The 54,307-nt window shown below is 37.0% G+C and overlaps 1 protein-coding gene across 1 annotated transcript; it reads left to right on the top strand.

Annotated features, from left to right (window-relative positions):
* Positions 1-2,674: 2,674 nt before the first annotated feature.
* LOC118746264 (steroid hormone receptor ERR1-like) lies at positions 2,675-37,561 on the top strand. The gene is made up of 3 exons (XM_036480100.1): positions 2,675-3,097; positions 34,836-35,549; positions 36,251-37,561. The coding sequence occupies exons 2-3, from the start codon at positions 34,914-34,916 to the stop codon at positions 37,226-37,228; spliced, it is 1,614 nt and encodes a 537-aa protein (XP_036335993.1). The 5' UTR covers positions 2,675-3,097; positions 34,836-34,913; the 3' UTR covers positions 37,229-37,561.
* Positions 37,562-54,307: the final 16,746 nt, after the last annotated feature.

Raw genomic sequence — 54,307 nt, 5'->3', positions numbered from 1 at the left:
AAAAAAAACACTAAAAAGGCACTACACACTAAATAATATTTTTTGCTGTTTTAATTTTCAAAAAGCACTAAATCTAGTGCTTAAAGCACCAAGTTGGCAACTATGCGTATTCTTATGTAGATAATTATTTTGGCGACGACCGAGCTACGCGACGACTGTGGTTGTGGCCAGCTTAGATCTATTTATATTTAGCCAGCGGCAGATAAGGTTCTTCCTCTTCTTTTATGTCAAACTCATACAAATTCATGATGTCGCTGGCGCGTTCATAAAATCACAGTATAGAGAGCACAGTATAGACCATGATAAAAAAACATAACAAGGTAAAACCGTTCTCTCAATTCGTCGGCCATGATTTTTTTTTAAGTTTGCCAACATTTATAATTATATAAAACTGAGAGTAGAAAAAGGAATTGTTCGAAGTTGTTGTTGTTTGAGATTGAAAATAAGAATGTGTGTGTGAGTTTGTTTGTAAAATTTCAAAATTAAATTGTTTGCAAACGTCAAGAATTTGAAAAATTCGTCTCAGCGGTTCTACCTTTCTATTTTTTATCATGGTATAGACAGTAACCAACCTTTTTGGGTTGTTGGTGTAGTTATATTCACTCCTGAGGAAGGCACGGGGTTGTGTGCTGCTATTTAATGGCCTTCCTCAGACTTTTTCTTAGATTTCAGAGTTGTGTGCTGTATTATTATTAGATATATAAATTTAAGCATTTGACAAATCGTGATTTTATTAAAAGAAAATTATAAATGGTGTTGAAAAACCAAACAAACGCTGGTGCGAAAGCTCTATTTTTGTGTGTTGTTAAAATTTATACATGGCGTATTGATGGTAATAGAAGCAATGTATTCTTTTGTGGATTTTATGTTACTTGAGAATTTAGACAACGTGCGAGCTGCCAGGTTCTGTTATCAATATAATTAACACAAGCTTTTCCGCGTGGTTACCTTTCAATAAATAGAATAAACAAATATTCGCAAATGAATTGGATGTATTTTGTAACTGACAACTAACATATGCTTTTTGTTCTTTTCTCCATTTTGATTTTGACTCTTTATTACCGCCAACAAATTAATTTGTATACATATTTACAAGCTGTCAAAATTTTGCGTAGTCCCACGAGCTAGGTAAAAACTATGGCATTCGTATTCACAAAAAGAAATGTAAAAATTTTTGTTTGGTCCTTAAAAATTTTCTCTTTTTTATCAGTTGGCAAAGGCCCTCCTCAGTGGCAGCGCTCCGAGCGTTGATATAGTAATTTCAAGTCAATTAGTAGAAAAGTTCCATGCTGAAAAAACTTTTTATTATGGCGAGAAAATTTTACATTTCTGCTGTGCCAATTCGTAACTTTTTAGTGCTGGAAATTTTTGAGAGTCGCTCTGGTGCAAAAGAAGTTGAGCAACTAAAATCAGAAATTATACAAAAAATACTTGTCTTTACTGACATTTATTCTTCTAGAACTAAAAGCTATTCATTTATTAGACTCCTTAGTAATAAAATTAGAACAAAAAACATGCGTCGTCACGCAAGCGAGATTTTCCAGCACGTGAAGACGGTTGATAACAATTGATACCACCTTGTATTATTGCATCATGATCATGAACGAATGACACAAGATCACGCCGTAAGGAAAGAAAGAAAAAAGTTATTTTCTAGCTGTTGAAATCTCGAAGCCATTTTTGTTGTAAGAAGTAAACAACGAAAATAACAAAAAAACCGCGTAATTGTTGAACGCATGAATAATCATTTTTATTATTCAAGTTCTTCTATAAATCATGTCGTTGTGCTAAATTATTCTTTACCTTATGTGTGCACACGTTGTCACAAGCGAAAATTAAGAAAATGGCAGTGAAAAGCCACCACCAAATTGTAAACAACGAACAAATGTAAATAAACGGCTAATGTTAAAGTCGCCCAACTTTTTTCCTAATGGGATTATAACGGGCTACTAAGAAGAAGACGTGATCTTGTATTTTTGGTTCATGGTAACAGTATTAACAGTTGTTATTATTTGGTGTTATTTTTGTTTTTGTAATCTTGCTGTAACCTTATATGTACTCCCAATGGAATAATTGTATTTTTTTAACAACAAAAAATGTATTTTACGTCAATAAAACATTCACCAAAAAACGTACTATGTACCCAAATTAGGCCTTGAGCGAATGGATGCTGTAATTTAGGCCCTGCAATAATTTAAAAATGGGTTCAAACCATTATCTCCACTTAAAATTTTTTGACCAAAATTGGATTTAAAAGGATTGAAGTTTGCAGACCATTCGTTTGTCATCCTCAACAAAAAAGTATTTCAAACGAAAAATATTGACATAAACAACTGATAGAGATGCAATTTCTCTTTTAAATTGGTTAAGGTCGGAGAAAAGTTGTTTTTTATTTTAGGTGTGTCGATTACAAAATATGCATTCCTACATACCTGCATTTATTTAAATCTCTGCATTCTTTTCGGAAAATATTGGGAGATTTTTGGCGTGTTTGTACAAATTTTGAAAATAAATAACAGCTAGAAGTCCAGCTCTATTAATAAGATGATGTGGGAGTCCGTGCACTGGCCAGTTGTATTTAAATTTTACCCATGTCTGACATTTATCTCATTCTGCTTTAATTAGACTTTACTTAAATTGGTTGCTTTTTTTTCGTTTTCCATAATTGTGAACATTGAATAAACACATATTCACGATGATTGTGATTCTAGTGTTTTTCTTAATTTTTGTAAAAATTAACAGATTGTGAAAAATGGAGTTAAAAGTGTTCAGATGCACGTAAAAGCTAGAATCTATACTTAAAAAGCCTTTATTTAAGGGCAGTAAATGATTAACCGTGCCATAAATAGTGTCACGAAAAATCGATGTAGAGGAAATTGTGAAAATTAATCTTTGAAACAATCGCCTTTTGCATTGAATGCACATGTGAACATACATATATATACGTTTGTATATAGTTTAAAGAACATTTCGCTGTGTTTTAAATATGTAACGAATATAAGTTGTATATATTCTATGACGCAGAAAAGTATCCTTTTTGTATTCTAGCAAAAAAACTTGGAAAACACTGCTGAAACGTTAGCAAAGCCCGCCCCGTGTAAGTATGATTATTTCTTGCTGTTAAACAATGAGATATAGTGCATGCCCACGTAATGTATTTTATGTGAAATTATGTACTAAGTCGGAACCTCCAGATGTATAAAGTTTCCTGTACACCGTAAAAGTTTAAGTTCTATATCTAATGTCTGCAGACAATGCCTAAAATGTATATGTTGGCGCTTCCACTTTTGCTAAGTATTTGGCAGAGCTAAGCGTTTTCATCCCAGAAACACTCAGGGCCAGTTTTGCAGCCACGGCCGTGGGTAAAACGTAAGTTTAAACGCCCGATCTGTTTGGTTTAAACTATGATCAGCCAATCAAATGTCAGCCAGCTGTTCAATTTAAACCCAGTTTACTTAATCTAAGTTTAAACTGGCACTGAAAAACTGGCCCTCGGAGACTTACTATTGCCTGCCTAGGGGGACAGCTGTTAGTAAAAATGTTTAGAACGCAGGGGACCTATTTGAAAATTTGGTTAAATTAGTATTTTCACAGAAAATTTAAACTCGGGTGACGCCATCCACAGTATTTTTGTGCATAATACCTTTCCGGCTTGGCGACCTTCGGCCGCTGACCACAGTAAATTTCGCAAGAGCTTTCCTTCCTTTGGCTGCGTTTTAAAAAATAGGGTAGGTTAAAATTTTCTTATTCGGGTCACGCGTTTGGACACAACCTAAAATCATTGTGTACAAATAACCGAGCCGTGCGCACAACTTTTTGTTGCTGTTGTTGTCGTTGTAGCAGCATACAAGTTCCCCAAAGAGTTTTAGGGGAGTGTTGCTGGAGTGACAGTCCTTGGCCAAATATAAGTCTGGGTGCTTCCGGTTACGTAGACCCGACTGTCGTGGGAACGACTTTTTGTTGCTCGTTCCAGGGATTGAACTCAGCTCCTACGATAGCACATACTTCTAACCAATACGCCAGACTTGTTCCGCGGGTCCCGATATCTTACTTTATTTACTTAGTTAAAATTCACATGGATTTCAAATTAATTTGATTTATATAACCCAACGAGGGCAGAAGCGCTCCGTTAGTGCTATTGGAGAGCTCCATATTCAGCAGTGAGCGCTCCTTTCCTAATTTCACCCTTCATTGTATTTTAATATTGTGTGTCATTAGAAAGAAGCGCCCTTGCCTGCTCCCAAAGAAGCCCTTGGTGAGCGCTTATAAACATGGTTTTTTACCTCGCTGTAACTACATAAGTAATAATGATGCGCATAAAAGATGCAGCGATTTGCACTCTTAAGTTAGGTAGCGAGTTTTTAGTTTTTTAAACTATAATTTTATTTCTTTTCAATGTGGAATACATAGGTACATACATACATACGAAAATACTTACACTGCCGGAAAAAAGTATTCGCATAGCGAAGTTTTCTCAATATATGCTACAATTTGTATTCTAATATTTTTCCAGTGATTTTTTATAATAAAATTATAGTTTAAAAACTAAATCCTCCCTATTATAATTGCCATTCGTACTGGCATCAGGTATGTAACTTGAGAATAAAAATCGCAGCATCTTTTAGGCACATCAATATTACATAGTTACCCTGCAGGGAGTGACGTTAGCTTATACCTAACTTTAGTCTGTTTACGCGAACACTAGTGCTAACTATTAACTGTGTTTTTTGTTCGAAAAAAGCTAACTACTTTTGTGGGGTGATGGCCGCAAAAAAGTCAGACCTGGATACCTCTGCATTACATGTCAACTAACTTGTAACTAACTACTTTTGGACATAAAATATCAATAAGAAAAACAAAATATTTTTTTGTTTTTTTTACTTTTTTATTTACTTATTTATTTACTTTATTTTATTACATTTCATATTTGTTTACATATTCTGCTCTGGGTGGCCCCATATTCGAACACCGTCAGACATAACTTCAAAATGATAGTATAAAATTTCGATCTTCCTTTTATTTGTCCTGAATATGAAAAAGAATCTGCGAAGTTCAGAAAAAAAGTGTATTGAAAGTAATTTTTGTATGAGGATATTTAATAGAAACTTGTAAAGAAAACCAACTCCCGATTGCGTCTGCATGACTCCTGCACGACTTTACAATTCACTTTAAGTTGGTTTTGTCATAGCTAATTAAAAGTGAGGTATTAATCGAAATCTCGCCAAAAAGCTAACTATAAGTTGGTTAGTTTTAACAATTAATAATTTTTCACTGCAGGGTACATCCCGAGCTAATAAAAGGAAGGTAAAAATAGGGTTCATTCTACAACAAAAAACATAATTCTTAACTTTGTGCAAAACTTGAAAAAATTCAATAAATTTCCATGCAAATTTTCAACTTTTTAATCAGATTTTTTAGAATTTTTTTGAGTATTTATATCCCAATAAATTTTATTATAATAAAGTGCAAGTTTCAAGTGGCTACGAATTACCGTTGATTTACATAAGTACATACGTATGCACATGTTTGTACATAAATTAACTTTTTTCAAAAGAAAATATTTGTGTTATTATTCAAAATGATATTTATTTCTGAGCATTGTTAGAAATTTAAAAAGTTATAATTTAATTATAAGTTTAATAGATTAAATAAATAAATGAATAAATAAAAGTTTATTTTTTACGTTGCTTTTGTATTGCTTCCTACTTGCTCCTTTGGGGAGCAGTTAACTTCGCAATAGCGAAAATGGTCACCGGTGACATCGTCACTAATGAGGATTTAGTGACATGTTGTTGTTGTTGTTGTAGCAGCATACAAGCTCCCCAAAGAGTTTTTGGGGAGTGTTGCTGGAGTGACAGTCCTTGGCCAAATATAAATCTGGGTCGTTCCGGTTACGTAGACCCGACTGTCGTGGGAACGGATTTAGTGACATTGTTGTTGTTGTTGTTGTTGTAGCAGCATACAAATTCCCCAAAGACTTTTTGGGGAGTGTTGCTGGAGTGACAGTCCTTGGCCAGATATAAATCTGGGTCGTTCCGGTTACGTAGACCCGACTGTCTTGGGAACGGATTTAGTGACATCGTGGAACTTGCTGTGAATCCTAAACGACATATAGCTGACAATGACACTGGTGACATTCCCACGACAGCCGGTTCTACGTACCGGAATGACTCGGGTTTTACCCGACCAAGGGCTGTAGTTTCGGCGATCTAACCCCGTTTAGGTCGGCGAAGTATCTCAGTAGTTGTTCGTCCATAGAGCTACATTCGCTACGTTTTCTTCTGCTCAGGGCTGGCAACGAGTCAAACCCAGGGCCAGAAACCTACACCTGCTGTGTATGCCGGAAACGACCACACCACAACTCCACCTCAGTCAAGTGCAATGCTTGCGAGGGGTGGAGTCACCTCAGAGTATGCTCAGGACTATGGACACATCGGCTGTGGATCACGTCGTTTGTGTCCCCCTGCTGCTCAAACAGAGCAGCTTCCACGGCTAACCCCAGTCCACCTGAGCAGTCCCACACAAACACCTCAGCACAACAACATAACAACACAATAGACCACACCACAACCACGACAGACCACAGAACACACACAACCCCACCACCACCCACACGCCGCCGCCAACAACTCTTGGTTCCTCCTACAATCTGCTCGGTATGTCAGACCAGGATATTCTGTAATGTGACATCAGTCAAGTGCAACACCTGCCTTGGCTGGTGCCACTTTAGGGCATGTTCAGGTCTGCGCACCACGTGAGATGGGACGAGGAACTTCGAGGGCCCATGTGGCGCTGCACGCTCGCAAACCTCAACTGCGACGCCACCCACCACCACCACAGGGCGGCAACCACCTCAGCAGCGCAGACAGCCAATGGCGTCACGGCCACACACATCTCTCACACCCCGCATTACCACACGTCTCCCGAACCACATGAAGCTCCTTCAATTTAACTGCAACGGGCTTCAGAGCAAGATCGAGGAGATAACTGTCTTCAAGGGAAGGCATGATATATTGATAGCTGCGGTCCAAGAGACGAAGTTGCACAGCAATTCAACATTGTTGAATTGTGCCGGGTACAACGTGCACCGTCGAGATCGCGAGCGAGATAATGGTGGTGGCTTAGCGTTCATCACGCACCACAGCGTGCAGTATCGTCTTATCGAAGCAGACATCGACCGCAGGGATACCACCCTAGAATGTCAGGGTATTGCTATCCGGTCAGGCGATGTTGAACTCGAAATATTCAACGTACACATACCCCCTGTCACCTGCTGCCCGGCAGGATATCACCCTGATATAGGTGCGCTCCTCAGATGTGAAAACCGGATGGTTGTAGGTGAGTTTAATGCGTACCACGATCTTTGGCACTGAAGCCTGTCAAACGATCGTAGGGGAACCGATTTGGCTGAGCAGATAGACGATTCGACATTCTGCACAATGAACGACGACGCACCCACCAGGATTATGGGTAGCTGCTGCAGCTCGCCAGACATAACAATAGTCAGCGCTGGTCTGATAAACAGCATATCATGACGACCTATGCTGACTTTGGCATCAGACCATCTGCCCATAGTCATCTCGATCGATAAACCAACCGACTTTGCTTCCGCGGAGCACGGAACCTATATCAACTTCTCTAATGCTGATTGGAAAGGCTTCGCGGAATTTACTGAAAACACCTTCGCTGCTCTCCCCACACCAACCGACGTCCACCTTGGTGAACGTAAGTTCCGCAGGGCTATCACCGCTGCTGCAGCTCGCTTCGTACCGGCAGGATGCATTACAGACCCACGTCCAAATTTCCCTGCCGAAGCGGCTGTTCTAGCCGATGAGCGTGACAGCCTTCGTCAGGCCGATCCCGGAGATCCCCGTATCAGGGATCTCAACGCGGAGATTCGACGAAGCACGACGACAGAGTCGAAATTTCTTTCGGCGACCATGCTTCGTCGGAACCGGGGCGATGCGCGAGCTATTTTAGCCGGCAGTTCATACTGCAACCTCCGGTGGACAAAGCCAAGCGTCGAGTGACCAGAAGGCTGCACAATCTGCCAACAACTTGTGCCCCCTTGCTTTCACTTGCGGTGAAGTTCATGTGGCCATCGGGAAGGCGAAAGCCTCCAAAGCCATGGGTCCCGACGGAATATGCATGCTGATGCTAAAAAATTTGGGTCCTGCGGGAGTAGCGTACCTAACGGAGGTCCTCAACTTGTCAATGGCCACTCTCATTATCGCAGACATCTGGAAGGTGGGGAGAGTGGTCCCACTGCTCAAACCGGGGAAACCCGCCAACAAAGGAGATTCGTATCGACCGATAACACTCCTTTCGCCGGTAGCGAAGACACTTGAGGCCTTGCTGCTCTCGTATTTCACGAACCACCTGACCCCAGCGAAGCATCAGCATGGTTTCCGTAAGGTGCACAGTACAACAACAGCACTTAACGCCATAAACACTCAGATAACTCGTGGCCTTAACCATAACCGTCCCTGTGAGAGAACGATTCTAGTATCGTTGGACCTGTCAAAGGCGTTTGACACTGTCAGCCATTCCACGCTACTAGAAGATATAGAGGCTTCCTCTCTCCCACAGAGGCTCAAACGGTGGTCGGCAAATTATCTGAGTGGTCGACACTCGTCGGCAATGTTTAGAGACAAATCGAGCAAACTTAGGAAAATAAAACAGGGGGTTTCACAAGGTGGTGTCCTTTCCCGCTACTGTTCAACTTTTATATTTCAAAGCTCCCTCAACCACCAGAGGGAGTCTCGATTGTCTCTTACGCCGACGATTGCTCGATCATGGCGACTGGGAATGGAATTGATGACCTGTGTTCGAAAGTAAACGTGTATCTCTCCGAACTTTCTCGCTTCTCCACTGCAAAGTGTCTAGCCCTCTCCCCTACGAAATCCTCTGCGACCTTGTTCACCACCTGGACGAAAGAGGTCAGCCTGCCGCTGGGAATTCACGTCGATGATACACCAATTCCGACGGTGAATAACCCCAAAATACTCGGAGTAAAATTCGACAGCCTGCTCTCCTTCTCTGCGCACGCAACCGCTATTGTCAACAAAGTACAGAGCCGCACCAAGGTCCTCAAGTCGCTAGCCGGCAGCACCTGGGGCAAAGACAAAGAAACGTTGCTGGAAACATACAAGGCAATAGGCCGGCCGGTTTTGAACTACGCAGCACCAGTGTGGTCGCCGGGGACTAGTTGGACGCAGTGGATGAAGCTACAGACAACAGAGAACACCGCACTCAGGACAGCGACGGGATGCCTCCTGATGTTATCTGAACACGACCTCCATGACGAGGCTAAAATGCTCCCAATCAAGGAGCATAACGTAATGCTCTGCAAGCAGTTTCTTGTTGGGAGCCACAGATGTGGCCACCCAAACAGACAGCTGCTTGCAGAGGAGCCCTCGCCTAAGCACGTCAGTAGGCATCTATACGAACTGACGGACGAAGTCCAGAGATTCATTCAGCAGCCTCTGGAGCTGTCAGCATACCGACAGGCCCTCAACGGCATTCACAGGGACTCAGTCTCGAGTTATGTAGGCTCTAGACCTGTGAATGCCGTTCTAGGCGCACAAACACCGGACATTGACGTGACGGAGCTTCATCTGCCTCGGGAGACAAGAACAACAATAGCCCAACTTCGATCCGGCTACTGCAGCAGGTTAAACTCATACTTGAGTAGACTAAATGCGGATGTGCCAAATGAGTGTCCGGCATGCGGAGAGACCCCTCACGACTCGAAACATCTCTTCGCATGCCCGGAAAACCCGACAACCCTAACGGCTTTGTCCCTGTGGACCGACCCTGTAGAGGCTGCACGCTTCTTAGGGCTGCCGTTAGTGGAACTCGACGACAACGACTGAGATATCAACCGATCTGGGCGGGTTTGTTGTAGCCGCTACAACAACAACAACAACAACGACAACAACGGGTGGAGTCACCTCCGTAACTGCTCGGGCCTACGTACGCACCGGCAATGGACCACGTCGTTCGTGGCCCCATGCAGTGCGAACCGGACCGCCTCCACGGCAAACCACCACTCGCCCGAGCAGCACACAATCAACACACCCACACCCCAACACAACACAACAATAGACACACAAACAAACACAATAGCACCCAAACACCGCCGCCGGCAACTCTAAGTCCGACAATCTGCTCTGTTTGTCAGTCCAGAATATACCGTAACGTGACATCAGTCGAGTGCAACTCCTGCTTCGGCTGGTGCCACTTTAGGGCATGCTCAGGACTTCGCAACACGCGAGATTGGACGAGTGACTATGTGGGCCCCTGCTGTGCTGCCCAGTCGCATCCCTCCCCCGCGACGCCGCCAACCACCACCACAAGGCAGCACCCCCTTGTGCAGCACGTACAGCAGGGAGCCGGCAGGCAACACAACTCTTTAACACCACACATCACAATCCGTCTCCCAAGACACACAAAGGTGCTACAATTTTAATGTAACGGACTTCAGAGCAAGATCGAGGAGATAACTGTCCTTCAGGCATGGAATATTAATAGCTGCGGTCCAAGAGACGAAGTTGCACGGCAATTCAACCCTGTTGAATTGCGCCGGATACAACGTGCACCGTCGAGATCACGAGCGAGACAATGGTGGAGGTTTAGCGTTCATCACGCACCACACCGTGCAGTATCGTCTTATTGAAGCAGACAGCGACCGCAGGGATACCATCCTAGAATGTCAGGCGATGTTGAGCGCGAAATATTTAACTTATACATACCCCCTGTCACCAGCTGCCCGGCAGGATATCACCCTGAAATAGGTGCGCTACTCAGAGATGAAAACGGTATGGTAGTTGGTGACTTTAACGCGCACCACGATCTTTGGCACTCAAGCCTGTCAAATGATCGTAGGGGAATACATCTGGCTGAACGACAATGAACGACGACGCACCCACCAGGATTATGGGCAGCTGCTGCAGCTCGCCAGATCTAACAATTGTCAGCGGTCAGGTCTGAAAAAACTTGGTATCATGGCGACCTATGCTGACCCTAGCATCAGACCATCTGCCCATAGTCATCTCGATTGATAAACCTGCCGACTTTGCTTCCGTGGATCACTTGACCTATGTCAACTTTTTCAAAGCTGACTGGAAAGGCTTCGCGGATGTTACTGAGGGCGCCTTCACTGCACTGCCCATACCAACCGATGTTCGTGTAGGTGAACATAAATTCCGCAGGGTTGTCACTGCTGCTGCAGCCCCCTTTATTCCAGCAGGATGTATTAAGGATCCACGTTCGAACTTTCCCGCTGAAGCGGCTGTTCTAGCCGATGAGCGCGACAAACTTCGTCAGGCCGATCCCGGAAATCCCCGTATCAAGGATCTCATTTCGGAGATTCGGCAACTTGTGAATGTACATAAGCGGAAGAAATGGGAAGAGCATTTGAAGACCTGCAACTTCGCCTCTGGTGTGAGCAAGCTTTGGACAACCGTGAGGTCGTTGTCCAATCCGACGAAGCGTAACGATAGAGTCGAAATAGACTTTGGTGACCACGCTTCGTCGGACCCGGAGCGATGCGCGAGCTATTTTAGCCGGCAGTTCATTCTGCATCCTCCGGTGGATAAGGCAAAAAGTCGAGTGACCAGAAGGCAGCACAAAATGCCAAAACCCAGTGCGCCTCTTGTTTTCACCAGCGGTGAGGTAAGGGTAGCCATCGGGAAGTCGAAAGCATCCAAAGCCATTGGACCCGACGGAATATGCATGTTGATGCTGAAAAATTTGGGTCCTGCGGGAGTAGCATACCTAACGGAGGTCCTCAACCTGTCTATGGCCACTCTCGTCATTCCAGACATCTGGAAAATGGGGAGAGTGGTCCCACTGCTCAAACCGGGGAAACCAGTCAACAAAGTCTTATCGCCCGACAACCCTCCTTTCCCCGATAGCGAAGACACTCGAGGCCCTGCTACTCCCGTATTTTACGAACCACCTGACCCCAGCGAAGCATCACCTTGGGTCTGGTAAGTGCATAGCACAACAACATCACTTAAACACTCAGATAACTCGTGGCCTTAACCGAAATCGCCCCTGTGAGAGAACTATTCTAGTAGCGTTGGACCTGTCCAAGGCGTTCGACACTGTCAGTCATTCAACGCTACTAGAAGATATAGAGGCCTCCTCACTCCCACAGGGACTCAAACGGTGAATTACCTGAGTGGTCGACACTCGTCAGTAATCTTCAGAGACAAAACTAGCAAGCCACGTAAAATTAAACCAGGGGTACAACAGGGTGGTGTCCTGTCCCCACTACTGTTTAATTATTACATTTCAAAGCTTCCTCAACCAGCAGAGGGTGTCAATATTGTCTCCTATGCTGACGATTGTTCGATCATGGCGTCTGGGAATGGAATTGATGACTTGTGCTCGAAACTAAACGGTTATCTCGCCGAACTTTCTCGCTTCTTCACTGCAAGGAGCCTTCCCCTATCCCCTGCGAAATCCTCGGCAACCCTATTCACCACCTGGACGAAGGAGGTCAGACTGCAACTGGGTATTCACGTCGATGACGTAACAATACCGACGGTGAATAACCTGAAAATCCTCAGAGTTACTTTCGACAGTCTACTCTCCTTCTCGCGCATACAACCAATGTGTTTTGATATATTTTTTGAGGCGAATTTGTGAGCTTAGCTGTCGACTTATTTACATACCATTTTATCTTTATTTCGATGCGTGCTAATTTTGACAATTTACACAAAATTAAAATAAATGTTTTTGGTTTTCGAGCTGAAAGACTAATAAAAGGAAACACGGAACTTAAGTTTTATGAGGAAAAAAATAATTACACTAAGAAAAAGTAGAAAACAACTAGAGATGCATCCAGTTTTTTCAACAGACCTTTGACAAATAATATTCGATTCTCTTTATAGCCAGCCGTTGAACATTTCCGCTGGAAATACCTACTATTATCTTACGCTTTGACTTTAAATTACGAAAGAAGGTGGACGTAGAGGACAGTCTTACCGTAGCATCTCTACAGGCAAAAAATATTTGCTAAAATATTTGTTTGCCAGATATACGTTTTATCAGTGTACTTGTACAATATTCGCAAAAGCTCCGCATTGATTATTGCGAATGCGAAAGCGAATGTCAAAATGTATGCAGAAGTTCCGCGGTTGCGAATGCGAATGCGAATATTCGCAACAACCCTGCTACGTACCTATCTCTGGAAGTGTTCATCGTAGAGTACTGGTACTTCGCATGGAGATATGTATGTGAGAGATGAGGGAGAGATGTATATGAAATCAAGCCCATACTCATGGAAAAAATGGTGTTATTTGAAAAGGGGGCTTGGGGCCTACATACGTACTTTTAGCTATCTTTGAATGTATTTATAATTCTTATGTAGGTGTGTTTGCGAGTGAAATCCTCCTAAATGGGTGCCCGGATTTTAACGAAATTTTTTGTGTGTGTTTGAGTGGGGATGGTTTAGTTTCACAATTTAACTCGCCATAAATCTTATTTATGATCCGATTTGGCTAATATTCAAAATATGTATTGGAAACGGTAAAGGCAGTCCAATTGCAAAAAAGAGCTGACAGGTGGTGCTGAGGTCGAGTTGTTCGGTACTAAAAATAGCCAAGTGAGAAAAGGTGCTGTGAATGTCAGATTACTCTCCTGTGTTACGATTAGCCAAATTGATGTAATTTTCCAATATTATTACTCGATTAAGCTTTTAAGGTATTTCGTCTGAAATAAGTATATGTAGGGGGGGTGAAATAACACAAACGGCAATAACGCAAATTTGTGTTATTTCCCAATTGAATGTGAAATAACACAAATTTGCTTTACTTCATTTCTAGTTGAGCAATAAGACCAACTTTTAAACTTAACAATTGAGTAATAAAGCAAAATAGTGCACATATGTAGGTAGTCACCTAGTTACATTTGACAAAAAGTAGTACATGAACAAGTTAAATTGACGGATTTGTAAGTATACAATTTTGAAAGTGCCCAGCGTCGCGGCGGTCCGCGTTCGCGCGCCACACCGACGCCGAGGCATACTATCGCTTTGCTTTTTACATTCCCTTCCTTGATACATATATTGCTCATTTGAAAAGCCGGTTCCTAAACCATAAATCAGTTTTAAATAATTTTAGTGTTTTGTTTCCAAAGTATGATTTTAACGAAAAAAAACTGAAGAATTGTTTGCTTTCTATGAAAAAGTAATCGACTGCTCGAAACAAAACTTTCTTCTGGAGGTAAAAATGTGGAAAAAACGAGTTTCACACGAACATTTTCGAAATGCTCTCGAAGCATTACAAGTGGCTAATACAACGTCTTTTGGGAATGTTTTTAAGATCTTACGTATATTGGCACTTTTGCCTGAAAAGAATTAAAACCTACTTGATAAATACAACATGTCAAGAAAGGCTCAACGGTCTAGCATCTATGAATATTCACAAAGATATAAATTTTTCAGTTGACGAAGTTCTAGAAGAATTTTTCAAAAAACCACGAAAAATTTGAAAATTCTTCGTTTCATTGATTTATAAGTAAAAAGAAAAATTTAATGTGTTCAAAATTATCAAAATGTTTTATAAATAAAGCGAAAAATTGAATATATGATTTTAAAAATTCGGGTTTTGAAACTTTATTACGCATACTTTCTTCTAAAGAGCCTTTTTTCTAGACCCATATTAGTGAAATATTATTCTTTGACTTTTGGGGGGGGTTTAACTTTGGTTTAATTGTATTTTTGAAATAAACAAAGTTCTTTTTCCTTCTGTCAGTAAAATTTTTTTTTTTTACAAATAGTAGAAATAAGCAATGGGAAATAAGGCAAAATTTCTCACTCAAATTTCTCAAACTCAGATTTTGGTATTATTTCCCATTTAAAAGTGAAATAAAGCAAAGTTTGCGTTATTGCCGTTTGTGTTATTTCACCCCCCCGTATATGTATATTGCATTTCTGTAGAACAATGATACGCACCCATTTTAAATTGCCACCAACTGTACTATAAAGCTTCTAGGATAGATTCACTATAGAACCGGATCATTGTTGCTGCCAGGAAGTGAAGAAGAAACTATTCTTCAAACTTATTTCGCTTTGCGATTAACCGTACTATGAGATGCTGCAATTTCAAGAACTTCTTCAAAACACCTTCGTTAGGTTATTTAAAGGGGCAAATTACCACCAAACCATAATCTTAGCAGATGAATGTGCCAATGAAAATCGTAACCGTGAATTGTTGGTGAAAATGTTGGAAAGTTTTAATAAAAAAATTAATTTTGGGCGGGACGAAGTTCGCCGGGTCTGCGGGTCTGAGTATGCAGTTTTATAACCCATGAAATTTTATTATAATAAGGTGCAAGTTTGAAGACTGGAAAATCGCGTTGATTTTTAATTGTTATTTTTTTTTTGAAGTGGAACTTCTTTAGCGACGGTTGGTTGGCTGAGAGTAAGTTGGCAAATTCAAAGGAAATTGCACACGGAAATGGTGCAACGGAAATGATGCAACGGAAATGGTTGGGGCTGAAACAAGTGCTTCTTGTGTGTATGTATATGGTATGAATTTAACAAAAAGTTGCTAATAAAAGGTTAAAGAATAACACTTAGAAAAAGACCAATACAAGAATGAAAGTAAAGGGGAGTACGTACATAGATAAAGAAAAGGATAAAGGCAAAGGTAAAAATAAAAACAAAAACAAAGATGCGTAAAGATAAAGGCAAAAATTAAGACCAAGGTAAATTTAAACACTTTACTTATATATATAAGGGCAAAGGTGAAGAAGAATATGTAGATCAAGAAAATGATAAACATGGAAGCAGGGTTGCCACTGTCGAAAAAAAATATTTACCATCCACTTGAGAAAAATCTACCAAATCTGGAAAATATCTACCAATAATTTTTTTTTAGTTATTTTAATAAAAACTATAGCTTTATTATTTTTTATTTATTTTAATTAAAACTATAGTTTTTTTATTTTTATAGTTATTTCAATAAGTATTAAAATTGTTTTAAAAGAAATTTTTATTTAACTAATTACATATACGGTATTATAGATAAATACAGTGACTATTTTTTTATTATTCGCAATGTTTTTCAAGTAAAATTTTTTTGTTGCTTTAACTTAATCCATAAAAATTAAAGATTCAAACTATGTACAACATTTAGATAAATTCAAAAAAATTTCGTCCAAATTTCGAATTTTTTACTCTGAATTTTTAGAACAATTTAAGATACCGAGTTTTAAAGCAAATAATACTTGAGTATAGCTCATAATGTGGTTCCCGTTGATTTTTTTTTTAATTTTTTGCCACCAGTTTACCAATAACTGTCCTTAAAATATTTAGGAAATCAAAAGCTCCTCGGGATTCCAGAAAAATGAGTTTTGAATGGAGCACGATATGTTCGCTTTATGTATATCGATATACATTTATACGTATGCAAGTAACTATATAAAAAGTATGCAAAGAAATTTATAATATAAAGATAATTACGAAAAATAAATCGGTAGCGAAAAGTTCAACAAAAATCTACCAAAATGAGAAAAAATTTACTTTTTTACCAAACCAAATTTTTTCTACCAATTTTGGTAACAATTTACCAAAGTGGCAACCCTGCATGGAAGTAAAGACCAAGAGGAGGATGAAGATACCGATAAAAGTAAAGATGAAGATAGGGGAAGAAAGATTAAAATATAGGTAATTAAAGAGGAAAGGATATAGAGAGAGACACAGAGAATCAACCTGGGAACTATTTTGGGATTTTAGAGATTTTCGGGATTCTCGGGACTTATCGATAAAATAACCGATATTTTTATCGAGTTGTTATCGATACTTTTATCGAAATTTTTATCGATATTGTTATCAATTTTGCTATCGATATTTTCGGAACTTATCGATTTTGTAATCGATACTTTTAATTATTTTGTTAGCGATATTTTTTATCGACTTTGTTATCGATTTTTTATCTATATTTATCGAATTTGTTATCGATATTTATCGATTTTGTTATGTATATATTTTTATAGATTTTGTTATCGATATTTTTATCGATTTTGTTATCGATATTTATTGTCGATATTTATCGATTGTGTCATCGATATTTATCGATTTTGTTTTCGATATTAATCGATTTTTTATCGATATTTATCAATTTTTTAATGGATATTTTCATCGATTTTGATATCGATATTTTTTCGATTTTGTTATGGATATTTTTATCGGTATTCTTATCGATATTTTTATCGATATTGTTATGGAAATTTTTATCTATAATTTTATCGAGTTTCTAATAGATTTTGCGACCAATATTATTATCGATTTTGCTATCGAAATTTTCCTCGAATTTTTCATCGATTTTATCGATTTTTTATTGGATGTTACTATCGATTTTGTTATCGATAGAGTATAAAGATAAAAATTTAGATAAATGAAAACAGAATAACATAAATGTAATTAGAAAGAACAGGGGTAGAAAAAATAGAGTAAAAGAAGATGTATGTATGTATGTATATTGGTTATGAGACAAAATAGATATGTTTGTAACGTAAGTTTCACTTCTCCAGTGTGGCCCAGGCGCACTTACTTTTTTTTTTGCTTATGGTCTTTTGATGTTTTTTACATGTAACAAATGTACATACTATATTATGAAAATTTGGGCAGATTTAGTATAATTTTGTTTGCAAATGCTCTTGCGCTTTTTATTCAATAAAATATGTATGTTTATAAGGGTTATCCAAAATAACTAATCAAACGAATTTATGGCCCTAAAGGGACATATTTACTGAGAAGAAAATTCTCCCATTCGGCAAAATTTGTATTCCAATTTTAAAAGGTGTCGGTTGGCATTCGAAATTTTCCTTGCAAATAACATAAAAAAATTGGTTTCATTAAAAATGTTATAACTATTGAATGGTTTGTGATACAATTTTTCTAGACATATTTTTGTCTAGCAAGCAAGAAATCAGCTTTAAGCTACATCAAAGATTTGGACATCATATCTACTCCGATGCCTACTAAAGTAAAAACTCTACCGCAAGGGCATTTGCCCAGCTTTATACTCATAAATACCGGCTGTTCTTTTGCGGTAAAAAGGGCTTGGTTTTACAATTGTCGTCGGTGCTTTTCCCGCGTACTGCTCGGCATTTACAGCCAAATCAGCTGCATTGCTAGAAGCTGTACCTTTCGCCTCTAAAAACGAAGGAAATTTCCGCATATGCACGGACAGTACATCAGCCATCGAAGCCCTCTTTAGCAGTGTTATTGATTCTCATATAATTTCAAAATCACGTGAAATACTCTTGCGACACAAAAACACCATTAAAATTATGTGGTTATCTGTGCACGTCGGAATAGAAGGGAACGAGTTTGCAGACCAATGATTTTTGTGTTAAAAACTTAGTTTAACATAACATTTACATCTAAAGAACTGACATTTTCATTATTCTGCAAAACCCGCTATCAGCACATTTTTATATATAAATAGTTACAATTCGAATTGCAATCTGATCTTTAAACTAAAATAAAATGAATTAAAGGTAAAATCCTAGTTTTGATATATAGCGTGAATTTTTAAGACATGCATGGATACTTAAAATTATTAACACTTTTAAAAATAGCTGTCAAAACAGTTTTTTTGCTCTCCTGAAAAATTGAGTTTTTGCAGATAGGGGGTATTGAATATAAGCCCCCGATATATCTCCCATACAACTTTTTCATTATAACTCCTCCATTTATGCAGCTAGGAACATGAAACTTTGCAATACTTCCACCCATTATCAACAGAATACTTACGGTGAAAATAACAAAGATCGGGTCACATTTACATATAGCTCCCATGCAACTGATTGTTCAGATATGAGATTTTTTGTTATAACTCCTCCAGCTATGCAGCTGGGAACATGAAATTTCGCAATATTCCCACCCATTATCATAAAAATACTTACAGTGAAAATGGCGAAGATCGGGTCGCTATAATCTATAGCCTCCATCCAACTGATTGTTCAGATATGATACTCTTTGTTATAACCTCTCCATATATGCAGCTATAGACATGAAATTTCGCACTATTTTCACTCATTATCAACAGAAAGTTTACAGTAAAATTAACAAAGATCGGGTCACCATAACCTATTTATTGCCTCCTCTCCTTTATTTGGACAGCTAAAACCGATGAATTTCGTAAGCTATTTTATAAATAATAATACAAAGTCTACTGAGAAAATCGTCAAAATCTATGCTGTATAAGCTTTATCTCTTATATCACTGATTGTTCAGATACCAGTTTTTGCGATATACATATCTCCTTTATGTAGAAGTTAAACCCATTAAATTGTGTTACCGGTTTACATAGCAGTGAAAATCACTTCGATTGGTGCTATATAAGGTATATCTTCCATACCTCTGATTGTTTAAATATGATTTTTTATTAAATATGATTTTTTATATATGTATCTCCTCTATCTATGTATGCTGTGAATATATAAATTTTTTCAAATGTAGTAATCTGTTAAAGTAAAATTTTCTAATGTTCATGAAAGGCATAGCCGAATTCAGCGCTGCTCTTACTTGTTTACATTTGAATTTGACACGTGGTTGATTTGCAACTCTCTCGACTTGTTACGCTCTAATTTTTGCATTGTCTTGCAAGTATTGGTTGAATTATTGTACTAAAATATTGTGTTTACTTATTTATTTTATGCAACAAATATCCTCTCATGTTCGATTTTTGTTTTCTAAACGAATTGATGCAAAGGTTGTCTTAACACCTTCGCAAAAAAAAAAAGGGTTCATTGCAATTGCACCGATCGTCGTTAAAAACTTTTCAAAAGGAGTCGGAGATTCATTACTGTCAGAAATGCTCTTCTAACTAACTTCTAAATCTTGGCTGGGAAATGCAAATAAAAAATTCTTGTTTTCCCCATTTTAATTTGTATGAGTAGGTACTTAAGTAAAGAAATGTACATATGTATGTATTAGCTTGATAAGAAATTTTGTGAGTGGTGGTAGCATCGCATGCGCATATGAATATGTACATACATACATATGATTAGTTTCAGCTATGTCACGTTCAGTTAAAAGATTCACTAATTTTGATTGGATTTAATCAGTGCTTGAAGTCTCTGGCAATCAAACACGCTTATTTTTAGTGATTAAGCTCTTGAATTGGAGCTCTAACTTTTAAAAATTATACATATTTACAATACATATAGCACATACACATGTACATATGAGTTGCAAAATCATGAAATTCGCAAAACAAAACTGTAAATTCTAAATTCTGCAAACGAAACATGGACCTAGTATTTTTGTCAGGAAAACATTTTTTTTAATTATATGTAAAGGTAGAGTAAACAATTTTTCCTCTCGGTTGGTACTGTAGCCGCCTAAGCGGAATTGGACTTGTACAATAAAACACGCCAATCGTTTTTCCTCTGTGCCAACCGAAGTCAAGTGAAGCCTTATCCTTCGCCACCTGGTTTTTCCATAGCTGGATCCGCATTGAATACTATCAGAGCTGCAGCGTATGTACATATCCATTCATACGACAGCCAGCGGAGTAGATGTTTTTAAATTCGCTGCAATATTTCTATGTCGTTGAAAAGCTCATACAGCTTATCGTTCCAACGTGGACAGTATTCACCGTCGCCAACGCGCAAAGGCCCGTGAATCTTCTGCAGAATCTTTCTTTCAACTCTCCACGGCGCGCCTCGTCGGATTTTGCCATTGCACATGCTTCTGGGCCATATAGCAGCACGGACATTATAAATGACTTATGGAATCTTGTTTTTGTACGACTCATTCTAAAGTAGCACTTGCTGACAAAAGTGGATTTAAACGGTTGTATTGTTATTGGTGTTATTGTCGGCCGCTGTGGTGTAGTGGTAAGCAGTGCGCGTTTTCACACATCAGCACCTGGGTTCAAGCCCTGGTCAAAGCAAAATCCCAAAAAATATAGAAAAAGGTTTTTTCTTAACAGAGGCCGTCCCTCGGCAGGCAATGGCAAACCTCCGAGTGTATTTCTGCCATGAAAAACAGCTTCTCATTGAAATACAATCGCCGTTCGGAGTCGGCGTAAAACTGTAGCTCCCTCCTCTTTGAGTGACAACATCAAGGCTCACGCCACAAGTCGGAGGAGAAGCTCGGCCAAACACTAACATATGTGTAAGCGCCAATCTATTATGGTTTCCAAATAAACGAAGTCCTCTATTTTTTTTCGAAATTGTAACTGTTAACAGGGACTGGAGTGCCAAAGCGAAAAATCCAGGCCTATTCGCTTTGCTTTCATATTCAAAAAGGAAATGACAGAAAAAACATGCAAAGGTGCTCGGAGAGGTCTCTCCTATTTCTAGTAGTATTCTTCTGTGTCATTTTCACAGCCGTATTAGTTTCGCAGGGATATTAAATTCAGACATCACGGCAGCTCCTTTTCTCGTGCTGTTTTGGACTCTGCGAAAATCGCTTAGGCGGTTACAGCGCCTATAAATATGAAGAGGAAAGTCTCATTAATAAGGATCAATGACTTTAACCTTTTGCACAATACGCTCCATAAAATATAAGACCTTAGATAATGGGGGCGTTTAAAAGACTAATCTAAGTGGCCGGGTCGCCTTCTCGGTGAATTGAGCGGAACACACTTGAAATTCCGGACGTTAAGCTTGCATTAATCCGTACATGCAAAGCTCAGACGGCTGGACGTCCGCATCAGCAGCTTTATTGTTTTTCGATGGAATATGAATTCCGTCGTCTTCGACTGGGGGCTCGCGCTCATTTTCTCACTGGTTTCAGTGCTGTTACCATTCAACCGGGTGGAAAAGTGTTCCATCCATAATTTAAGTATGTTCTCGCCTGTACATCGTGGTGAACGACAGTACTTGGTAATGAAGTCTATCTGTCTTACTTACATGGCAGCTGTACTAACATTGCAAGGTCCAGCCGGTATACACTGAAATTCCCTTGAATTTTCACCGAGGTCGTCATCAAAAGAAGAGGTAAAGTTAAACTTTGAATTGAATATTTATTTTATGTGGCGGGTTCCAAACCCAGCGCCTAACCAGAAGCTGGGGCAATTTTCGAGTGTACATTAGGGTGGTCAAAAAAGAGTAAAGGAAACTGAATGCTCTTACCGGCTAGGATTGTTCTATATTGAAATAAAAAAATATTTAGAGGTCGCTCAAAGCGTTCAAGGATTTTCATGTATTTTATATGGGGAAAAAACAACTTTTCGTATAAATGGTTCTCTCGGGTTACCGCATCTCGTCCTTGGGTTGTTCACATTGCCCGGGGCGCACGAACGCTGACGCAAGAATAGCAATCGAGTTTGATCGAAGAACTGTAACTGCATGCGTCCCAACCCTACTATTCCCCGTGTACGCCAATGCTATCATTACAAAAATTATATTAAATAGGAGTAAGAATAAGATTTACATGGTGTTCGCTGTATAACGAGCTTTATTAAAAAAAAAGTATGAAATATTTACCATAAAAACATCTTGAAAAACAAGAAAAAGTCAATGCAAAATACTTCTGTGAGTCATTGTATATAAAAAGTAGAACTGGTTTACAACAAAAATGTTCTATGGATGCCACTATCCAATTCCTATGTAGAATTGCTCGGTGATTCCGAAAATCGAGTTATTTTTTGAAGTGAAACTTCTTTAGCGGCGGTTAGTTGGTTGGGAGTAAACTGGCAAATTCAAAGGAAATTGCACACGGAAATGATGCAACGGAAATGGTGCAACGGAAATGATACAACCGAAGTGGTGAAACGGAAATGGCTGGGGCTGAAACAAGTGCTTCTTGTGTTTATGTACATGGTATTAATTTAACAAAAATTTGCTAATAAAAGGTTAAAGAATAACACTTAGAATAAGACCAATACAAGAATGAAAGTAAAGGTGACTACGTACATAGATAAAGAAATGATAAAGGCAAAGGTAAAAATAAAAACAAAAACAAAGATGCGTAAAAATAAAGGCAAAAATGAAGTCCAAGGTAAATTTAAAAGCTTTACTTTTTATGTATAAGGGCAAAGGTAAAGGGGAATATTTAGATGAAGAAAATGATAAACATAAAAGTAAAGACAAAGAGGAGGACCAGGATACCGATAAAAGTAAAGATGAAGATAGGGGAAGAAAGATTAAAATAAAGGTAATTAAAGAGGAGAGGATATTGAGAGACTTTCGGCTTTCTCGGGACTTATAGATAAAACAATCGATATTTTTATCGGTTTTGTTATTGATTTTGTATAGATATTGTTATCAATTTTGCTATCGATATTTTCGGAATTTATTGATATAATAAACGATACTTTTATCGATTTTGTAATCAATATTTTTTTATATTAATTTTATTATATTAATTATTGTTATCGATATACATCGATTTTGTTGTCGATATTTGTCGATTTTGTTATCGATATTTATCGATTGTGTTATCGATATTTATCGATTTTTTATTAATTTTTTTTTCGATATTCATCGATTTTGTTGTCGATATTTATCGATTTTGTTATCGATATTTATCGAATTTGTTATCGATATTTATCGATTTTTTATGGATATTTATCGATTTTGTTATGGATATTTTTATCGATTTCGCTATCGATATTTTCATCGATTTTGTTATCGATATTTATGTGGCCCAGGCGCACTTACTTTTTTTTCTATGGATACGTTGTCGAGATATTTTGAATTTACTGTTATTCAGCTTAAAGCAAAAATAAATAATATAAAAAAAACTTTTTGATATACAACGCTTTTATAAATGGACTAAAAAGTAGAAAATAATAATTCTCAGTCCCAAAGAATTTGTTTTGATAACTTTTGATTTTGAAATTTTAGCAAGTCATAAACAATTTATGAGATTGAAAACGAAAAGCGTGGGGCGCATGCAGTACAAAGCATTAGATTTAATTGACAATAGTCAAACTACATAACATGGACCTAAAATTTCTACAGGGAAACTACAAATTTGAGATCGATTTTAAGCGGTTGTTCATATATCCACATATGTACATAGATATATTACCCTTAATATCAATTCTGGTCTATTACATGCGCCCACGTTTTTCATTTTTAATCTCATAAATTGTTTATGACCTTTGCTAAAATTTCAAAATCAAAAGCTATCAAAACAAATTCTATGGGACTGAGAATTATTATTTTCTACTTTGTAGTCCATTTATAAAAGCGTTGTATATTAAAAAGTATTTTTTTTTATATTATTTATTTTCTACTTTTTATTCTTGTCTGTATAAAATTTTGCAATAGATATTAAAATAATACACACACATGCATATACATATATATGTACATTAGAGTGGTTCATAAAAACACTGTTTTTGGAAATTCATAAACGCTACATCAGAATATTGTTATTTGTGGTAAAAAAATAGACACGTATTTTTTTATTTTGAAAAAAAAAAGTTTTCTTATAGGTCGCGCTGGTTGGTTTTTTATAAAAACGCTTAGGTTCTCAATTTTTTTATTTTCTTGACATGTTAAAATGCAGCTAAAAATGTGGTTTTTACATATAATTACTCTGGTATTATTGGGGAACTTTCCCTTAATTACACACCTGTCTTGGACAATTAGAATGGGTCTAGTTCCCGAAAATATGCTCTCGAAAAGACACTAGTAAAATTAAAACGTTGATACTGAACGATTTACGCATTGTCATGGGTTGGAACTTGTTACCAGGGGGTTTCTGGGGTTGCTAATTAGGAATATGAAGTCAGTTTTTCGAAATTCAAAATGGCGGATCCAAAATGGCGGTCCATCAAAAAAAAAAATGATTGGATTTGTTCGAAACCCGCACTAGAGAGTTTTTGTGGTCGCCGATTACGAATCTGAAGTCAATGTTTTTTAATTCAAAATGGCGGATCCAATATGTCGATCAAATTTAAAAAAAAGTACTAAAATCAAAACGTTGATACTGAACGTTTTAAATATTGTCAAGGGTTAAAACACGTTTCCAGTAGGTTTCTGGGGTTGCTGATTACGAATCTGATGTCAGATTTTCAAAATTTAAAATGGCGGTTAAGAGTTTCAAACACATCCAATCATTTTTTTTAAAGTTTGTCGCCATTTTGGATCCACCATCTTGAATTTTGAAAATCTGACATCAGATTCGTAATCAGCAGCCCCAGAAACCCACTGGAAACGTATTTTAACCCTTGACAATGTTTAAAACGTTCAGTATCAACGTTTTAATTTTAGTACTTTTTTTAAATTTGATCGCCATATTAGATCCGCCATTTTGAATTAAAAAAAAAATGACTTCAGATTCGTAATCGGCGACACCAAAAACTCTCGAGGGCCCGGTTCGAACAAATCCAATCATTAAAAAAAATGGACCACCATTTTGGATCCGCCATTTTGAATTTCGAAAAACTGACTTCAGATTTCTAATTAGCAACCCCAGAAACCCCCTGGTAACAAGTTCCAACCCATGACAATGCGTAAATCGTTCAGTATCAACGTTTTAATTTTACTAGTCTCTTTTCGAGAGCATATTTTCGGGCACTAGGCCCATTCTAACTGCCCAAGACAGGTATGTAATTAAGGGAATGTTTCCCAATAATACCAGAGTAATTATATGTAAAAAACAAATTTTTAGCTGCATTTTAACCTGTCAAGAAAATAAAAAAATTGAGAACATCAGCGTTTTTATAAAACACCGACCAGCGCGACCTCTAAGAAAACTTTTTTTTAAATAAAAAAGCACGTTTCTCTTTTTTTTATCACAAATAACAATAATTTGAGGTAGCGTTTATGAATTTCCAAAAAAAAAAATTTTTGAACCACTCTAATGTACATACATACGAGCACCAATTAACTTAATTTAAAGAAATTGCGTGTCGTCCATTTCCGCTGTAGTGTACGTAGTGCAAGGGCGACATCTACCTCTCTTCCGACGAGGTTGAGAGGTAGATGGTGCCCTGTGCACTCGACTTTTTATAGGAACTTTGCAAAGCAAAGGTTTTATAGCTTAAATGGTGTCTGGACACACAACATTGCAAGTTGATAAAAGCGTTGTAAAAAATTGGTTCCTTTTAATCCAATTTAACCAATTTAAAAATCTTAATCTAAAATACGGCAAATGAAAGCTAATGAAATTCTCCATAATATTAAGATTTTTAAACTGGTTCGTAAGATATACGTGAATAAAAGGAACCAATTTTTGCTTTAAGCTGAATAACGTTAAATTGCAAATATCTCGTAAACGTATCCATAGAAAAAAAAATATCCGATTTTCGGAATCACCGAGCAATTCTACATAGAAATTGGATAGTGGCGTCAGGAGAACAAAGACCAAATTAAAATTTGTGATCCAGTGTCATTATTATTTTAAAAATTTTAAGTGACACATATGTACATATGTATTAGCATGTGTGAATGTGGTGCAAATAAGAATTAGATAACGGTTGCTAACTGTTCAAAATCTTAATTTTGCCGATATTTATCAAACGCGTGGTTAGTGTATCATCTTATCTGAAGTCTGGAATAACTTGAAATGCAAGTGGAAATATATACATACATATGTACATTAGACTGCATCACTCCCCATACACTAAAAAAAAATCGGTACTGTTTTTCCATTGGAATTATAAAATCTATTATATTTTTTTTAGACGTCCACCAAAATATTTCGGAAAAATGTTGAGAATTACGTGAGCTGGACCGATTTGAAAATACCTCCAAAAACGGAGTTTTTTATGAATAAAAAAAGTTTCTTAAAAATTTTTTTTTTTTTTTAAATCCCCTCAAATAACAAAACGGTTTACGCTTAAAAAATTTGCCTAAAATATTTAAAAAAATTTGAACGGAATCGTAATAATGAGATTTTTGATGCTGTTTTTTTAACTTTTTTCAAAGATTGGTATAAGAAAAACTTGAATAACTGAACCTAAACTCTTCCGATATAGACTTGTGAGGTGTCATTGTAAAGGTATTTTCTCACCCTTTTTATTTCTTCGCTAATAAACTCCTTCAAAGGATGAAAAAGAAATGTAGGATGAACGAACGTCATTCAAAGTTGAATTAAGATGTGTTGGTATTTGAAAAAAAAATTGGGACACGAATGACTTTATTTGCACAGAAATAAAAACAGTGGGAAAATACATTTCTACTGAGATCCCATAAGTCTAAATCAAAATAGTTTTTGCCCAGTTATTCAAGTTTTTCGTAAATCATTCTTTGAAAAAAGTAAAAAAAAACAACATCAAAAATCTCATTATTACGATTCCGTTGAAAAGATTTTTAAATATTTGTATGTCCTTTTTAAGCTTAATCTATTTTGTCATCTTAGGGGGCTTTTTTCAAAAAGTTCTTTAAGAAACAATTTTTATTCATAAAAAGCTGCATTTTTGGAGGTATTTTCAAATTGGTCCAGCTCACGGAAATCTTAATATTTTTCCAAAATATTTTGGTGGACGTCTTAAAATATAATAAATTTTGTAATCACGGCGGAAAACCGCAACTTTTTTTGGTGATGCAGTCTAATGTACATATGTGCATACATATAGGGGCTCAAACGAATGACCACATGTTGATTTTTTGATTGAATATTTGTTACGTTTTTCGAGCTATTTTTTTTTGATATTTTTCGATATCGTCCAAGCTTTACCCAAAACCATAACGATCAGACTTTCAAACTTTAGAAAAATTCAACAAATTTTCATCAAAATTTCAACTTTTTAATCTGAATCTTAAGAATATTTTTGGGTATGCAATTTTATAGCCCATGCAATTCTAGTTGATGCAAGTTTCAACCGGCCAAAAATTGCGTTGACTTTTGAGAGTTTTTATTCTTTTTTTTAGACTACTTTTTCGGTTTTTTTATATAACAGGTGCAATTTACGAAACCTGGTGTTGATTTTTTGAAATTTTGTTGCTAACGGTCTCCCACTTTTTATTTCATAAGAAATTCATACTTATATGGAAAAAAGTGCAAAAACCCGTCACCAAAGAACTTCTCAAAAATCATCTGAATTTTTTAGCCGCTTGAAACTTGCACTTCATTAGACTAAAATTGTATAGGCTATAAAACTGCCCAAAATACCCAAAAATGTTCTGATTTTTCTGAATTTTCCTAAATTTTGTATAAAGTTTGAAACAGTGATCTATACGGTTTTGGTTAAAGCTTGGATATTTTTATAGAAAAATAACAGAAAAAACACGAAAAACATAACGGATATTTAAAAAAATCAACACGTGGTCATTTGTTTGAGTCACTGTATATACATTAGACTGGTTCAAAAAAGTCAACTACATATCTTTTTTTTTCAAAATCCTCTGTGAAATATTATTTTTAAATAGCACCAATTTTTTGTAATTTCAATGCCAAGTGGAAATCCGGCATAAGTATGCACTTACCTTGGATAAAGGGCAACCTACTTACCAAATTTTGTTGACATATCTCAATTTTTGCTTGAGTTATCGTGTACACGGACAGACGGACGGACGGGCGGACAGACATGGCGTAATCGATTTCTCTTTTCATTCTGAGCATTTATGTATACATTTGTCTATATCTATCTCGATTCGTTTGGCTGTTACAAACAACCATTATGCGAACAAAGTTATAATACCCTTGTGCATAAGTGCGCTCGGGTATAAAAATAGTTGAGGTCACTTTCCTTTTTAAACACCTATGTACATATGTAGGATATCACTGACCATTATAAAGGACCTTGAATGACGGCAAAGCTCAAAGCTTTACAAATTTGTTGATGGGATTTTTGAAATTAACGATCCAAAATTAGCCGGTATCAAGGCACATTAAACAGGTAGTATCAGTAGAGCAGCTGATTTGATTTTTGCCAATTTATTTGGTCTCGAAAATTTCAAATATTTTTATTTTACTGGCTAACTAGAATGGTAAAACTGTAGCAGAGCTGTGTAATGATTGAATGAATTGAGTGTGCATTCTCATTTTATTCGTTTCAAAAATGTGATTGTTTGATTTAAAACATGATTTAACAACCACTCTTGAGATTGACACCCATTCACATAGAGAATGTGAATGCAAACAAAAACTCAAGCATGTATGATTGTACGTTTATGTGAATGCAATTTGTCGTTATCATTCAGTACTAATACTATTTGTTGTATCCGGGTTGAGATTTTTGTACCCTAAATGTGAAACCAGAAAAATGCCATCTCGCTTAAAATAAGTGAACAAATAAATATTTGGTGCTAAAATATTTTTCTAAGTGTTTGGTCGAGCTTCTCCTCAAACTTGAGGCATGAGTTCTGTTGTTGTGGCACAAATGGAGACATCTATGCACATATTTTAGGCTGACTCCGAACGCCAAATGATTTTATAAGAGGAGTTTTCAAGGCAGAAATATACTATACATATGTATGTACTTATATTCGATTATTTGTTCTCAAAATGCATGAAAACTATAGTACGCTTGCAAACAATTAATAACATTTGGTGATAAACAGTTTTACAAATGTATTTGCACTTCAAATTTGTGTTTTAATAAAGTATTAATTAAATAAATTATTATTGTAAATTATTATTTTTATAAATAGATATAAAAATATTTGTATTTGGCAACTCTTGCACTTTTCTTCATTTGCATGATACAAAAAAGAAGGTAGTTTCAATAAACAACTTTTGATGGATAATACAATTTTTTGAAGTTTCATAAATTGTGAGTATTATCAACGGCCTTGCCACTTTGATAATATTAAAACAATAAATCGGAGTATTTTCTTTCCCATATTTATACCAATGTAATAACATTTCAAATCAAAAACCATTATTAGTGCTTGGTACTTTTTTTTTACTTACGTAACTCGCGCTATTTTTATTAAAAATATTTAAAATGTAAACTGTTAAAGGAGACTTCATCGTAATTGTTCTTTTCATTTTGTAATAAAAACCACGCGCGCATTATTCTGTTATTTTTTTGTTTTCTTATTTTGAATGCAATCTTGCGATTTAAAAGTCGAATTCTAAATAATGTTCTTCCCAAATAAAACCTTTTTATATTTTGGCACAAATTTACTTTTACATTTATCATCAGATGTTGCAAAAAATTAGGCTTTGTGATTAGCGCATCATCATTAAATTTCACAAATTTTTAATTTATGCAAAACACCTGAAGTCGGCTTGAACAGACCGCCCTCCGATAAACAACTAACAGATCGTCGTTTAAATTACAAAACCGTGTACCAACAAAATGCACAACTGCGTATGTGAGGTTGCATAAATTATTTTGTAGAGAGTAAAAACACTCATATTTCAAAATGGTTCTCTTTTATACAAAGAAATCGCATTTCAGGACGAATGGATAAGGCTTGAGCCAAGATGTTGTGTGAGCAAATCCAATTTTTGGCAAAAAATGTCAGTTACGCGGTTTTGCAGAACGACGATACGCGGTTTTGTACTTTAAGCGACGATATGTAAATACACAGTTTCTTCATGCTTTCTGAAACCTAGTCGTCAACCCCATTTTCGAAATCATGTAGCCGGCATAATTTTCTAGTTCATCATATTCCACATCTTTGAATGTACTGATAAAACCTTCTGCTTAAAAAAAAAAATATTTCTTCTAGTGATCAGGTAGCATGAATTTTATGAAATGTCATAATTTTATTAAAAGTCAAATGGTTAACAACAACAACGAATGTCATTAAATGAAACTACCTTCTTTTTTGTATCATGTTCATTTGTAACAAATGACAGATGTAAACAAAATAAAAAAATAATTGCAATTTTACAAATTTAAAACAAACGGGCGTTCTTTACAAAAAAATGTAGTTAGGGATCGAATTGCGCATATTTTAACCGACTTCCAAAAAGGAGGAGGTTATCAGTTCGTCGGAATATTTTTTTTTTGTAGGTATGTTACTGCATATCTTTCAACCGATTTCGATAATTCTTTTTGCATCGGAAAGGTAGTGTCTCAGAGGTGGTCCCATACTAACTGGTTTAGATCCGATCATTGGATCATGAAATATATATATGTATTTTTTTAAGTCGGTTTTTTTTGCTAAAAATTACTTTTTTACAATATCAAGTGACCTCAAGAAGTGTTAAACCACTAAATAGCTTAAAAAACGCTTTCGAAAATTCGAAACGAGAGTGAAGTGCTGTGTTCAATTGTGTTCGAAATTACAGGCAAAATTTGTGTGTATGTAATTAATGTTTTATGTGAAGAAATGTTGCCCCTTGTCATTAAAAATAGGCAAACCAAAGACCCCCGCTTCCCTCTGGTGGTTAAATAATACTTGAATAGCCCCTTAATTAACATTTGTCTGAATCGATTTCCTTCATCATTCTTAGCAATTTGATGTGCATTTTTATTGTTATCTGTTGCAAACAGACATTTTGGGAACTAAATAGGTTTTAAAATCTCTGTACACAAGCGCACTTATTTTTAACAGTTCCCAGTTTATGCAATATTAATCAAAACAGCTTTTATTTATTTTATGTATTATGTGATTTCTGGAAGCTTCGAATACGATAAAGTGCTGTGACTGGGTTTATGTAATTTAAAATTGTATTGATGATTAATAATAATAATAGATTGGCGCTTACTCAACTCAAAATTTCATATATTTCAGTAGAGTCAATTAAAGATTTTTTGTTTCGTAATTTAGCAATAATATCTCTTGAAACGTAATTATTCCGGACTATTTGCAGTCATACTGTAAGCTTTCAAATTATGTGTTTTTCTAATGACTCAGTAAGTGTTGGATTGCAAAAATACGAAATAAGTAACAACTCGTATGTAGTTAAACGAAAAGTGTCGTTATTTCCCATAAAAAAAGTGTCTTACTAAAACTATGAAATGAACAACGGCAAATACGAAAAATGTCGTTATTTTACATAAAAGCATGACTATCCTATCGACAGTTTTGATTTATGCCGATATTCGCGATTAATGTGAGACATTTGCCACTGTTCAGTAGTAAGGGTTGGCTACTTCGGTTTTGTGCCAAATGGCAAAACTTTGCCTCTGACAGATTGGTAACAACAAAGCATATGTCGATTTGCCACACTAATCCACCTAATCGACTATACAACTCAAAAACCTGAAATTTTGAATTGAGCCGTTATTGCAGAGGACCATCGACATACATATGTTAGTGTTTGGCCGAGCAACTCCTCCGATTGTGGCATGCGCCTTGATGTTGTCGCACAAAGGGGAGGGACCTACAGTTTTACGCCGACTCCTGCCGGGGGCCGACCACTATTACAAAAAACTTTTTCTTTTTTTATGTTGGCCGGAACTGGGCTCGAACCCTCACCCTGCGGAATGGTAGTGCGCACTTCTAACCACTACACCACAGCGATCGCTTAATTAATTTTAATCATTAATCGCGATTAGCCATTTATTCGTTAATTTTTAATCATTCATAGACTAACATTTTGCCGGGAATACTCTCATAAGATAGTCCCAAATTTTTACAAAAGAGAAAAGTGATTTTGTTCAGAACTTTTAATGACGTCTTGACTGAACTTACTAATTTGGAATTTCTACTTTTACTTATAGAGTAGGCTATTCATAAAGTCTGGGTAATGAAATACAATTTTTTTTATTATAAGTTCCATAAATATTAGGAGACCTTTATTGTTGATTTTTATTTTTTGCACATAAACTTGTATGTATCGGATGTACGGCAATTTTCTAAAAAGATCTCTTAATAGATTAGTTCATGAAAATTATTCCAAACGAAAACTAAAAATTGATAAAAATATCATAACTAAATTTAACTATTTTATATTAGAGGTTTTAAGTTTATCCCACTGTAAGTGTGAAATCAATTGCTATGTGTTTCCATGATACAAAACACAACCTGACAATTAAGCAGATTGTAAAATTATGGTGCTGGATGAAATTTAAACTAATAAGGAAACTGTTTGTGGGTTGTTATTGTTGAATTTCACAAAATAAACTTATTTAAATATAAAATATATTGTTTTATTAGGAGTATGCTGCGAAGAAACAACCAATTTATCAGCTGTTCATGAAACGTGCAAATTATTACTGGATTTGCGTTCGCGTACTTTTTTGGAAATTTTTTCTATGAGAGCGAATTCTTAGAAATAAAGTTACTGGAGAGTTGCTGGCAAGTTACTGGATAATTTGTAAACAAACACAACTAACCTTTGCGCCAAAAATTTGAAAATATACAGCACTTAGCACTGTTTTCAACAGCGGATATTTTAAATCTGGTACTTATTGCCGGAATTCAAGCAATGGCAAAGCTTTATGTTGCCATTATTATAATGCCTTATCTTCTTTTTATTCCGAAAACTCCAACTTTTTTCTTTCGCTTTTCTTAAAAAGGAGTATTTCGGATATTGTAAATTCATCCTCAATTATGTAACATAAAAAAGGGTTTATAAGAATCCAAACGTACATTTAAATAGTTTCAATCTTTTTTCAAAATCTGCTTTAAATCATGTGCAATATTTTTTTCAAGCCATGGAAACTGATAAAATATTCTTTTTTTGAGATCATGAATAAAAATACGTAGTTTAGCTTCAAAATTTAAAATAATTTGCGACAAATGAAAAACATGTTTGTTCTCTCCTTGTAGAGACAAATTCAAGTTTTGCAAATGTTTCATCATATCGGTAATGAACATTAAGTCAGAAGGCCAATTTTCATTCTCCAAATTGCTGGTAATGTTCGATCTCAATTTGCGTACGTGTATATAAAAAGGACAAAAAAAAAACAACACAAATAGCCAAAATGTTCTAAGCAAAACGAAAATAAAAAGAGCCGCATTTGGCTCAAAGAGCCGCGATTGCCCACCGTTGACATTGAACATCCAAAGGTTATTAAGTCAACCCAATAACTCCGAATTGGTAAATTTACACATTCATGCTTCTGGCATAATTTTTTATACGCCTGTTCTACATATTTTTGCAGTAAGAAAATGGTAGTCATATTTTGTGTTAATATTCTGCCATTTGTATGAAAACAAGTCAATAAAATGTAAGTTTGGTATGTACTCCACCCTACTTACTAAGCTAAATTTATATTTGGCTATTAGTTAAGATTTTCTTTTCAAATAGATCCATTTGTTTACACATATGTATTAACAAGGATTAATCAGTCAACTACATTAAAATTTTTAAATAAAATTTTCGAGGGATTATTTTTATGACAGTTCGTCCAAAAATCATAATTCTTCCAGATTTTTCTCAATTCCTCTAAAACTTTGTATTTTGTGCTTTTGGTCTATTTACATATTTCTAGAAGTGAGACCGAGAATTTAGACACCTTGAAATAAGAGCCACCCTTATGTATTATATATGTATGTATGTATGTACATACTTCCACATTGCACTTGCTTTTGTGGTTTTACCGCTTAGCTTTATGTTTGTGATGGTGTGTTATCAGCATGAATGAAGTAAGATTACATCTTTATAATTAATATCCCCTAATTTTTTCTGTAATATGCTACTGTAACATTTTTCTCATTCAAAAATGGATTTGTTTAGCACAATGATCTACGCTGATTATGATTGGCCATTGTCTGTGTTTTAAATATTTTCGATAGCTAATCATTAATACGTGCATAAATGAGTTCTTCTGTAACCCAATTAAATATTTGTGTGTTTCTTCAAAATAGTAGACCTTCTCATGGCTCGAAGCGCACTGATATTTGTAAGTGAGCTTACCTGAATGTCATTTCAAGGTCTGTGAAATAACCTTTTTAGCACTGAAGTCTCAAGTATATGATGATATGTAGAACTGTACATACATACATACATACATACATATGTATGTACAAATATATTTAAAGTAATTGTTATCGTCTTAATTCTTTATCGTGTATTCTCTATTTATTTATATATTTTTCTATTCCTCGAATAGGCGTTTGAAGGTTCAAGACCGCAGTATCATACAAACTCAAATAACTAAAGCTCAACGAAAGGAACAGCAGTTCCTAAAATGTCTGACGGCAGTGTGCTGCACATAAAACAGGAGTTGGACATAAGCACCTCATGTTGCAGTCCGACCACCTCCACCACATTCGGTGTAAATCGGTCGAATTCGTATTCGAATGGAACCAGCGGTAGTGCAAGCAGCACCAGCAGTGGTAGCGTCGTAAGTGGAGGTGGCACAGGTGCGAACACTTCCACCAGTGGCAATAAATCATCACCTTCTGTGTCCCCAGAGCGACAGCTGTGTAGCTCAACGACTACGCTAACGCCTGATTTGCAGAGGGTCGCCTTTACTAGCTGCGAAACAAGTACTCCAACTCCCTTAAAAGGCAGCGAATGTAATGGCAGCAACAGCAATTCTCTAGCTAACAGCAGTAACACCATTAGTGGTAGTGGAGCTACAACTGGCGGCTCAATACGCGACGAATTGCGTCGTCTTTGCTTGGTATGCGGTGATGTTGCATCAGGATTCCATTATGGAGTCGCTAGTTGTGAGGCCTGCAAGGCGTTTTTTAAACGCACCATACAAGGGAACATAGAGTACACATGTCCCGCTAACAATGAATGTGAGATTAATAAGCGTAGACGCAAGGCATGTCAAGCGTGTCGTTTCCAAAAATGTTTACTTATGGGCATGTTGAAGGTAAGTAAAACTACGTATGTACATACATACATATTTAGTTGAATACACACATATGTATGTAAAGAAATTAACGGTACACCGAAATTGTTATATGAGAATTGGAGTCGGTTGTGTTTTTGCGTAAAAATTACTTGTTAATTTTAAAATTCGAAAAACAGAATCCATTATCTGTGCTCCCCCACTTAGGAAGCCAACGGTGTTTTTCTTATTGACAAACCGTTAAAAGTAAAAATCTGACTACTAAAAACTTGCAACTTCCCTCAAAACAAGGTGTAATTTTGCTCTTTCAATTTCCCTTGTAACAAAAACTTTTGTTTAAGTTTCCTTAAATACTGGATTGAAAACTTTTAGAAAATTACATTGAATATACCAGTTTTTAAAAGTGTTAAGATCTCTCAAGAGTTCATTCCTCTATCCTGAATGATTTTATTTTTTTTTTGGAAATAAGAGTTCCAGCTAAAAATTTTATAACGTAAAAGCGATTTTTAGATGTAGGTACACATTTTGGAGAGGAGAATTGATACAAAATATGTAGGTGGGAGACACAAAATAGACCAAATTTTATAGTTTGCTGGGGAAAGCGGAAACGTTTTATATGAGGCATTCTTATGCACAAACATATAGGAACATATATGTAGTAGTTAATAATATTTCTATTGCTGAAACTTATAAACATACATGTTTTCAATTTCATTCTTCAGGAAGGTGTGCGACTGGATCGCGTGCGTGGTGGTCGACAGAAGTATCGACGTAATCCCATATCAAACTCTTACCAAACAATGCAGCTCCTTTACCAATCCAATAGTACCTCATTAGAAGATATCAAAATACTAGAGATTCTAAACGCATACGAGCCGGACGCACTTACGGTACAACAGCAACTAGAACAGCCGCACACAACTACCGATGGCAGCAGCCATGCAAGCATCAAAAAAGTCACGCAGAGTAGTACAATTAAGCTGGAGCAAAATAATTGCAATAGTGGTGGCAGCAATAGTAGCCACAGCGAGATAATATCTTCCAGCATGACAACATCCACCCTACAGCCAACATGCATATTTCAAAACAACAATTGCGACGCAGACGAAATTCTCTCCGTGCTCAGTGATCTATATGATAAGGAACTGGTAAGCGTAATTGGCTGGGCTAAGCAGTTGCCCGGCTTCACTGAGTTGCCCCTCAACGACCAAATGAAGCTTTTGCAAGTATCCTGGGCGGAAATACTAACATTGCAGCTTAGTTTCCGTTCCGTACCATTTAATGGTCGCCTATGTTTCGCCACCGATGTATGGATGGACGAATCTCTAGCTAAGGAGTGTGGCTACGCTGAATTTTACTATCACTGCGTGCAAATTGCTCAGCGTTTGGAACGTTTGTCACCGCGACGGGAAGAATATTATCTTCTGAAAGCATTGATTTTATCGAATTGTGATATTTTGTTAGATGACCAAAGTTCATTGCGAGCATTTCGTGACACGATCCTTAATTCACTAAACGATGTTGTGTGCTTATTGCGTTACGGATCCGCTGTCTCACATCAGCAACAATTACTCTTGCTGCTGCCTGCGTTACGACAGGCTGACGGTATATTACGTCGCTTCTGGCGAGACATATGCCATGGGGGTAAAATAACAGTAAAAAAATTATTTGTAGAGATGCTTGAACCGGTGTCCAGGTGAGAACACATTTGTGCGAGTCGCAAGACGTGAAAGTTCCTGTAAATAAGTACACGTAATTCTCATGCGCAATTGGAAAGCAATGTGGTGTGATCAAAGCACAAATTAGTAAAAACAGAAACTCAATATATGTATGTATGTAGCTATAGCGAAAAAAATATACATAGTTCAATTATGTTAATATCTGCAACGGTGGCGGTGATTGTGGAGTAAAGGACATTTGGGGCTTTCAATGGTTTAACTATTTTAATGGGCCGTATAAATAACAACTAAGCAATTGTTTTTTTTTACTTTCAGACCTTTTTCTCGATTTATTAAAAAAATGTATGTTAGAGGTCTGGAATTTTAAGAAAAAGCGATTGCTTTGTTTTGTACATACGGCACAATATGTACATACATATGTATATCGAATTTGATACTAACTATAAACTTCGTTTACGAATTCGGATTCGAAATAGTACATGAAATATTAAATTAAATTATAGTAATGTAATGAACCCAAAAATTTCGAAATTCTTTTGGTAAATTAGAAAGTCCATTAAAAAGGAAAAACTTTTATTTGGATATTTAAAAAAATGGTAAATTGCCGTTCTCATTTAAAATTGAATTCCAAAACTTTCGAACAGTAACGTTCTAATTCAAAGAATTACTATCAATGGAAATTTGTTATTATAAAAATGTTTGTTACATTTAAGATTTAATAAAACTATTCAATATCAGGCAGCATACTACTTAGTACAATTGTGTTTAAGTAAAGAAAAATTAGTGATTAGTATAAGTACTAGCATACATTGCATAAAGGAATATCTGTAATAGTTAAACACTTTAAGTGGACTTTTTTTGTTATAATATTAGAAATTTGTTTGAAAAAGTAGAGAATATGCCACTGTTCAATTTTAAATTTTTTATGCTTGTTATTAAATATGTAGTATTGCTATATGAAATTCAACACAAGTGAAATGCATTTCTTCATGGATATACAAATAATCTTACTTTGATTTACGTATAACGAACTCATGCTATCGCATTTTCTAAAATTTGTACAATTGCACAACCTCTTCAAAAGAGGCACAACTCAAAAATCAAGTACGGAAATATAACTGCTTGTGTATCGTACGGATTCAAGGCAATCAATACAAAAACTGTTATGGCAGTAGTTTTCTAGTTCGAGAAAATAATCATAAAGAAAAAATGATATGCATTAATTGGAGATAAATTCCACGAATTAATTTATGCAAAAAAATTTTTTAATTTTTTTTTGAGTTATTCTTCTTTCGAAGAGGGCATATACATATGTAATACTTCTATATTGCTAATACAGTATGATCGCAATGAGTTTTCCATTCGAAATTAAAGAAAGACAGCCTATGAAAATTTTTGTGATTGTAGAAGTATACGTGTATATTTGTAAACTACTACATAGAGGCTGCATTTCTTTATTCATTCTGAACGTTTGGAATAACCTTTTTTGTTTATTTAGAACGTTCCTGATGATATGTTGACGTATATTTCAAACGCATTCTGTTTATTCCGGCTGTGAAATTGGATTATCCGGAATGTATAAAGAAACGCAGCCAGAATGAAGTGCCATATCATAACAGGGCCGGTTCAGGGAATTCAACAAACAAACACAAATTTGACGGTCTCATGTTTCCTTCAAGCTGAAATGTATATCGAGCCCTAGCCGCGAAAATGAAGTAAGACAACTTTTTTCAAAATTTAATTTTGATGCATAAATGCCTCTTAGAGCACCTGCATCAAAAAGTAAATTTAAAAAAAAATATATATATACCTACATTATTTTAGCGGTTAGGGCTCGGTATGACGAATTTCTCCGATGCTCCTCGTTATTTGGAAATCTGAAAAATTGGAAGATAAAAGATCTTTTCCTAACAAAGACAAAACTTATTTACACATAAAGCGGTGTGGTATTTTATATGTTGGCCGAATCCAATAAAGCACGTTATTCGATTCCCTTCTATGCTGATTGACGCCAATTCTAAATGCCAACTGATGCCAGGTCCTTCTCTAACTGGTATTTTTTCCTCTGCCACCACCAACGGCCGCAGCGCTTCTCATAGATTTACATTTTTTTTGTTTGTTGATTTTTCATAAGAGTTGTTCTTAAATAAAAATTTGTGAAACCGCTCCTGAGTTTTGAAAAGTAAAATTGTCATTCTGAGTACATTCTCTTATCGGATCTCTCTTTCTTTTTTCATTATTTCGGCACTCTGATGTTGGGGAATGTACTCTGAATGTACTAGCAATATAGAAGTATTACATATATGGAAGAGGGTATGCGATATATATGCATGTATATGGCATAAAATGCCATATGCATTAGAATTTGTAGATGTTGTCCTTCAAGTGTCATTAGTGATCTTCAAACTGTCCAACTTACGCAATACGACTCGGAATTAAAATTCAACAACATTGCCCACAGCTTGTGGGTATATATATCCATCGTGATATTTTTGTTAAGATTGCTTTTAAACGAATTTTTAACGCAAATAAAACATGAATTTTATTCAAAGCTAATTCAGGGTAAACTTTTTTGGGAATCTATGACTTAACCAAATCGGAGATAAATCCGTTTTTTTTTTGTCAAAATATCTCGATCCTGGCGCCGCCTAGCGAGATATCTTTTCGCAAAAAATGTTTCTGCCTACGTAAGCAGTATATATTGTAGAAAGCTGGCAAATTGGCCCATAAATACGTAAGTTGCTAAGTCTTAAGTTAAAAAATTTTACTGGAGAGGAAAAAACTTCTCATAGCCATTTTTTTCAAGTATTTCGTAAAACTCTGAATACAAAATTTTGCCTGTTTAAAGCAAAGCAAAACTCTATACGAATCAGAGGGATTCGATCTTTATTAAAAGATTTCATACGATTTTGGCCTTATCGAATTTTCGGAGCCTATTTTGGACTTAATAAATTTTCCTTTCATTGAATAAAAACGAGAAAAAATAGAACAAACACATTTATCCTTTTCGAAATGTTGTATTTTTAATTTCTCTAGCTTCCTGTATCAAAATATGTGTTTTCGTAAAAAGTGGACTTAGCAACTTTTCAGTCTTAGCTAGCGAACTGACTTTTCTTTTTTTTCTCGCGGTTGACCTTCCTATGGAAACGCCCATATGTGTAGTTCATTGCAGTGGTGTCTTGCCTTAAGGACAAAACAAAAAAATTAAAGAATAATGAATATTTTTCTAAAAAATTGTTGTACACACATTTTTTTTTGCTATAGAAAAGACATTCGAATGCTGTATTTATTACAGCTATTTTTAATTTGAATGTTATGAGAACTGAGATTGAATTCTGTCGATCACACTTGCGTTCTTATGACCGCTTTGATTATTAAAAAATCTGATCTTATAGTTTCGAGCGTGTTGATTGATCCGAGAAAATTATATTGGCCTCAAAAGAGAAGACCTAATTTTCTTACATGTTATTCAAATGGGAAAAATAAACGCTCCATGCGGGACCTATTAGAATTATCGTAGAGAGGGGAGATTCTTGGAGGATCATTACTATATCAAATACTAAAATTTGAGTCGGCTTCCGGTCGCAGGATTTTTTTTACGTAGTCTAATATACTTATAAAATGAAATACGTATGTATGTATGTACAATGTATGCACATTTTAGGAGGGTGCCCCGATGAAAAATCCAAAATGGATTTTTTTGTACCATAAAGCGGCTCCGCTGGATTGGCTATGTAGTTCGAATGGACTCCAACGCTCCAGCTCTGAAAGTATTCAACTTGGTACATGCTACAGAAGAAGAGGGAGGCCCCCATTGCGATGGAAAAACCAGGTAGAGAAGGACTTGGCTTCACTTGGCATTTCCAATTGGCTTCAGCTGGCATAGAAAAGAAACGACTGGCGTGCTGTGTTGAACTCGGCCAAAATCGCTTAGGCCCTTACAGCGCCAAATAAGAAGAGAGGGAGAATGTCATACACAGTGCAAGGTTTAAAAGAGTAGGTCTAAAGAATGATACAGCTAGAAGTATTCAATAAGTATTTAGTCTTAGGGCCATTTTCACCATGTCTGGTTAACACTAATCCCCAGTTAAGCATCGTTATCGTCGTAAACCGACTCCGTGCATATAACATTGAGTCGATAACGGCGCTCCTAAATTTGGCCTTTTTATAGACTTCCAATAAAGATTTTCTCTCTGACTGCTCGCAGTTTGGATCACTTTATTAAACATGAACATACTTTAATGCAGTTATAATGGTTTATCCTCAACTTTTTAGAAAATCTTTGAAATGGTAAAACAATATTACTTTTTTTTTTAATTTTCAGTGCATTTTATGTATGTGTAATATATTTACAGTCATATAATTGGGTTTTGCACAAGTACGGCTTAATTGCTACCTGAATTGATGAAATCCTAAATCACCGGAAAATGTCGGCAATGCAGTGAATAGGCATAGTTCACTATTTCACAAGATATTACATTTATCCTAAATTTAACTGCCCAAAACTTATTGTTAGAAATTGCTCAAACTTTCGGGACAGCCACTTATATGTAGATACATTTGTAGTAAATTATCAATATATATTTAATTCATTTAACAGTAGTATTTAAATTTGAAGAATTCGATCAACTTGCAAACAGCCCCAAAAAGCACATTTTTGAAAGAATATCCCAAAATGAGAAATGCAAGTTTATGAAAGCACAAGCTGGATAGCACAACAAATCAAAATACCTCTAGCGGTATACCTTATGAAATACCTCCTTTATAAAACTCATTTACAAAAACAACAGAATATCTGCTGATAAAACATATGTACACATTTTATACATGCATACACATGTATGCATACATACCGACCTACCTACCCATGCATACATATGTATATATATACAAGTATACTAGTAACCTGTGCATTAGAGTCGATTTATTGTAAATAACATTTAAATTAGTTTAGGCTAAGTTCCAAATAGTTCGTAAGAGGACGACATGTATAAAGAATGTTATAAATTATGCAGTAACAGGAATAAATTAAATTGTTTGTAGTATGTATGTATGTATATTAGATATATTGGTGAACAATAATTTGTATACTTTTGAAAATAAAAAAAATATAGCGATTGATCATTTGTGTTTATTTCAATCATTTGTTTCTGTTTTTATTCACCCATATTCCAGAAACCGATCACCGCGGCATAAGTTTGAAATCGGTAAGGATCCCAGTAAATATTGGGCAGGGTTAACAATTCGAAAATGATTGAAAAACATATTTTTTTTTTCGATTCTCACTTTCGATAAAGAATGTGGAAAAGGTTACTATTCGATTCGAGAACTAGGCCAACTCCAGCACAAGGAAACCTTCATTATATGTATCAATTTTGAGCAACTTCGCGATGACGACCTAGAGACTTGAAACTTCAGAGTTGACTCAGAACCCGTTGACAATGCAATACAAAAGATGAATTAATTCGATAGGCGGCGCAGGAAAAACCCGTATTTATAGTCCGATTTGGTTCATATTTAGCGCGTAAATTAACTACATTAAAAGGAATAATTCCACAAAAAATTCCATCGCGTCGATATATTTGGTAAACCAGGGCTCGAATCGTCACATACGATATCGTACTACTCGTTACGTAAAAACACATTTTTCGGATTATGACATACGTTAACGTACTCTTTGTCCCATTCAGCTTATACTGCCTGACGTATCACGTAATTTTCTTTCGTATGGTTTTCGATCTGAGAACGGATATTACGATTCGGGCCCAGTATTTATGGTCCGATTTCGTTCATATTTAGAAAGCTTGCTTTAAAAATAATCGTTTTTACTATTAACTTATTTTTTATTTAATCTTTTTTTGCCCTCGCTATGGCAGGCACCTTGTCGTTGGTGCGGGGGCTTAGCTGTATCGCCGACCAGTCCCTCTCTCGTCTGGGGCATCGTTGACGCGCTTGTCGCTTCTGCGCTTGTCGCTTCTGCGCTGCCTTTTCTCCAGATTGGGGTTGCCGGCGAACGATAACCACTGCCACCTCCTAATCCAGGGTGTGATGCGACACCGTGCCTATTGGACGGTTTGCAGCCAGGAGGGAATAAACCGGCTGTTTTATAACGGCGCCTCTTCGACACCGGGCCGCATCGAGGGGTAACGGTGGCCTTACCGCAACATGGGGCGCTGACGCGGCGGACCGGTTGAGATCCCCTTTCTATACTTTCACTGCTGAGCTTGCCTCGTCGAGCAGGCAATCGTACGAACAAGATGATTACAACTAAAAAACAAAAACAAATGCGAAATCAATCGCAAATGCTAAAACCGCAACCAACACAGCTACAACAGCAGCAACAGCTACAACAACAGAAACAGCTACAACAATAGTAACAGCTACAACAGCAGTAGCAGCTACGAAGACGGTAATGTCAGTAGCACAAAAGGCACCAACGGCCACGCTCGGCAGTAATACACTGGGCGGTGGTAAATACACTAGCCGTAGGAGAAGCTTCCTTGAGAGCCTAACTGAGGAAGAGGCTGCCCTTTTAATCGAACACGCCAGAGAAGATGAGAAGCCATGCACTAGGAGGGGCGGCGTGGATCGTGGGCAGCTTCAGGTAGAAGGCACTAAGGGAGCAGATACTCTGACCCCAGAATGCAGGCACCGCTCCGCAAGCAGGAACAGAGCTGATAGTCGGCGTCGCTCCGGGAGTCGTGACCACTCCGGGAGCCGAGGCCGATCCAAGGGACGGCATCGCTCGAAGAGCAGGTATCGCTCCAGCAGCAGGCAATGCTCTAGCAGCAGGCGCCGCAGGTCTCCCAGTCGTACCTCATCGCGTGAGTCAGGGTGGTAGCTGCAAGATAGCACGGAGAGAAGCCGTAGGTGTAGACCGCCTCCATTACCCCCTCCGGTCGTCCGGGAGCCCTTGATGACCATCATCAGGCTGGTCTTGGTGGGTCGGCAGTCAAGTGGTATCTCCGGTACCTGGAGCAGGGGAAGACGCCGAAGGCAGCCTGCGCTATGGCGGGGGTAAGACAAGATGTGGGGAAGAAGGTACTAGAGCGAGGTAGAGGTAATACATCTACAACGGCTGGTATGCAGAAGAGACGACACAGTTGAACTACCCGCGCCTGCTGAAAAGCAGAGAAGCGGGCAACAGCAGCAGAGACTTGCGCCCGCCAAATGGCGGAGAAGGGGGGAACCCACAGATACCATAACAGTTACATCAACAGCTACACCAAAACGCACCAGTTTACAGGTTACACCATCTGAGCCACCGTCCCCCAAACGGCCGCGGGGCTCCCACTCCAATAGCAAGTCAATATTCTTATTAAGCCGCATCAAAAAATGCCTTGTCGTTTAAAGACTATAGGAAACTAGTGAACCCGCATGGCGCCAAAACGCCAACATTTGAATTTTTTAAACAGGTGAAACCCTATTCAAAAACCTCTAAAAATATTCCTAATGATTAATCTAACCATTTCTGAGTGATGAGAGGTCTCGCATGGTGTCGGTTTTCATGTAACTTCAAAAAATAAAACCTGTGCACATCTATGTAGAATCCCAGCTCTTTAATTTGACTTCTCATTTTGGAAATCCGAAATAACGTTGCAGATGTGATGACCTTCAAAAAAAAAAAATAGATGGCAATTCTAATTAAAAATATTATCAGCCTATAGTTTCCTTAAAACTCTTTCGTTTGACACTAATATTTCGATAATTCGTTTATGTATCTTTCGTATAAGTAAAACAAATTCGACTTTTCAAACAGGTGGCAACCTCTTTAAAGGTATTTTCAAACTAAAATCTTTCGCCTGGCATGGTTATACATATTTCAATTAACTGATGAATTAAGTTGAATTTAGTATTTTTTAACACATGGCAACTCTCGTAAATAAAGTTAAGAAATAAACTATTTTCAAAACCAATTCAATTGATACCCATCTTTTGACAATCTATTTAACCCATTAAATAATTTGAGCTTAATTTTTTCAACAAAAAAAAACCAAATGTTCAATTTAAAGATTTCTTAACACTCGTTCTTTTGATAACCATATTTTAAAATGTCATGTAACTTATGTATAATTAAACGAAGTACCACTTTCAAAACTGGCGGCAACCCTCTTAAAAATGATTTTCGAACTAAAATTTCCTTAAATATTTTTCGCCTGACATTTTTATAAATATTTCAAGTAACTGATGAATTAAGTGGAAATTCATTTTTTAAACACGTGGCAACCCTCCGAAATATAGTTTCCATTGATTACCATCGTTTAGTAATTCATTTATCTTATTAAATAATTTTAGTTTAGCCCTTTAAGATAGGCAACCCTCAAGCACATCAAAAATGTTCTAAATTGTCAAACTAAGTATTTCTTGAAGCTCTTTCATTTGACATCCTATGCCCTGAGGACCTAACCAAAATCCAGGATGCCATTATGGACGAGGTCCGTAAAGGCCGGAAGCACCCACTGGTCTTTTTGGGGTATTCTTCAGATCAGGCATGATCCTTGTGGGCTGCAAGGATGAGCGGACCGCAGCATGGCTGGCAGACAAAGGCACCTAACATTGAGGTGTGGGAGGGGCCCGTGTTATGCACCAATAGGGGGGAGGACATCCCACTGGTGCATAATATCTCGATGTTCCTTCCAAGATGCGCCGAGAAATCGGCTGAGTACGTGCTGGGTCTCATCCAGGCCCAGAACGAGGGCGTCCACACGTCTGCGTGGAAGTTGGTTTCATGCGATCTCAGGCTCAACCTGGGTATCGATGAGGCGTCGTATGTCAGCATCAAGAGGGCCGGATTCAATGTCAATTTCCGGTACAGCTATGCCACGGTGCGGCCGTGGCGGCAAAAGACGCCAGGCAGCAAGGAGTCAGAGTCGCAAGACATGCATGTCGACGAGGCAACTGACTCCACTGCTGCCCCAGCGACCGAGCCGACCACGGCCCTACCGGTCAACCAGCCACCAGAACCAGCACAGGCACGAGCTCGGGCCTGTTCGAGGCATGTAATAAAAGCGGCATTACTGCTGTACTGATGAAATTTTGCATCCCTTTTGCATCTGCCCAACTGACAATACGTTGCTAGAAATTCACATTGAACGTGATACTCTAATAATACGCGCAACACTGCGGTTGTGATTGCAACTTGAACAAGCCCCTCCTGCGTGTGCTCCCGGGCCTAGTGCCACTGACTACGTGCGCACAACACAGGGGGTCCTAGAGGACCTTGGCAGGCTCGAACTCGATAGGAGAAGCCAGGGTGACGTACGGCTCTCGGACATCGACGAAGAGCCCCAATTACGAACTCAACAGCGTTAAAAGTAGCCCAGGTCAACCTGCATCACGCGGTGGCCGCCTCGGACAACATCAACGCAATCAGAACAACATTAACGTAATTTGGGACCTCTCGTGCGAGAGGCTCGGAGCGTGCGTAGTGCTGAAGAATAATATTTATTTTTGCATTACAGAATTTCTTACAAGGATCTGGTAGCGGTTCAAGCTACTTTAAAGGTTAACGGGAAGGAGGTGGAGGTGGTCTTGGCTGCAGCCTACTTTCCGGGGGACAACGCCAACGTATCGCATCTTGAGGTACAGCAGCTGCTAGAATTCTGCCGCAGGAGACGACTCCCTGAGATTCTCGGCTGCGATGTGAACGCCCACAACATAGAATGGGGCAGCTCGGATACAAACCGTAGAGGTGAGTGCCTATTATAATATATAATCAGTGAAGACCTGTGCATCCACAATGTTGGTAATGAACCAACGTTCATTACTAGGGCCAGAGAGGAGGTACTTGACATCACTCTCAGTAACAGACTGGCCAGTCCTCTGACCGCTCAGTGGCGGGTTTCATCTGAACCCTCACTGTCGGATCACAGGATTATCCGGTTTGCACTGGGAACTGAGGTTCTGACAGGTTACCCAAAGAGAATCGCCAGGAAAACAGACTGGGCTAAATACGAGGAGCTACTTAGGTTGAATCTAACTAAGATAAAGGCACAACAGAGAAAGGTGGATTGTATAGAGTTAGAAGACAGGGTCAACAGGCTGAACGGCAGTAATTTGGATGCCTTTACCTCCAGCTATTCCGTGTCAAAGCCAAAGGGAAAAGCTCAGCCTCCCTGGTGGTCATGGGAACTCTCAGTTCTTAGGAAAGAGGTGCGTAGGATCTTCAATAGGGTAAAGCGCATCTGGAACTGGGAGGAGTACTCAGTGAGTCTAACAAAATACAATAATATTATGTCTCCATTGAAAGATCTACCTATTAAGATTTAATAAATCTAGTTGCTAAATCTTAACCGTCTCCATTGCCACAACGAGATATGTTTGACGTTCACATTTTTAAATATTTGACGTTTGATTATGTATGATTTTATAAATACAGTGGCGGACATTGAAATGCACACACACAAAAATGAAGGTACCAGGAGCGGAATTGCATTATGTGAATTCTTAATATTAGGCGTGGTTTTTGTTTTACACGCATACGTATCTGAGCTTAAAAATTGTATGGATTGTATGCGTTTACGAATAGTTGTCGATAAAATCAAAATTACTTGTTTTGAAATGGAAATTGTCGATGATTGTTTTTTTTTTAGACGTTAAGTGTAGATGTATATGCGTGTAAAAAAACAGCTATTATTGGCTTCTTATTCGTGGTAAATAAGTATAATATGTAGTTTGGAAAACCTTACGAATGGTACTATATATATTCCGAATTATTTTCCCGAATTTAAGAAAAATTATGAAAACGGTTAAGAACAACATTTGCTGAAAGAAAATTTTTAAAATTCGGTAATGGTTTGGGGGAAATAAACTCTCTTCTTCATAAGAGGTAGCCGAAAATACAATCGTGGGCCTTTGGCATATCATGAAGACCTAGCTAGCAAAAATGACTGCCAATGCATTTCTTGAGTCGAATTGAGTTCTAGACGATTTTTTGTGCAATGTTGACGAAGCAGAACCATTACTGAATTTTGTAAATTTTATGTCGCAGCGCGTAAAAGATTTATAGGAAGCGGAGAAGACTCTGCATTATATTATTATCATAAAACATATTTTCTGAATTTGTAGTTTTTAAAATAATATCTTCTTGATTTATTAAAACAAATGTTATGTAAATACTAATAATTTGCCTTTAAAACTAACCAAAATATAAAAACACCCCTAAAAATACGAAAATACATGTTTTTTCAATCGGCTAGATTTCAATGTCCGCAACTGTATATTGAAAATACAAATTTCATTTGACTTATGGCATGTGAATATGTGGTTGCCACACCAACAAATTGTATTTATTGATCAATATATAAACTCGAGTTAATGGCTCAATGAGAACGCTTTATTATTATTATTATTATTATTATTATTTATTTGTTTATAGTAGAAAAAGTTATACAGTAAAACTTATTGTTATCACCATTCTTAAAGAATATGGCACTGCCTTAATTCTAAATTGTTCTTAATTGTGAAAATAAGACTTGAAGATAAGAAAAATATATTTGATTTAGGAAAAACTACTAGCAAAAAACCTACGAAATTATATATTGCCTTATTGTGTAATAACTACTAATGATTTACTCTTACGACAAATTGTATATTAATCAGAATCGAGAATATTTAAGATTAATTTGTTATCAGACATGCTACATCTCAACTTGAATTTATCAGTGATTTTGTCTATACGCGCATCTCAATTTTTGTTTCGTCATGGAGTTTTCTAGTAAAGTAGTCCCATGGTAGGTTCAGCATCATTCTTAGGAGATTTAACGAGGTTTTCACTTAAATCTACTGCCTTTCCAGATTTAATTTTATATGGCAAATCTTGAAAAATTTAACGTTAAATCTCGTCAGAGGGCTAAATCTTCATTAAATCTCACAATGGAGAAATAGTATAAGGAGATTAGGAAGGCCAAGGTAGCAGCTGCTAGGCTACATAAAGCCTTAGCGAGAGACAACACAGGGACCAGGGTGGCTATTAGGCTAATGGAGCTTTTTCAGGTACTGAACAGGAAAGTGCACTAGCCCTGCTATCGGCCCACTTTTCGGACGCCATTTCGCACCGCCTCGAGTACAATTTTCCGTGCGTTCAGGGCATCCCCACTGGACTGGAAGCTGGCTAAGAGCCTGATAAACCGGCAAACAGTGCGGTGGTAACAAGGTAAAACCGTTGAGAGGCAGTCTGACGTTTGCCAGCAATATAATTTAAAAATTCAAAACTCAAACTCACACAACCACATTCTCATTTTCAATCTCAAACAACAACAATTGTGAATAATTTATTTTTTTATTTACAATTTTATATGATTTTAAAATGCTGGCAAACGTCAGAAAAAAATCATGGCCGACGAATTGAGAGAATGAATTTACATTGTAATGCTTTTATCATGCAAGGCCTCATGATACAAAAAAGAAGGTAGTTTTAATAAACAACTTTTTGATTAAAAAGCTGATTTTTTTGCAATTGCTCAATAGTTAAAAATTCGAAGCGGGGTTACCCAATTTAAGTTTTTTGGTAGGGGGATTTTATATCATAAATTTGAGATTATGTATATAATAGTTTTAATGACATTTACAGTTTAAAAGTAATTAAAATCGTATCTTAAAAATGTTTAAATTTCACACTAAATACGATGACCACGTCCCAAAGACTTTCTTTTGAGATTAATCAAGTTTTAGTGAACATGTACATATGTATGTATATGTAAGTATGTATTTTAAATTTTTTTAGTGTCTTTTTGTCATCTGATTATTTTACAATTGAGGGATTCACAACGGTGTCGTAAGTGTCGTATTGTTGTATGTCGTAAACTTTAAAAGCTTAAATAAATGTCTAGAGAACTTGAAACCACAACCAACAATTTTTTAACACTGCGAAAATTCATAATATTACTTCGACGGTACTTTGCGAACTATTTTTTTAGGCGTTTAAAGTTTACTACATACAACAATACGACACTTACGACACCGTTGTGAATACCCCAAATGTATCTAGCCAGTACTATTGCCGTTTTCTATATATATATATATCGTTTCTGATATACACATTTCGGTGTGAATTTAATACATATTTAGGTGGTTCACAAGGTGTCGTAAGTGTCGTAAAGTTTTGAACGGCTAAACAAATGTTTAGAGGACTTGAAACCACAACCAAATACTTTTTTAACGGTGTGAAATTTCATAATACGACTTTTATGGTGGCTTGCGAATACTTTAAATATAGTTTACTGTTCAATATGCGCATAATACCTTTCCGCATTGAAGGCCTTTGGCCGCGCTTAGAAAAATTAACCCTAATCTGCCCAACTCCGGCTACACAGTATTTTTTACAAAAAGTGCATATTTCACACCGAATTTATTGACAATTTTCGAACACTAAGAAAATTTTAAATCTTTGTTTAAACCAAATTTTAATCCTTTGATCGCAGGCGTATGTTAACATTTTTTTATTTGGGTTACGCGTGTGGACACAATGATTTGGGTTATTGTATTGTACAAATAACCAAACCATACCCAACAAAAGACCGTTTGCTTGTTCAAATTTCGATTCTAAGAAGAAAACGCTTTAAATAAGCAAAAAGTTAATAATAAAATTTTAAGGATTTTATATATTGGATATTGTAGCACGAAATGTCACAATCTGTTTAATTGTCAATGGAACTACCTCCTTTTTTGTATCATGCAAGGCCTCCTATACTGTGGAGCTTAGTGGTAGACGAACTCCTACTGATATTTACTAACGAAGGCGTCCGTTTCCAAGGATACGCGGACGACATAGTGATTATCGCCAGAGGAAAGTTCGCTAGTACTCCCTGCGACATCGTCCAAAGAGGTCTTAACCTTGCAAAAAGGTGGTGCGCAGACGTAGGTTTAAATATCAACCCTTCTAAGACAGCTTCACCAAGAAACGAAAACTCCAGGGGATGAGGAACTTGACCTTAGACGGGGTCGTAATCAATGTCGCCACAGAGGTTAAGTATCTGGGGCTTACCCTGGACTCCAGGCTTCTGTGGAGGGCCCATGTTGATGCGGTCACCTCTAAGGCTACGAGAGCGATGATGGTGTTCAAACGTCTAGCGTGTAAATCCTGGGGGTGCACTCCGAGCATCCTCAGATGGATGTACATCTTGATAGTGACTTATCCTATAGTGACTTATGGTGCGCTGGCTTGGTATTCCAGGACTACAATGGGAACGGTGAGGCTGACCTCCTCTAAGATCCAATTTCTGGCATGGGTTTGCATTACGGGAGCAATGCGCACATGTCCGACGGCAGCGCCGGAGGTAATGCTGGAACTCGAGCCGCTGCATCTGTCAGTTGAACAGGCTGCAAAGCGAACCCTACTTAACTTTGCGAGAGAGGGCTTCGGCAAAGGCAAGGTGTTATCAACTAGGAACAGGGACAAGCTAGGTACACAGCTCCCCCTGGCTTTGTTCCCCAGGGACGATATTAACGGAGAGGTGGTCTTCGAAAGAAATTTCAGGACCTACACTTATAAAAAGGCGACCTGGTGTACCTCTATTATGGATAGTCAAATACAGGCGAGCGGGCGTGTACGGCCCCAGGCTGATGCTTTCGGTGCCCCTGGGAACCTTCCCTAGCATCTTTCAAGCGGAGATCTATGCCATTAGTATGTGCGCTAAGATTAACATTCGCAGAAATTATAGGAATGAAAGGATACTTATATTGAGTGATAGTCAGTCGGCACTTATGGCCCTCTCATCATTCGAGATCAAGCCCTCCTTGGTTTTGGAGTGTGTCGAGAGGCTTAATGCTAATTAATATCCAGCTAATGTGGGTACCAGGGCACATGGGGGTTGCAGGAAATGTGGAAGCTGATCATCTGGCCAGAATGGCCGCTTCCTTGACCCCGATAGAACCTGAGCCCTTTCTGGCAGTGGGACCCAACACCATAAAGGAAATGCTCAGAAGGGAAAATTGCAAACAGAGGGAACTGCACTGGGCTGGCACTATGGATCAACGTCAGGTAAAAAGCATATTAGGACGTTACAATCTGATAAGATGCAGGCTACTCATGGATCTCCCAAACGAGAAACTAAGAATTATTATAGGTTTTTTGACAGGCCACTGTCGGCTCAGAGGACACCTTCTTATGGATGTGAGGCCGTTGCACGCAGGAGGTATAGGAGCATAGGGCACGTCTAGCCAAGAGGGAAGCACACTCACTGTCGCCGGGGTCTATTATGAAATGTAGACACTCTGGGGCTGGTTCAGGTGTTGTGATGAGCTAGGGGCACAATAGACTTACCGGCCATAGTGCCATACCCAACTAACTATCTATCTACATATCTCTATTAACTTTTTTTATTTCGTATGTATGTATTTTCATACAGACAATATAAATCGTCACTAGACACGAATAAATAAATAAAACAAGGTAGTGTAATTTGTGACAGCTAAAATTTGACACTCCTTTATCTAGATTTGTATTTTGGAAGTAGGAGAAAGGGGAAAAATGTGATCGCCTTTTGCGAAAACCGTAGTGGAATGGTACTACAAAAAGTACGCAAAGTAAGTAAAATGTGTATTATTAATTCTATGCGAATTTGCAATATATTTGGCGTTTTAATGGAAATACTAAACAATACATAAAAATATGCATTTTTGATTTAAGTTATTCGTCATTTCCTGGAACAAATCTAGAATACCGACCGTTCAGCTATGCAAAAACGAAAAATGCAGATCAATAGAACTTTTTATGCTCAGTTCAACCATGCCAAAATTATTTGGTGCAAGTAAAAAATGAAGACGTTCTAGAAGGTTAAAGTTCAGTTTTTAGATATTTTAAATATTAATATCTTATGAACTATAAACCGATTAAAAAACTAATGACGCCACCATAAAGGTAATTAATTTTTCTTCATCTGATGTACACAATTTATAGTTTTTTGTATTTTTAAACCAAAACCACTAAAAAACGAACAAATGTTATTTTTCATGAAATAACCTTTTTTAAAAAAAAATGCATAGTTAATGGTAAAGAAATTTATATTATTTAGAAGGTGCAAATTATTATCTTTAATTCGATATTACATATCGATTTAGTGATAATAAAAATACAAATAAACCTCTTATATATTCTTTATTTTTTACCTGCGCCAAATAAATTTGGTATCGTTGAAATCAGCGTAAAAAGTTCTATCAATCGTATTCTACACTTGCTCTAGAAAATTACGCAAAAGAAGGTGATGCCAACGAATATTTAGTATGAAGAATTTTTGGTTTTACTACTAATATCACCAGAAACTATAGAGTAAGCAACATTCTGCACAAGTAAAGGAGCCGATTTTATGTGTGGGGGCGAGAAGACTGTTTTATTACAAAACCTTTCTATTATTGAATCATGGTTGACGGCGAAGAAAGACGCGTTAAAATATTTGACGGCGAAGAAGGACGCGTAAACTTATTTTCGCGGTCAACTATGTTTGCGATGGTAATAGTATGTACATTCCGTAAAGGTTTTTTGGCGAATAATGCTGAAGTGACAGTCCTTGGCCAAGTATAAATCTATGATTACGCGTCTTTCTTCGCCGTCAACTACGTTACGCGTCTTTCTTCGCCGAAGTTTTTATTAAGCGCCTTTTTTTTATGCGTCTTTTTTCGCCGTCGAAACACCAACGCGCCTTTATTCGTCTCTAGTGACGAAATACAAAATCAAAACAAACGTAACGTATTAGAAAGGGAACTTATTAACAGACTCGAGTTTTATGACTGATTTGATTTCTTTAATTACCAAAAATTTTAACTTAAATACTACACAATTTTTGTTTTTTACTTTTAAATGTTTTTAATTATTTACGCTCTAAATTCTCCTTCTTCCTTATATCAGCCTTAACATTTAACTTAAATTACATTAATAATGTTCTTTCTTTCAACTCAACTGAACTATACCTTTTCTGGCACGAAACTTTGCCTACTCTGTTGGCTGCGTTCTATATCAGGAGAATCAAAATATTTCTTTGAATCTCTTTGAAATCGGTCGGACCTTTCTAGCTCACGTCGGAAATAGTCGATCGTACGATAAAGACCCACTTGCAGAGGTACTTTGGGCTCCCAGTTAAGAAATTTCTTTGCTCGTGTTATATC

This window comes from Rhagoletis pomonella, unplaced genomic scaffold (genome assembly GCF_013731165.1).
Source record: "Rhagoletis pomonella isolate Grant_MI unplaced genomic scaffold, Rhpom_1.0 Rhpom_scaffold_00010, whole genome shotgun sequence".
NCBI lineage: Eukaryota > Metazoa > Arthropoda > Insecta > Diptera > Tephritidae > Rhagoletis > Rhagoletis pomonella.
The sequence above is the reverse complement of the archived record's forward strand: the minus strand, read 5'-3'. Positions and strand labels throughout refer to the sequence as shown.

What these genes read in the sequence shown, in the direction of transcription:
- LOC118746264 (XM_036480100.1), top strand. Translation starts at nt 34,914, where the DNA reads ATGTCTGACGGCAGTGTGCTGCACATAAAACAGGAGTTGGACATAAGC. An exon ending in TACTTATGGGCATGTTGAAG is followed by an intron (nt 35,550 to 36,250) that starts GTAAGTAAAACT and finishes TTCATTCTTCAG; the next exon opens with GAAGGTGTGCGACTGGATCG.